This window comes from Sminthopsis crassicaudata, chromosome 4, assembly GCF_048593235.1.
Source record: "Sminthopsis crassicaudata isolate SCR6 chromosome 4, ASM4859323v1, whole genome shotgun sequence".
NCBI lineage: Eukaryota > Metazoa > Chordata > Mammalia > Dasyuromorphia > Dasyuridae > Sminthopsis > Sminthopsis crassicaudata.
This window is the reverse complement of record NC_133620.1, coordinates 441,747,209-441,802,771: the sequence shown is the minus strand read 5'-3', so window position 1 is coordinate 441,802,771 and position 55,563 is coordinate 441,747,209. Positions and strand designations below refer to the sequence as shown.

Here is a 55,563-nt window from a genome sequence, read left to right as displayed (position 1 = left end):
CTAGTTGTCTTTCTGACATAAAGATAACTAATTGTCTTATTGCCCATTGTAGAATTCTATTAAAATAATGCAGAGGGTTTTTGAATGTCTCTGAGCTACATCTCCCAAAATCCTGTGAATCAGTAGCTTTTTAAATATACCTAGTTTGAAAGGAGGATATGATTTTCTTTTTTCTTTTCTTACAATAATAGCTTTTTTATTTTTCAAAGTACCTGCAAAAATAGTTTTCATAATTCACCCTTGCAAGACCCTGTATTCCAAATTTTTCTCCCTCCCCTCTCCTCCTTCTCTGCCCTTCCCTAGACAGCAAGTAATCCAATACAGGTTAAACATGTACAATTCTTCTAAACATATTTCCACATTTATTATGCTGCACACACACACACACACACACTCAGACCAAAAGAGGAAAAAAAAACACAAAAAAGAAACAAAAAAATAAAAAATATTGAAAAGACTGTTCTTTAAGCCCAGTCTCTATAGTTCTCTCTCTGGATGGAATGGCATTTTCCATGCTAAGTCTATTGGAACTGCTTTGAATCACTTTGTTGAAAAGAGCCAAGTCCATCACAATTGATCATCACATAATCTTATTGTTACTATGTAGTGTTCTCCTAGTTCTGCTCACTTCCCTCAGTTCATGTAAGTCTTTCCAGATTTTTCTGAAATCAGCATGCTCATCATTTCTTTTAGAACAATAATATTCCATTACATACATATACCATAACTTGTTCATCCATTTCCTAACTGATGTATTCACTCAATTTCTAGTTCCTTGCCACTACAAAAAGGGCTTCTATAAATATTTTGCACATGTGGGTTCTTTCCCCTTTTTAATGATCATTGGTATACAGACCCAATAGAGGTATTCCTGGATAAAACTGGTATGTACAGTTTTATAGCCCTTTGGGCATAGTTCTAAATTGTGAATGGCTGTTTTAGTTCACAACTCCACCAATTGTTTTAGTGTCCATGTTTTCCAACATCCTCTCCAATATTTATCATTATCTTTTTCTGTCATTTTGGCCAATCTGAAAGGTATGAAGTGGTACCTGAAAGTTGTCTTAATTTGCATTTCTCTAAATCAATAGTGATTTAGAGCATTTTTTTTTCATATGACTAGAAATGTCTTTAAATCAATTGTCTGAAAATTATCTGTTCATATCCTTTGACCATTTATCAGTTGGGGAATAGCTTGTATTCTTGTAAATTTGAGTCAGTTCTCTATATATTTTAGAAATGAGGCCTTTACAGAAACCTTGGATGTAAATTCCCCTCTCCCCCCAACCCCAGTTTTCTTCTTTCCTTCTAATTTTGGCTGCATTGGTTTTGTTTGTACAACCCTTTTTAATTTATCTGGGAGCTTGCAGTATTTTTTCCTTGAGATTGTAGTTCTAGAGTTTTGCAACAATGTTCCTTGGGGTTTTCCTTATGGGATTACTTTCCAAAAATCATTGATGGATTCTTTCAATGACTATTTCCCCCTCTCTTTCTAAAATATCAAGTCAGTTTTCCTTCATTTTTCCTTGATGATCTTTTGAAGAAGGTTATCCAGGCTCTTTTTTTTTTTTTTTTTTTTTTTTTTTGGTCATATAAACCAATAATTTTCAAATTGTCTCTTCTGGATCTATTTTCTAGGTTGGCTATTTATTCAATGAAGTATTTTACATTTTCTTCCATCTTTTCATTTTCTTTAGTTTGTTTGACTGATTCTTGACATCTCATAGAGTCATTAGCTTCCATTTGTCCCATTCTAGTTTTTAAAAGTGTGATTTTCTTCAATTAGCTTTTGTAATTTTTTTCCCATTTGATTAATTCTATTTTTGAAGGTGATATTTTCTTAAGTGGATTTTTTTTTTTTTTTGCACTTAGCCAATTGTATTTTTTAAGGAATTGCTGTCGATTCTCTTTTTGCATATCTCTCATTTCTGTTCTCATTTTTTCTTCTACCTCTTATTTGCTTTTAAAAGTCTTTTATGAGCACTTCCAGGAAACCTCTTTGGGCTTGAGACCGATTCATTCTCTTTGAGAATTCCTCTGTGGGCATTTTGTCCTCGCCTGAGTTGGTGTTTTGGTCTTCCCTACCACCATAGTAGCTTTCTATGATCAAGGTTCTTTTGTTTCTTGCTTATTTCCTTTTCTTTTCTTTTGGTATTTCCTCTCTTTTTTTTTTTTTTTTTAATTTTATGGTCAAACTCTACTCCTGGGGTAAAGGGGACATAGCATCAAGTTTCTTGTGCTGCTCAGAACCTTAGTTTTGAGCCCAGGAATCCCTTGGGTTTACAAGGAATAACTTTATCTGCTCTTTCCAAGAAACAGTCTGGTTTCCCACAATTTGCTTTCTGAGCTGGGATTGGAGGCTGCTCCACTAGTCTATTACTCTAGTGAGCCAGGACTAAGGGTCTCAGTTGCTGATCTGCTGTGATTAAGACCCTCTCATTGACTTTCTCAGAGTGCAAATGAGCTGGGCTGAACATCCTTTTCACTTCAGTGAGATTGACCTTTCTTGAACTTTTTCCAATCCATCTTGATCTGGAGAATGGTTTCATTCCATCAGACTGTTCATTTCATGTGATTTTTAAGGAAAACTAGGAGAGCTCAAGCAGCTTCTTGGCTTTACTTCATCATCTTGACTCCACTCCCCTAATTTTTTAATTTAATATAATCAAAATTATCCACTTTACATATGAAATTATGAAAATGTATTATGAAAATATTCTCCAGTTATTCTTTGGCCATAAATTTCTTTCTTCTCCACAGATCAGAGAGGTAGACTATCCCTTATTCTTGAATTTGCTTGTAGTATCACCCTTCATGAAGGACATGATTTTCACTAGAAGGCTAGTGAATAAGATATAAGATAGTGCCAGACAACATAGTACAGGGTGGGTGGAGAAAAGGAAGGAGAAAATAGGGGGCAGAACTTAATTTATGTCAGAGCTCTTATCATGAGATGAGATATGATAGTGTCTGGCTCAATTGGTATTGATTTTCCCAGTATTAGAGGCAGTAAGAAGTTTTTCCCACCTTTGGTTTCTGAGAGGAAGCAATAAGGTTCTATAAATCTCCCAGACATTGAAACTTCAGTGTTTTTTCTGATGGGAAAATTGTAAAATGTTTTTCTCCTTCCCTAACCTGTGATGCCATGTTAAAAAGCAGCATAGAAACAGAATTGGGCTTAATTACAACCTTTAGATTCTAGATGTTTGTATAGTCCTATAGTAAAATTTTCATGAAGATGAGAGACGCATCCTTAGAATCTACCAGTATTGATGTTTTGGAACTGGGGGATTGTGGAACTTTGCTTGTCTAATTATAGGAGAAGGATGTCAAAAAGAGAAAAAGAAAGCAAGTTTGGTGTTCATGTGATGTGCTACATCGTTGTTTCACATGGGGATACCAGACATTCAGATACTTTGCTCCACCTCCCCTTAGCTCTTTTTTCAGAGAGAGGATAACAAGCCGTAGAACTATAGCCCCTCAGACTGATAAGGGTATTTGCTAGGTTAATAAAAACAGTGGTTAGTGTAATAAGTTGAATGCCCCTTAGTCAATATATATCTTCTCTACCTCTCAGAACAGAAAAGACATTACTGTTTTAATTGAATAACTCCTCTAAGTTCTATTTCTCCCTCTTTCCTATGAGGGGAAAGTGATTTTAGCAGAAAAACAATTTTCTGCTCCTAAGATCAGTTAAGTGTTTGATTTGTATAGCAGGTGAACTTTCTCCTTTTTATTCCTCTTCTCTCCACCAGTCAAACATTTATTAGATTATTTTTCCTTTTTATATAAATTAATGCTCAATAATAGCTCCATGAATAGAGAATGGGGACACTGGGAAATCTGGGATTTTCCCAGTCTGGGAAAAGTGAAAGGAACATCTAGCTCCAGCGAGAGATGCGGGTACAAGGGAGACAATAAAGTGCTGGTTTCTCTTTCTGGGAGATCACAAATCCTGTCAGTCAGTGTGATATTAATAGCTAGCTGTAAGTAGATTTGCGGGAGAGAGGGTAAATGGGGGGGGGGATATTAAATGAAGTCAAATAAAAAAACCTCTTAGACTAGTGAGCATAACCTGCTGGGCGCAGATAAAAGCCAACCTGGAATGAAGGGAGAGAGGGGTACCAAATGCATGCCAATTTGCAGCCCTTTATTAGTGTAAATATTGTTGCTTCCCTACTATCTCTACTTGCAGCAGCTTGCCAGTGAGTGAGGATTATTTACAGACTGAACAGCTATCCTTAGCCCACTCAGTCATTCCTGCCTACTTACTCCCCTATGCTAACATTTCCTTGATTTTGTATCTCTATTGTATATAGATTATTTCCTTATATAGTCTTCTTCTCTTTCAAGTGAGAGTCTCACTCCTGCAGGAAATCATATCTTATACTTGGAAAGTAATAATTTTATGTCACTAATGTTGAGCCAATCATTGTTTGTTTCAGTCAGTCCTTGTTATTTATTTTATACTCTGTTTTAAATAAATGCCTTTTGATTTATTATAGTATATATTTCATTCTGAATTGGTTGAAATTCCATGGAAATGGGAATTTAAAAAGCTATAGATTTGGGGCTCAGGGTACTACCCCCAATATTTCTTTATTTTTTGCTGAGGCAATTGGGGTTAAGTGACTTGCCCAAGATCACAAAACTAGGAAGTATTAAGTATCTGAGGCTGGATTTGAACTCTGGTCCTCCTGACTTCAGGGTCAGTGCATTATCCCCTATGCCATCTAGCTGCTGATTATATATATATGTATGTATATATATATATATATATATATATATATATATATATATATATATATATATATATATATATATATATATATATATATATGTATATATACATATACATATGCATATGTATATATACATATATATATATGTATATGTATGAAAAGGGCCTTGTTTGTTTATTTTTATTTTTTTTAAATTTCAATAGTATTTTATTTTTCCAATTACATATAAAGACAGTTTTCAACATTTGTTTTGTAAGTTTTTTGTTCCCCAATTTTTTTTCTCCTTCCCTATTTTCCTTCTCCTCTTCCCAAGACTCCAAGCAGTCTGACATAGGTTATACATGTACAATCACCCAAATAATATTTCACTTATTTACCAAAAATATTCTCCTTCATATATGTGAAAAGTTCCTTAACTGATTTTTCTCTGCATTCAAGCAAACATAAACTTCATGAGCAATAATTAATCAAGTGAATGGGTGATTGTTTTGCAAAATACCTTGCAAACATACAAAATGGCAAACAAATGGGAGATTGACTGTCATTGTACCCCAAGAAGCCCTTATGTATAGGAGATCAGATATGATTATTCTCCTATAGATCAATAAATATTCTTGGAAATTTGTGGGGATTAGATCCTTTCCCTAATGTAGGTAAGGAGGCCTGTAGCCCATGGGGCTAAAATGACTTTTTGTGCCACTAATCTACCTTGTCTTCCATTGGTCCTTATTGTGAGATATCAAGTCTTTGGCCTGGAGTCAAGAAGACTTCTTAAATTCTCAGACACTAGCTATGTAACCTTGTACAAGACACTTAATGCTCCTTGTCTCAGTTTCCTCATCTGTTAAATGAACTTGGAGAAGGAAATAGACCACTCTTGCCAAGAAAACCCCAAATGAAATCACCAAAAGTTGGACTTGACTGAAAACAAGATGGCAGATAGGGTTTATGGGCCCAAGGCAAAAGAGGCCACACAAATGTGAACCCTGGATTTGGTAAAAGTCTCTGTTAATGTACTAACAGAGACTTTTCTAGGCAGCCATGTCCAAGTAGACAAGATCATGTCACCTACCTTCTGGCTTCTCTTTTAGCCCTAGAGATTTCTGAGGGTCTTTGCCCATGAGGGAGAATTTTAAACAATCTATTTACCTGCCTTTCTTCAACAGACCACTCTCCAGGTACTGGTACTCTGCCTGAATTCACTCTTCAATGGTTAATACACTGCCACCTTCTAATATTCTCAATCCAGTGATTCTGAATCCTCAGCTACCAATGTATATTGACTGTGGTCCTCATCCCCCGCTGGCCATTCTCTTAGTCTCTTCACTCCTAAACTGTGCTTCAGATTTACCTGTCCCTTTCTTTCATTGTGCCCCTGGAATATCTGCTCCATAATTAATAAATTTTCTTTCATCTTCTGGCACTTTATTTCACCTGATGATACTGTTTCCTTGATTTCCATTTCTAGGACTGCTATACTTTCTCTCATATTCCTGACTCCCAACCCCCAAGTCATGGTGAGAGAATTGGAATATTCCTTGCTCCTCATTGTTATTTCCAGATTATCTCTTTATAATCTTCATTTAGTAACCTCTTTTCCTTTGAGGTTCATGCCATTTGCCAAGGGCTTCCTTTCTCTCCTTCTCATTCTACTCAGAATGCTGATGTCTAAATTGGACATCTTCCTCTTCTATGTCATCCATTATTGTTGTATAGGATGAAGAGGTGATCTTTCTCTTTGCCATGACCCACCCTTCTACATCCACTTTGATCCCACACTTTCGTGTCTTCTCCAGATTGTATCTATTATTGCCTCTCTTACTTTAATCTTCAATCTCTCCTAATCTATTGGTCCCTTTCCTGCTATTCACAAATAGGCTTATCTTTCCTTGATCCAATGATCTATACTAGCTAAGCTTATTTTATATCAGCCATTGTGTCAAATACTGGTTATACAAAGAAAGGTAAAAGCCTGACCCTAACCTCAGTGTCTCTCTTAGTGCTTCTGAATCACCAGATACCTTTGGCTTCCTTGAACTGGGGTGTATGGGGTATTCAGGGAGGATACAAGGGTTGCTGAGCTCTTTTTAAGACTGTTCTCCACCATTGGAGTCTACTTGATTCATTTAGTTCTCACTCGGGGCTCCAAGAAGCTGTCGAATGCACTGTGGCTGCACTCCAGGAAAAACATCTTGGTAGACAGGCCAAACCAGGTTGAGGGTAACCAATGGGCCACAAAATATTTAGTGATTTAGAGGAATGTCTACCACAAGCACATGAAGATTTCCTCCGGTGTAATGGACAGTGGGGAACTATTTGTTCCAATAGCCATGAAAGTGGCTAAAGAAGGAGCTTCAGAGCCCCTAGAGCATGGTCACATATCAAAGACCCCAAGGTCATACACTGCATCCTGAGCCATTATCAATTATCTTGACTTTTATTTTGCAATGGACTCCAATGTCACTGGAAGACAACAATTTTGTGCAACTCTGCCTCACTTAAATCCAGTTCACTCTTAAGTCAAGATATCACTTTGTGATGTCATTGGTCCTTTTTGAAGTGAAGTACAAACAACAACTTTGAACTTGATGTCTTATCAACATCTCAAAGTCAATATGGCTAAAATAGAACTCATTATCCTCCCCTAACCCTTCCTCTTTCAAACATCCCTTTTACTGCTGATAGTAATCTTACTTAATCTGGTAACTGTGGTGTCATTCTTGATTCCTGTCTTACATTCACTCCACAAATCCAACCCATTGCCAAGTCTTATTTCTACCATCACAATAACTCTTTATTTATATCCCCTTTTCTCCACTTACATAGCCACTAGCTTATGTTAGATTCTTACCTCATTTCACCTCGACTATTGCAATAGCTTCCTAATTGGTCTCCTTGCTACATGTCTCTCCTCACTGGCATTCTATCCTGCACTTAGCAGCCCAAATCATTTTCCTAAAGCACAGATCTCACCATGTTACCTACCTCCTCACTCAATAAATTCCAATATCTCTTTTACCTCTCAGATATAGAGTTCTCTGTCATTTAAAGTTCTTTACAAGCTGGTCCCTTCCTACCTTGTTAATTCTTTTAACAACTTCTTATCTTCCAAAAATCTAGTCACACTAGCCTAATAATGGTATTGCTGGACCATAGGCTTGCAACTTTTGAAACATAGTTTAAAAATTACTCTGGTTGTATCAATCCACAGCTCTACCAATAGTGCATTAATATACTTGTTTTCCTATGATACCTTTCAAAACTGTTACTTCTCTTTTTTATCAAATTTAATGACCTGATAGATAAAATTTCAAAGTAGCTTTAATTTACATTTCTCAAACCTGGAAAGATTTACATGAATTGATGCTGAGGGAAGTGAGTGGAACCAGGAGAACACTGTATACAGTAACAACATTGTGTGATGACCAACTTTGATAGACTTAAGTCTTCTTAGCAACATAATAATCTATGGCAATTCCAAAAAACTTATGATAGAAAAAGCTATCTATATCCAGAGAAAGAACTATGTAGTCTGAATGCAGATTCAAGCATACTATTTTTACTGTCTTTTTCTTTGTCGTGGTTTTTCCCTTTTGTTCCGAGTCTTCTTGCACAACATGACTAATGTAGAGATATGTTTAAAATGATTGTACATATATAACCTATATCTGATTGTTTGCTGTGTTGAGAGGGAAGAGGAAATGGAGGGAAGGAGAAAAGAAAGGAAATAAAAATCTTATAAAATTAAATGTTGAAAACTTACAATTTTTTTTTTGAAAAACAACAAAAAAAATACATTTCTCTTTGCATTTATGATTTCAAGCATTTTTTTCACTTGGCTGTTTTATAAATTGGATTTTTTTCTTTTAAGAATTACCTTCAACTATTTATTGGGGAATGATTCTTGTTTTTATAAACTTGAATCAGTTCCTTATATATCTTATACATTAGGTCTATATCAGAAAATCTTTTTGCAGTTTTTCCCCTCCTAACTTTACTTATATTGGTTTTATTTATGTAAAGATTTTAATTTTTATATCATCAAAAATGTCCTTTTTATCATTTATAATCCTTCCTTTTATTTTTCTGTTATTTCCTGATATATTATACAAGCTCTTCAAACAAATACAACTTCACCAATACAGCAATCTAGTCTATACCACATTCACATACATAGGGCCCACCCCTTTTTTGAGACCCATTAGATTGGCTAAGATATCATTAAAGGAAAATGATAAGTGTGAGAGGAGATATAGAAAAATAGCTACACAAATGCACTATTGGTAAGTTGTCAGCTGATCCAAACATTTTGGAGAGCAATTTGGAACTCCACCCAAAGGACTATAAAACTGCATACTCATTGATCCTGCAAATGCTCCTACTGCATCTGAATCCCAAAAGGATCAGAAAAAAAAGAAAAAGATCCATATGTGCAAACATATTTATAGCAGTTCTTTTAATAGTTGCAAAGAATTGGAAACTGAAGGGATGCCTTTAATTGGATCATCTAGAGAATGACTGAACAAGTTATGATATATGATGACAAAGGAAATCATTTCATAAAAACCTGGGAAGACTTATGTAAGCTGATGCAAAGTGAAGTAAGCAGAACTAGGCACAGTGTGGACAGTAGCAGCTATACTCTAATAAAAATCAACTTTGGAACGCTGACTAGTGTGCTTCCTATGGAGTAGCTAGGTAGAATAGTGGATAGAGAGAATGCTGGTTACTGAAGTCAGGAAGACCCGAGTTCAAATTGGCTTCAGATACTTACTAGCTGTGTGACCCTAGGCATGTCACTGTACCTTGTATGCCTCAGTTCCTTATCTGTAAAATGAACTGGAGAAGAAAATGGGAAACTATTCTATTTCTTTGCCAAGAAAACTACAAAACGGGACCATGAAGAGTTACAAATGACTGAAGTGATTTGAATGACAATGTGCTCTCAAGATGATGCCTTTCTCATAACCTCTCCTAATTCAATCTTTACTTCTACAAACTTAGTTTAATTATACCTGACCAGAAGGTTGGGTTTGAGGGATTTTTTTTTTTTGGAAGTAGAGAGTTGGGGATGCTAGCAAAACCACAGTGGTATCTACAATAAGACCTTTGTTTCATCATCTGTTCCCCAAGATCAAAGATTACTACTAGAGTGTGGTTATCTTTTATTGTTGTTTTCATTTACCTTATTATAGTAATATTATATATTGTTTTCATAATTTTAATTACTTCACTCTATATCAATTCAAATAATTTGAATGTTTCTCTGAATTCCTTATACTTGTCTTTTTAAAAAAGAAAACAATTAAATAGTGTTTGATTACACCCATATACCAAAATGTTTTCAACTATTGGTCCTTCTGCCTGGAATACCATATTCTAGAAGACAAAGGACCCTGGATTACAATAAAAAATTAACTACCCAGAGAGACTGAGCATCATCTTTTGGGGAGGAGATCAACTTTTAATTGAAATAGGGGACTTTCAATTATTTCTATTGAAAAGACCAGAACTAAATAGAAAATATGATATACAACTACAAGACTCAGGAGAAGCATAGAAAGGTAAACAGGAAAGAAAAAACACACATTATTTAAAAGGCAAAGCTGTTTAGAGAAAAATTAGGGAGGTTAGTAGAATCTTAGAAAACTGAGATGGACCTCTAGAGAAAACTGAATATAGAAAGGAATGTACCTTTTTCTCAGAAGCATATGCCATATTCACCAAAAATTGACCATGTATTAGGGCATAAAAACCTCATAATCAAATGCAGAAAGACAGAAATAGCAAATGTATCCTTTTCAGATCACAATGCAATAAGAATTACATTCAATAAAGGGCCATGAAAAGATAGACCAACAATCAATGGGAAATTAATTAATTTGATCCCAAAGAATGAGTCAAATAACAAATTATAGAAACAATAATTTAATCCAAGAATGACAATAATGAGACAATATGCCAAAATTAATGGGATGCAGGCAAATAAGTTCTTAGGGGAAATTTTATATCACTAAATGCTTACATTAATAAAATAGAGAAAGAGAAAACAAATGAATTGGGCATGCAACTAAAAAAGCTAGAAAAAGAACAAAGTAACTTCTCCAATTACATACCAAATTAGAAATCCTGAAAATCAAAAGAAAGATTAATAAAAACTGAAAGTATGAACACTATTAAATTAATAAATAAAACTAAGAGTTGGTTTTATGAAAAAAAACTAACAAAATAGATAAACCTTTCGTGAATTTGATTCAAAAAATAAAAAGAAAAAACTATTGGCCCAAACTATTTCCAGTTTCCTTATAGTTACATGCCCCCACATATTCTTCAGTCCAGTAACACTGACCTTCTTGCTGTTCTGTCCACCAGACACTCCAATCTCTTAAAGTACTTTCTCTTGCTGCCCCCCATGCTTAGTGCTGTCTTCTTTCTTATCTCTGCCTCCTGGCTTCACTGGCTTTTTTCAAGTCACAGCTAAAATTCCCTTTTCTACAGAAACCTTTCTTGATCTCTCTTGATACTAGTGTCTTCCCTCTGCCGATTGTCTTCAATTTATTCTGAATATATCTTTTTTTATACATAGTCATTTGCATTCTGTGTCCTTTATTAGACTGTGAACTCCTTTGGAGCAGAGATTGTTTTTTTGACTTTCTTTATATCCCCTATTCTTAGCACAATGCCTGCTATATATTAGACCCTTAATTAAGACTACCTGATGACTCATTTTGTTTCTAGTATTTTTTGTTACCACAAAATTCTATGAATGTTATTGTATACATGTTTCTTTCTTTCTTTTTTTTTTAATCTCTTTGTATATATATATACAAAAAGGGGATTTCTAGATTATTGTTGTTTAGTTGTTTCAACCATGTTTGACTCTTTGTGACCCATTTTGGGTTTTCCTAATGATGAGATTAGATTCAGGGAACCAAAATGATGAGATTAGGGTTCCTGGTGGTCAGGGAGTTAAATGATGAAGTTAGTTGCAGGTTTGGGTTCAGAGAACCAAATGAAGAGGTTTGGCCCCCCTAAACTCCTTGGGATTTGGCGTCCTTGGGAGTTGTAGGAACCCCCTTCTGGCAGTGCAGAGGTCCTTTGTAAGGGAATTTATGAACCCAAAAAGCTAGACTGATAAAAAGAAGTTTATTATAGGCATTGGGAAGTCAGCTTTTGCCATGCATGAATAGAAAGGCTGAATTCCTTAGTGGCAAGGTCCCAAAAGAGAAGTAAAGTTTCTAGTAGAGAAATCCCGACAGAGAGATATAAAGTCTTAGGTGAGGATAAAGAGGGGGAAATGCTGAAAGAGAATATCATTCCAGCAAGCAGAGGTTTCCTTGCCATAGCATGGCATGGCATGTTAAGTCCTCTGCAAGGAAAGGATTTAAAATTGGCTCTTTTTATAATAGAAGCCTTAGCTACAAGCCAATGTTAGTAATTTGAGGGTGCTGGTGGGTGGAATTTGAGCTGGAATTGAATAGAATTGAATGAGTCTCTTTAATTCAATAAGGACTCAACTAGCCCCACCTAGATAACAGAATGAAGCTGTTTATCTTGTTTCCCTTGGGTGGGGTCCCACAGATGCAGGGTTTAAGGAGAATCCTTCAAGGACTTTTAGAGAGTTTCAGGGTCCCTTTGATGTGGATTGTGCTCCCTTTAAGAAACTATTCCTTTCAGATTGATTTATTCCTTTCTGATTCCCAGCCCCTCCTAGCTGATGCATTATCAGTTCAAGAAGCTAGGACCTTAGATTCACGAATCCTGTCAAAATACCCTTTTGAATTCCAATAAGAGTTCTGGGCTCTCACAACCCCAACCCTGATCTGAGCCAACTTGGGACAGGCCCCTTTGGCTAAATCTCTCATTATAAAAGAGCCAAGCTGGAGCTCTCTCTCTTTGCAGAGGTTCCTAACATGGCAGCCTTACACCTGGCTGCCAAGGATCTCTGTCCACTGGAACCCTGGTTCCAGTGCCTTTTATCTCTACCTTCAGCTTTACTAACTAGACTTCCAAACCTCACAATAAATCTCTTTAATCAATCTAGGTTTTCAGGTCTGTAAATTCCTTTACAGGGGATTCTTGCGCTGCTACTAGACCTCATTTAAATCTGTAACCTTGCCCTGAATCCAAAGTGGTTGCAGGGGAGCTCGATTTGACTCCCTGTGCCCCGAACCTGCCACTAGACCTCAATTAAACTCTAATTTCATTTAGGTACCCCAATTCTAAATCTCATCACCTTCATCACTAGCAAAGATACTGAAGTGGTTTGCCATTTCCTTTCCTAGCTCATTTGACAATGAGAAAACTGAGGCAAACAGGATTAAGTGACTTGCTCAAGGTCACATAAAAAATTATTAGGTAAGACTATATTTGAACACATGAAGATGAGTCTTCCTGATTCCAGCCTTGGTACTATATCCACTGCACCATTTAGTTATCCTTGTTTCTGGATCAAAGAATATTAATAGTTTGTGAATTATGTAATTCTAGATTTTTTTCTAGAAAGGTTAGATAACTCACAGTTCCGTCCACATTGTAATAGGGTGTTGATCGTCCCAAGGCTCCTCTAACATTGACTATATTTCGTGACATCTTTGCTACTTTGAAGGGTATAAGGTGAAATCTCAGGATTATTTCTTTTGAATTTCTATGATTAATAATGATTTGGAACAATTTTACCTTTGCTATGGTTTTCTTCAGAAAACTCACATCCTGTCTTTGATCTATTAGGGGATGGATTTTGGGGAATGACCCAAATAATGCTCGGAATTTGTATTTCTGCTATAGTATTTCACCTTTGTGGTAGACAAAGGGCTTTAGATTTTGTCATGGGGAGGCAAAACTGTGAAACACCGGAAAGTGATAAAATGAGTGTGTGGTCATACAGAGCTTAGAATTCAGTATATTTTTTTTCCTTTGCAATTGAGAGAATCATCCTGAGAAAGTATTGCAGTTCTCTGTCCATCACTCAGGGGATAACAAAAGGCTTTGGGATTAGGATTAGGATTGGATTTTTATTTGCCATGGATGTTGAGTATCATTGTGGATATCCTACTGATGATGTGCGAACCAGAGCTTGAAGAAGGAAGAAAAGAAAGAAAGACAGAGAAACAGGGTGCTAGGCTAGCCCATGTGACAAGAATTCACGAACCTGAGTTATCTGTGGCAAAGAAAAGGAAAGTTTATTTCGGAATTTCACTAAAAAAAGACTTAGTGGACAAAAGCTCATAATTTTTTTTTGTTTTTGTTTGTTAATGACTTTGTTTTATGGGCAGATCCTAGAGCTTGGGACAAATGAAATTAGGTCAAAATCTTCTATTTGAATAGAGAATTTTGGAATTGAATGAGTGTCGCTGAACTAATCTTTACCTCTACAGAGAGCTTATTCAGTAGTGAGTGTTATCAATGGGGGTAGTGCCCCTCTCTCAGGATAATAGAATGAAGCTGTTTATCCGGTTTCCCTTAGCTGGGGTCTTTTACAGAGACAAGGTTCAAGGAGATTTTCTCCTTGAGAGAAAAAGTTTCAGGGTTACCCCCTTCAGTCTCCCCTCATCACTACTAGAACTGATGAAGTATAATTTTGGGGTACCCAAAAGAAAATGAGGTCTAGTGGCAGGTTCCTGGTACAGGGAGTCAAATAGAGTTCCCCTGCAACCACTTTGGATTCGGTGCAAGGAGAGGAAGTTAAATGAGGTCTAGTAGCAGCTCCAGAGTCCCCTGTAAAGAAATTTACAGACCTGAAAACCTAGATTGATAAAAGAGGTTTATTATAGGCATTGGAAGTAAAGTTAAAGTCTGGTTAAAGTCTAGTTAAGGAAATGAGTGAGTGTAAAGAGAAGAGGGCACTGGAAACAGTATTCCAGTGGGCAGAGACCCTTGGCTACCAGGCAGAAGGCTGCCATGTTTGGAACTTCTACAAAGAGAGGACTCCAGCTTGGCTCTTTTATAATGAGAGATTTAGCTAAAGGGGCCTGTGGGTGGAGTCCCAAATTGGCTCAGATTCGATGGGGGTTGTGAGAGCCCAAATTGGCTCAGATCCAATAGAGGTTGGGAGAGCTCCTATTGGAATTCAAAGGGATGCTTTTGACCAGGATTTGTGAATCAAGGGTCCTAGCTTCTTGAATTGATAATGTATCAGCTAGGAGGGGCTGGAAATCAGAAAGGAATAAATCAATCTGAAAGGACTAGTTTCTAGAGGGATCATAACCCTCTTCAGAACTGTGACAAAGCATAGGAAAGCAGACATGGAATCATCTCACACTAATGGCCAGGCACTGATTGGTGGGGCAAGGTCATGCTAGGTACTATAAAGGAACATCCCCTTAATATCTTTTTTTTCCCTTGAGGCAATTGGGGTTAAGTGACTTGCTAGGATCACACAGTTATTAAGTGTTAAATGTCTGAGGCTAGATTGGTGCTCCACTGCACCACCTAGCTGCCCTCTCCATCTTTCAATAAACATTTCCCCTGTGTCCTTTTGCAGATTATTTTGCTTCTCAGTACATATTGCAGGGGATCTGTGTACCTGGCACCACCTCCCACCACCCAATACTATGACACACACTTCTATCTACAGTGATTGGAACTACTGGCTAAAGAAACGAGACCCTACTGTGGATGACCCAAGTGGCTGAGGCTGGAGCCTCTATCTCTGGTGTATGGAAGCAGTTCCCTATGCCTGGGGAAACTTGCTACACTGACAATGCTTTCATATGAAATTTATATGACACCCAGGAGCCATTGCCAGACATTTTGACCTATGACTTACCATTGGACTGATATGATCCTAGAGGAAAGAGAGAGGTTGATGATGAGCTCTTCCTCACTTGAAATCCAATTCACTTACAAGTCAAGACTTCACTCTCCTGATGTCATTGGTCCTCTTCAATAATGAAAGATAAATAATAACCTGTGAACAGACTTGGAGCAAAAGTTGGGACCTGAGAGAGAGAAGGCTTCTGAATGTCAGAAATGAGATCTTTTGAAGCTTTCTGGAATGATGAACCAGGCAGGACTAATTATTCTTTTTCCTTCTGCTTCTCTTTCCTTACTTTCTCATACTTTATACTCTGAGATCAAGTCTGGATCCCTAAACACACATACATGATGTTCCTTCTCAAAGATCAGTGTGAAGGCAGGTTAGAAAACCCAAGTCACAATTACAAGCAAAGGATGTTATCCAGAGGAGCTGTCTGGAGTCAGTCAACAAGTATTTATTAATTTACCCTTATTATGTGCCAGGCAATGTGCTAAGCGCTGCAGATACGAATAGAAGCAAAAAGATGTGAATTCTAGGGCTATAATAATCTTCCAGAATGAAGAAGTTTCTGGTGGCATAGGGGAGTGGAGGCCATAGTAGAAGTATAGAAAATTTTTCTTTTTTTTTTAAATTTTATTTATAATTTTTTTTGACAGTATATATGCATGAGTAATTTTTTTTAATAACATTATCCCTTGTATTCATTTTTCCAAATTATCCCCTCCCTCCCTCTACTCCCTCCCCTTGATGACAGGCAATCCCATACATTTTACATATGTTACAATATAACCTAGATACAATATATGTGTGTAAATACCATTTTCTTGTTGCACATTAAGTATTAGATTCCGAAGGTGTAAGTAACCTGGGTAGATAGACAGTAGTGCTAACAATTTATATTCATGGGGCAGCTAGGGGGCGCAGTGGATAGAGCACCAGCCTTGAATTCATGAGGACCCCAGTTCAAATGTGGTCTCAGACACTTAACACTTCCTAGCTGTGTGACCCTGGGCAAGTCACTTAACCCCAACTGCCACAGGAGGGGAAAAAAAAAAGTTTGTACATTGTTTTAATAAAGTTTAGTTGTTAGTTTTAAAGTTTAATTAAATTTTACCTTTTTTAGTTTGATGAATAAAAATAATATTCTTTCTGACAGGATTCAACTGATATTCACTTAAAATAAATTTTCTGGGGCAAATCCTAAAAAAATGTGGTGCTTATACTTATGATGTAATTTTTTATATTTGCATATTTCCATTTTGAGTTTACTGTGTCATATGGTATAAGAGTTGTTCCACACTGCTTTCTATTTTTCCCAGCAGTAATTTGTGTTCTTGGGTTTGTTGAACATTGGATCACTATGTTCAGTTACTTCTAGATCTTGCTCATCATGTGTTTCACTGAAAACTAGAACCATATAATTTAGATGATTACTGTTTTATGATATTATTTGATATCTATTAAAACTATGTTTATTATGTTGACATGGTCAAATTATGAACAATGAATTCTTCTCCAACTATTTAATTTAAAAAAAATTTTTGGTATTTTATCATTGTATTTATAAGAGTATTAAGTGTATCTTGGTAGATTAGATTCCCAGATATCTAATGCATTTTGTAGTTATTGTAATAGAATTCATCTATTATTTTTTCCTTGTTTTTCTTAGTATGGTACAAAAATGTTATGATTTTTTGTGGATTCAGTTTTCATTCTTCTATTTTGCTATTTAAATTCTTGATTAGTTTTTTAGTTGATTTTCTGAGATTCCTTTATTTTTGTTAATGGACCTCAAGATTACTTTTAGCTATTAGTAGGGGTAAAAAGAATGATAATTTTGGAAATGAGCTGGAGAAAAAAAAATGGCAATATCTTTGCCAAGAAAACCTCAAATGGGGTCAGGAAGAGATGGACATTACTGACCACCAACAACAAATATGAGTTTGTGAGGAGTCTAGGATTACATTTAGGTTTTAAGTCTGAGGGACTAGAAAGATAGTAATTCCCTATAGGATAATAGGGAAGTTAGAAGTGTGGGAGATTTTGGAGGGGAGTTAGAGTTCTTTATTGGTCAAATTGTTAAATGTTTACTAGATATCCAATTTAAGATGCTTGAAAGGAAGTTTTGGAGATGTAAGATTGGAGGTCAGCAGACAGGTTAAGAACAGGTAGATCTGACAATCATCAGCATAAAGATAATTAAGTCCATGGAAGCTGCTGAGATCAGCAAATGAAGGAAGCAGTATAGAAGAAGAAAAGAGGCCCCAGGACACTGTGCAGGACAGTTAGAAATGAACTAGGGACATCTCTACTACCTCTGCCATCTTGAAATAATTACGGAAGAGACCTTTGCCCTTTTATCCCAAATGAATTTGGGGGTGACTGCTTGAGGGGGGAATGATGAGGGGAACTCTGAAACTCTTTCTCTTTCTCTCTCTTTGATTTTTGAGCAAGCCATGAGATAAAGCACTTGACTTCCCAATGCCTATAATAAACTTCTTTTTATCAGTCTAGCTTTTCAGGTTTGTAAATTCCTTTACAAAGAACCTCTGTGCTGCCAGAAGGGGGTTCCTATAATTCCCTATCCATGCACAGAATCCCAAGGAGTTTAAGAGAGCCAAACCTCTTCATTTGGTTCCCTGAACCCTGAACCTGCCACTAATCTCATCATTTAATGCCCTGACCAGAGGAACCCTAAACCTCATCAGAAAGTGTGATCTGGATGAGGATCCAGCAAAGGAAATATAGGAGTGGGCAGATAGGCAGGAGGAGAAGCAGGAGAGAATAGTATCCCCAAAACTGTTCATTTATAAAGTGGGAATAAGAGTGTCTACTTCCCATAATTGTTATGATTATAATTTTGGGGAAGCACTTTGGAAACTTTAAGTGCTATATACATGTTATTTTTATTATGTTATTTACTCCTTTTCAATCTTCTAACTTTGGTTGCTCTTTCTATTTTGGTTCAAATGTATATACTTTGGCTTTTGGTCTATGTCTTTCCTCTGCTCAAAAATCATTAGTGGCTCCCTGTATCCTTGAGTATAAAATACAAAATCCTTAGCTAATTGTTTGACCTTCACAATCTGGCTTCATTCTACCTCTCCTAGCCTTATTTCACATTGTGGAATATTCCCTTTCTCATACATGACCTATCCAAACAATACAATTAGGTTTTGTTGGTTTTTTTTTTTTTCCTGTACTGAATAGTCTATCTTCTTCCTCTTTGAATTCACAAATTTTATCTTTCATGACTGAAATACATTCCCTTTTCTCCTCTGCCTTTAAATTTTAGTTCCTCCATGAAGCTTTTTTTTTTTTTTTTAAATTCTCCCAATTGCCAATACTTTAGTGTGGTTAGAGGGACCATAATGAAATCATAGATTCATTGTACCATTGAAATAACCACTGTATTTATCTATGTATCTATTATTTCATTCTAATAGAATGTAAACTCCTGGATGGCAAGGTTATTTTGTTTTTGTTTTTTTATCTTGAGTTCCTAGCCACAACTATGGCTCAGGGCATAAAGCACTAGCCCTGGAATTAGGAAAACCGGAGTGCTACCTATGTGACTCTGGGCAAATCATCTAATCCAGTTTACCCCAGTTCTTTATCTTTAAAATGAGAAGGAAATGGCAAACCACTCCAGTATCTTTAACAAAAACAAAAAACAAAACAAAACAAAATCCAAAAGAACCGGCCATGACTGAATGAAAACAAAATCCTGAATTCCTATTATGTTATTTTGTTCAACTAAAAGAATGACTATCTGTAGGATTTAATTGAATTCTGGTTAAACTGACAGTTTTACATTGCAACCACCAGCTTCTTTAACTGCAGGTAGTTAAATTATTGAGGGTATTGAATGCTAATCTGGAAGAATTTAGCCTTTATCGGTTTGGCAACAGGCCACTGTCTTTAGGAATTTTGATCTCTCCAGATAGAAATGTACTCTCCTTTCTCTGAAGGGTCAACAGGCCCTCCCTATAATCCCCTCAATAGAAATATAGAATTGCAAAATTCAGGTGAAATGCTGACACCTTGATGAAGTTAAACCAACCCAGCCAGGAGTGATCTTTCTACTTGTCTATATTTATTATTTGAAATAACAAAAGTTATACATTAAGAAGATTAATCTGGCATTGTCATAATAAAGTAAGTTGAGAAAAGAGGATTTCTTTATGTTAGGTGGTTGTTGCCTTAGTTATGTCCGGTGCATAAAAACAGTAAGGTTCTGAGTTAGGGTGATGGCTGTGGTGATGTAATCTGTGTCCCCCAGATCTTTGGGGGCCCCTCCAGGCCTCTGGGAAAATTTCTAAAACGGTCCCCAGCTAGCTACTTGATTCCCTCGGGAAATTCCCGCCCCCGAGTGATCTGGGAACTAGTTTGGCCAGGGAAACAATCACCACTCTTTATTGATTTGGAAATTAGTCCCTCAGATTTCTCCGTAGCCCCAAGCCTTAGAAAGCTAAATAAATCTAAACTCTGTACCCCAGTCTTTGCTGACTTCCTCATCAGGAAGCGGCCCACTGAGAGAAAGGGCTTCTCAGTGAAAATAAATCCATTTTTGCCAACCCTTACTTGGAGACTGGGACTGTGAGAATTTGCCAAACCTGCGAAAACACTGGTCTGGGGATCCCCAGGGCTGTTAGGGTATCTCACCCTCAACGAGAGTGGTTAGAAAAACGGTGGCTATCAAATTAGCCTATGGGGTGATTGAAGTGATCTATTGTGTCCTTTATGTCTGTTGTGACTTCAGGGAGATGATGCTACTACTAGGGGCAGGGGACTTCTTCCAAGAGGATTGTTAATGCAGATTACGAGGGGTGCCAAAGTCTTTGCAAATGTCTCTTTCCCCGACTTGTTGACCTTGTTGCCCAGTCTCCCCCGCAGCGGCTATGGTGGGTACGTGCAACGTTTCGGTGATTGAACATCTATCCTGAGATGGATGTTTCTGGGTTTGGCTTGTAATAAGCCCAAATCTACCCCAACATTAACATACATAAGGAAGTCTGGAGGAACAGGTACTTTAGGGGAAATGATTTCAATTTGGAGACACTGAGTTTTCTGAAACAGATTTATTAGTGTTTAGGAAAATTAAATTACATTTTACAATATGTCATGTAGAAATTATTTACAATTTAGGGAAGTTATAATTAATAACTTTAGAAATGGACATTGGAGGTGAGAATGTAGACGTTGTAGGAAAATTGGAGCATGAAGGCCCCTTTTTCACACTTAAGACGCTGCACACCCTTCCCATTCTGTTTCACACTTCCTCACGTGGCTTAATACCAGAATTGTGGTCTAGAACAAGCATATTGAATACCCACCTCCCACCCGTCCCGTCCCCCTCACTGCCCACCTTAGACACAGATTTCCATGGAAACCTCACTAGCAGGAGGAAGCTGTACAAAGAGAGTCATTTCCTTAGGCTCACTGCAGGATCGTTACTAGACTAGGAATTTTATTTCCTTGTCCCAACACTTCCATCAGCCCGCATCTTTTGCTTCCTCCCATATCTTTTGCTCAGAAGATATCCAACTTTATTTAAAATCGAACATATTTTCCTGTTTTCTGTAAAATTAAGGTAAATACTCTTTTGCTCCTCAAAGGGTGATGGAGGGGGAAATGCAGAAATAAACGCAAATAATCCCGATGCACTCACTGATTTGCCTCCTCTCTCCACCCCCCACTCCTGCTCCGCATTCTAGGGGCAAAGGTTTATGATAACAAAAGCACCTTGCTCATGTCTTTTAAACTAGTAGACTTGAAGGCCAGGATAAAATTTAGGGAACTTGGTCAGAATGACAAGCTCCCTTCCTTTAGCACTTAAAAAAAAAGTATCGGGGTGCCTAGGGAAAGCGCGCCAAGCACACAAAGAAAACAAGGGGGGCGACCGGAATTCAAAATATCGCCCCTTAGACAGACATTCTTCTGTACCTATCCGAGTTAACTGCGCGCTCGACTGTGACCAATGATCGTAGGCTGTAGTATTTTGCCCCGCCCAGAATCCTGATCGACATTTATATTGTCCATTGGCCTATAGAGTCCCCGAAGATTCGACCAATACGTTGAGATGTTGGGTGGGGCTTCAGATAGGGGGTTGGCTGCGCTGTGTCATGGAGGCTCAGTAGCCGAGCAGCCATTGAAGGGGAAGGAACTGCGTGTGTGTGCGTGTGAGCGCGAGTGTGCGGAGAGGGCGGTGGGGGCATCCGAGTTTGAGTCCCAACTCCTCTGACTCCATTTGCTGTTCTTATTCCCCCACCTCTTTCTGGTGGTGGTGGGTGTAATCTTTACCTTTTCTGTATCTCTTCATTCATTTCTTAACCTTTTTTTTTTTTTTTTTTTTCTTGGAGGTTGGGGGTGGTGGGAAAGAGAAGGGAAAGGAGGAAAGGGAAAGGGGAAGGGAGGAGTGTGAGTAGTGGAGGAGGAGGAGGCCATGGATTTGAAACAGAAGATTAACCTGGAGTTAAGGAACAGAGCCCCCGAGGAGGTGAGAGAAATCATCCCCCTCCCCCCTTTTGAGACGGCTTTTGGGGGGTCTGGATGGTAGCCGGGGTTTGGGGGGGTGGTGCAAACAATTCACTGTCCACATGGGGTAGGGGAGGGAGATGTTTAAGTTTTAAATCACCTTGTTTTTCTTCGAGATTGACAAGGGGACAGTTTCTCGGGGGTGTTGGGGACGTCCCTAAGCCCCCTGTCTTCTCGTGAGTTGGGTTTCCCCCTCCCTCCCGCCGTTGGTGGGGTGCCGCTGCTGCTGCTCCCCTCTTGGGGGCTGAGGCGGGATTTGGCGCGCCCCTCAGCCCCCTCCCCCCAGCGGTCAGAACCTCGGAGAAGTTCTTCCAACTACTCCAGTCAACTCTAGGGTGGGTTTTTTTTTGGGGGGGGGTGCGTTAAGAAAATAGAAAGAAGGGCGCCAAGGCGTCGATGCTAGACCTGGACCTTCCAGGTGCTTCATCTCCGAAATGTGGACGTCCTAGCCTTTCGCCACCGCCTCGGGGTGTGCGTGTCACCCGCCGCCGTGTCCCGAGGTCCTCGCGACCCCCTCGGCACGCTTCCATTCTCTTGTTCGGGGTGGGGGGGCGCAGCTTGCGGGGGTTCCGGTCGGCTGCCCTTCTTGGGGAGAATCTGGGTCATTTGCGGTTTTTATCTGACTAGGGTTAAGTTTTGGGAGAAGCCGCATTGGCCGGAGGGGGAGGGGACAGGGATGGTAGGGGACGATTCTCGCCGCATCCTCCTTCCCCCCAGACCCGGAGGGGAGGAAATTTCCTTCTCTTAAACGGCACGAGCACCTTCTCGGAGGGGTGGAGTCCCTCCAACTTTCGGGGTCTCTGCCTGCGTGCCCAGACCGCCCCCAGCTCGTGTACTGCCCCCGGATTCGGCGCGGCTGGGCTCCCGGACTTTCCGGATGCCTTTTTAATTGGGGGGTGGGGGAGGGCGGGAGAACCACGCACTTTCTGCCTTTCTCTTGTTGCGGACCCGGGGCCGCTCCCGTCTCCCTTCTCCGGCCAGGGGACGGCCCCTGCTCCCCGAAGCGCCCCCTCGGTAGACCGAAGAGGCGCACTCTAGCGGCCCTTCTGCGGGGTCCGAAGCCCGCGGGGGATCTCTGGGGAGCGGGCCGGGGCGGTGGCGAGGTCACGGAGGCACGCGGTGCCCGCCATGCCGCCTGGCAGGTAGCGGCGAGCGCCCTCTCCCCGCCGCCCCCGCCGGCCCGCGGAACCCGGGAGCGAGCAGGGGAAGGACGAGACCGTGCCCTGCGCCAAGCCCGGGCTGCCCCAGGAGACGCGAGCGGGCCGGCCGCGCTCGCGGGGAGCCGCTCGAGGAAGACGTACAGTTACACCTGAGATTGTGCCGGGGACTGTCGGGATGGGGGCGAGCGCGGCCCGAGGAGCTGCGGGACGCGGCTGCGGCTCCCGCGGCGGGACTGAAGTTGGCGGCGCGGGACGGGGCTGCAGGCAGGAGGAAGTCGGGGCCGCCCCGGGTTACCGCAGCCTGCTGGCGGAAAGCACTTCTCCGAGCCTGATTAACACTCACCGCCCCGAGAGGTGTGCGGACACCTCGGGCACCTGTTGACTGAGGCTTGCTTACGCCCCGGGTGGAGTGTGAGACTTACACCATTCCCCCCTCCGGTCTTTTACCTTTACGGGGATACCTCCTGTAGGAGAGTCAAGTTGTCAACTTGGTCTAGCCGGTCTTTTCTCATGCTTTCGGCTTTCTGGCCAACAACAATTACAACACGTTTCTGTGTTTAAGATTGTAAAGCGACTTGGGCCACTGAAAGCATAGCGAATCCGGGGCTCCCCCAGAAAGTTTGGTTGCTCAGCAGTATTTGTCTTAGAGGTTGATGCCGCCCCTCCTGTGGGGGAGAGGAGAAAAGGGGGCCCCTCCCCCAAATGTCGCTATGGTGGAGAAAGTAAATAACTGTTAGTAATGGGGCTGGAGCTGTTTTGGGTGCTACTGTTTGGCTCTGACGTCTGAATTGCCAGTTTCACTGGAAAGTTGGGATAGGTTCTGGAAAAGATCCTGTCTGACCTTTCCTTAGGAAGGGTAACAAGGTTTTCAAGGTTTTTTTAAAGGATGACTGGTGACGTTTGCAAACCAAAAAGCAGATTTAAAAGTAATTTCATCACTCTGGGATCCTTTTTCATCCGTCTGGGTTAAAAAAAAAAATCCAAATTCAATCCTAACGTGTATAACTTTGGATACTGTTTGAAGTAGTGAAACATGATGTCCGTTTGTGTCTTACAGACATACTTTTTGGTTGTTTGGAGTTGAGGGTGATTTTTCAGCTGCAGCCTCGGTATTTCACAGTTACTGAGTATCATCTTCTCTCGGAGCCCCTGGGGTTTAGAGTTTGCTTAAGTACATGGCCTGGTGTTGACCTGTTACAAAGCACTGTCAGGATCATTGGCTGATAGGATCCCATGTGATTTCTCTTTTTTGAAGATTTTATTTTTTGGTTCCAAGATTTTAGAGCAGGACACCAACTCTTTTTCATATTATTTAATAGGTGATTTTAGACTGTCCTCCAAAACCTGCCAGAATGAAAAACTATGTGAGACAATTGGTTTAAAACTGGTTGCATTTAGGAATCCTGTTGCTGAGTAGTTTTCCAAAAAGCTGAAGGATCATTAATGTTTTCTTTCAAAGGTGACAGAGTTAGTCCTTGATAACTGTCATTCTGTCAACGGAGAAATTGAGGGCCTCAATGATACTTTCAAAGAATTAGAGTTTCTGAGCATGGTCAACGTGGCTCTCACCTCTCTGGCTCGGCTCCCCAGCTTGAGTAAACTTCGGAAGGTGAGTTTCCCTTGGAAATATTCCCTTAAAAGCAGCATGCTTCTAGAACCAAACGTTCTTGTAATGTTGACCTTGGACTAAATTAGCTTATTCATCTATACCTTGGTTAGAATTGTTTAAAAAATAAGAAAAAAGGTTTTATCAATCTCTCATGTTGTATCAGTTCTGGGATTGTTTCTCTCTTTTAAGTTTAAATCCTCTAGAACTCTGAATAGATTTGGAAATCTGACAGGTCTTATTCCTTGTCCTGTCTAAACTGATGCTATGAAACCTTAATATAACAGTTGAAGATAATCCTTTAGCTGTGAACTGCCAGTTACCATAAAGGGGTTCTACAGAATTAATTTAAGGATTCAGTTAAACAGAAATTTGTTAAATACCTATTATTTATAAGTCACTGTATTTAGGGAATCTAACAAGTAAGGATAGTACTTATTTTTAACATCACTCTCCAGGAAGAGAATTTTTTGTTTTGTTTTGTTTTTTAAATGGTTTGAATATTTTCATAGCCATTCTTTTTTCTCTTCCTTTTGTGTAGTTGGAACTTAGTGATAATATTATTTCTGGGGGCCTGGAGGTCCTGGCAGAAAAATGTCCAAATCTCACCTACCTCAATCTGAGTGGCAACAAAATCAAAGATCTCAGCACAGTAGAAGCTCTGGTAAGTAAGGATGTGTAAAAGAGTTTGCCTCAGCTGAACCTGCTTTTTAACTTGATGAGTATTTTGAATTATATATGGCCATAATTGACAATATTTTTATGTAGCCTTAAAATCTGTAAAGTGTTTTACATACATTATTTCCTTTGATCTTTTATCATCTGAGTATCATCAATAACTTGATAATTGTCACTTGTTTCCCTTTTATAATTTCTGAATTTCTTATATGTTGAGATAGGTACTTAAATGAGAAAAGTCTACTTTAGTAGAGGGATGTAGTTAAGTCTTAGGGTCTGAGGATTTAATTTGGATTTTCTTTGTCTTCCCATCCTTTGGGCCATTATTTCATGGTTTGCTAATTTTGGGATGGGGGTGGTGGTTAGGAAATGGAGAAAAATATTGATGATGTTGCTGGCCAGTGATTTGATTTGGAAAAAAAAGATTGTAGCTAGATTTCACTAAATCATGATTAAGAGTTAGCTGTGATTTTGTAAATAATTAGAAAAATGTCATTTTCAAACATTTCATGTTTGAACATTAGTGTTTTCAATGTTTTCAGTGTTGAGTTGTTTGTAAATAAAATTCAAGACCTTAAAGCATTTATATAAGACAAGCATTTTTACCCAAGCTTATTATAGGTTGCTTAGACCAAGCTTTAACGATTGCAAAGCACTTTACTTCTCCTATCTTGTTTGCTTTCTGAAGAACAACCCTTGTGATCCTTCTGCTTTGCTAGGTAGCTGTCTTATCTATCTAGATAATTAAAAAATGAGCAGATTTTATATATGTACAAGTATATTTGGTAGATAAGCTAGGTACTAGTGCTGAGGCAGCTAGGTGCAGTAGTAAATAGAACGTTGAAGTCCATGAATTTGAATGCTGCTCCATACATTTGATAGCTATATGACTTTTGATCCATCTCTTAATTGATCAAAACTAATCTTAGACTCAGTTTCCTGATTTGCAAAATGAAGATAATAATAGTACCTACTTCCCAGGTTTATTGCTCAAGTACCAACCTAGATAATATTTGAAAACCTTAAGGTGCTATACAAAGGTTATTATTATTAGATGGGAACTCTATGAGTGATAAACATTTATATAGAGAAATTCCAGGTGAGGAAACTCACTCAAGTAATGCAGGTTACTGTGTTTTCTGCAGTTTATTGACTTATAGCGTTGTCTGATTTACTGAGAGGTAAAGAGACTTGCTTGGGGACACACAGATGTGTCAGAGGTGGACTTAAATGTAGATTTTATTGACTTAAAGTTCTCTATCCATTATACATGCTATACAACCTTTTTATATTACATATAAATATAAAATCTATGTATATAGTACTGTATAATTTTACAATGCTTTTCTCACACTAGTCTCATAATAGAGATGTTAGAAATATTAATACTCCTATTTTGCAAATGAGGATACTGAGGCAACAGAGAGGTTAAATGTCTTGTCCAAAGTTAAGCATGTGCATTTAGATCTGACTCCTGGTCAGGCTCTTTCTAATTTATCATTTTGGATTTATCTCCTTTAATCTAGTAGTACTTTGAGATGATAGTGTGGATGGTATTTTAAAATTTTGGATATAAATTTTAACTTTGACTTTTCAGCAAAATCTTAAAAGCTTGAAAAGCCTTGACTTGTTTAAGTGTGAGATCACAAATCTTCAAGATTACAGAGAGAGTATTTTTGAACTGCTTCAACAAATCACCTATCTGGATGGATTTGATCAGGAAGATAATGAAGCCCCAGATTCTGAAGAAGAGGAAGAAGATGAAGAGGGTAATCTTTTTCAGAAGCATTCATAAAGTAGCATTAAATATAGTCTTCACTGTAGCCATGCAAATAGAAACTTAGGAGTGAATAGGTGGAGTAGTAAAATATTTAAAAAAAAAAAAGAAAAAAAAAAAAGGAAGAAAACAAATGTGTTGGCCTTGAATCTTCCAAATTCCTTGATAAATAATTTACTAACAGTTATATTATTGTTATGGAACTCAATGCTGGTAAAAATATGCTGACTTTTAAAGCTTTTTTTAAAAGTGATTTTAAAAAATAAATTGGTATAGATGAGTTAAATTAAAATGAAGATTTTTTTTTTAAGTTTGGCATCTTAAAATCCACATATTAAGCAGATCATTTTTGGGGAGGACATTCTTTATTACTAATGATGACAGTTTTTGTTTCAGAAAGAAATTAGAGAGTTTTGATGATAGCAGAGATTAAACATTATAATTAGATCAATTTATTTAAGTCTCTTTAAGGTGAACAAAATCAGGGACTTGAAATGTCATAAGTATTTCTGGCATGCTTGAATTAGCTTAGAGTTTGGGATGACTAAGGCAAGGGTAAAAAGATCATACTGACAAATAACAGTTGTCCTTTATTTACCCATTCTTTTTACTTTAAGATGATAATGATGAAGATGAAGATGAAGAGGAGGATGAAGCAGGTCCACCAGGAGGATATGAGGAAGAGGAGGAAGATGAAGATGAAGCAGGTTCAGATTTGGAGGGAGAAGAAGAGGAGGTGGGTCTCTCATACCTAATGAAGGAAGAAATTCAGGTAAACACTTTTCACCATCACCCCAAAAATTGTCTTTGACATCATATAAAAAGTGAGTTAAGTAAACACAGTCCCTGGTCTCCAGGAAGTAAAAGTTTTTTTCACATTGTGAGTTTACTTGACTTTTAGAATTCACAATCCATTTCTTCAATGAAAAATATGCTGTAATAGATTTGTGACTTGATTATTGGGGACAATCTCCACCCATCCATACTTTCTCAATTCTTATCCATTTTTTTCTAAGAACCTTTTGTAAAGGACTCATCAGACATGTAGACCTTCATCTGGTTCTTTTAAATTTTTTGTGGATATCAGTAAAACATTTTTATTGTACATTCTTGTAATGTGCTGTTGTCTCCAGAAGCTGCCGATTGCTCTCTGGGAGGAGATCTGCTGTGTTAACTCAAATCTCTCAGACAGATTCTTCTTCCAGTAGAGAGCCGTCTTCCCTTCCTGCAGAGAGCCACCTCAAGTCTCGTCCAGAAAAAACTCTCTCTTTCCTCCAGAGCTGCCCTCTGCCCTCTTTTATCTTTTACCTAACACATTCTCATTCTTTTTTTTTTTTTAAATTAAATTTATTTAAAAAATTTTTTTATTCTTATTTTTGATGCATATCAAGATGCTTTATTTTCTCTCTCAATAGCATATATTACAGTTCATTAATATAAGATTTAAAATAATCTTAATAATTGATGCTTACAATGCTTGCATGATTCTTAGAAATTCTGAAGGGATGATAAATAACATTTACCACCTCTTTAGAATTGTTAGTTATATATGATTTAATTCTGTGTGTACGTGTTTGTATGTGTGTATAGAAACATTTCTAAATGAAGAAATAAATAGTGCAGAAATATTTATATTTTATTTACTTCAGATTTTGGGGTGAATTTGAGTATATAGTAGTAAAATTTTAGATATTCTTCATTGTATTTGACTAAAGCTGAATTATAACTATTGTTTAGCAGTGAATTGCCTCAATTTATATTAGCATTTGTAATTTATCTTTTCCCTAAGCTTTTATTACACACCTAACATGGAGGTTTATTTGCTAAATTTATCTTAGTTCCTCTGCAAGTAGCAAATGCAAGAGCATAAATACTCTATTTAAAAAATTATCTTTTTTTGTCCAAAAAGCTCATTATTGTCCAGTGAGCACTGAACCTAAATTTTGTTGGTTTTTTTTGAAAAGCCTGAGGTGAAAAGGACATTTTATCAAGTATAAGACCAAATCTGGGATAGAATATTTGCAACTTTTTGATCAGCACTTTTAAGTGAAGCCTAAGAATAGCACCAACCAGCAGAGCTTTTCATTTCTGAAAAACCTTTCTCAGTGGTTAAAATGAAGTCTGATTTCTGGGAAATCTCCAGAGACTGTGCTGAGTTATCTGAGAAGAGAGCAGAAGTCAGACTAGATTGATAGTTCTTCGATGAGTGCTTTTTCTCTTTCCACTCTCTAGTACTTATAGGATATGGGGAAATAAGATGTATATGATGCGCTTTGGAAAAATTGGGAGCTATGATATCTCGTGTTAAATATAAGTATCAACAAGGAAGCATTTTACTTTCTGCTGATAAAAAGCCAACTATAATTCAATGACTTATGTTTTTAAAGTGAGCCTAGTTTTTGTTGGAAGATAGTTTTATAGATCAGATTTTCAAAATAAAGAGATTGAATAAATTGATCTAATTATAATGTTTAATCCAGTATCAGAAAGATAACTACTTTGACTGAAGAAAAAGGAGTAAGTGTTTATATTAAGTGTTTATATTAAAGTGCCTTCTGTGTGCCAGCACTGTGCTAAGCACTTTACAGATATTATCATATTTGATTCTCATACTACCTTGGGGGGAAAACTGAGACAAGCAGGTGAAGTGATTTTCCTAGGGTTACATAATAGTGTCTGAGGCTGGATTTTAACTCTGGTCTTCCTAACTCTAGGCCTAGTGCTTTAATCTTTTTACTATCTAGCTGCCTGTTAATGGACTTATTAAAAACATTTTTTTAAACAAAAATCTGTTTTTTGGTCCATTCCCCACCATGTTATAGAGTGAAAAGAGCACAGAAAAGAAAACTCAAACCCTTGAAACATACATAATCCAGTCAAATATGTTTTCATTGTCTGTACCCAAAAAATAGCTATTCAGTACCTCAAGTTCATCACTTCAGTCACAATTATCTGGGATTTCAATCCACACCCTGATTCCTCAGGCTCTTTCTGTTCCCCAATGCTGCTTTTATAAACTCATCAGTGAGATGTGTATCTCTTAACTGCACTTAACTAATTTAGATACCAGAGAGTATCTACAGTGTGCTTATTTGGGCCACTTCTTTATACTGGTTTCAACACAAGGTATTGGTTGCCTGCTTCATCCTTGACATGTTCAGAGTATCCTGCACCTTTTGGGTCCAGTGTTTCTGGAAACTATGACAACTTAAGAAAACATGTTAAGTTAAATCCAGAGCAACATGCTTCTTTCCTGTCTATGTATCTTTAAAATGGTGAAAGGTAAAATATAGGGGAAAAAAACTGGTTTTTGTTTTGAGTTCAGGCTTTTAATTTGCTCTCAGATCTTACTGTTAAACTTCCATGGTGGCTTCAGTATTTTGTATTCTTTTACTAGATCTAGATTTGTTAGATCTAGAGATTGCTGTTTTCTGACTGAGCATGTAAGCCTCAGCCTATGCTGAAATGTGAATTAAGCAATTTACCTTGGGTGGGCCTCTGAATGGCAGAAAATTGAGGTTCTGTCTTCTCTATAATCTATATCTTACCCTAAATCTATGCTAGAGTTTTATTAACTAGTTTTAGTATTTTTTTTTAGTGAAACAGTAGGAAATTTCTGCAAATAGGCTTGATCTCCTTTTTTCACTCAATATTTCTTTATTCCATAAAATTATTTGCTCCTTTACGGGCTGGTAGCAGAATGGATTTAGTAGCTCACCACTTATTTCCAGTTTACTTATTTGAACTACCATAAACACAACCAGAAAACGCTTCCAGGCTCCCCAGTTAGCTAGAAGGAACAATAAATAACATTTATTCTTAACATTTAAGAAGAACTTTACAGTTTTATTTCATTTGATTTTCATAACAAGATTGGGAAGTAGGTGCTAATATTATTATTCCCATAGACTGAGGGAATTTAAATGATTTGTTTAGGGTCACATAGCTATTGTCTGAGGTGGGATTTGCCTCCAGCTTGGCCATTCTGCTGTGCTACTCTACTACTTTAATAGATACTGAATAATTTAATTATAAGTCTGCTTTAAAGGTTATAAACTCACCTAAAAAGCCATTCACAGATTAATTCAGCTTTTATAAATCTTTTTGTGTTCAGGTTCCCAGTACTTAGAAGGAAGATGAGGGGTTTGAGTTAGAGATCCTATGTACAGACAGGGGTAAGAAGTGATAGCAAGGGGAAAGACCAGAAAAAGTATTATCATAATCTGAGAACATTTCCTACAATCTTCTCTTATTTCAGCACAGCAGCAGAGTTGATGTTTATAATCTTGAATGATCAAATAAATTGTGTCATTGTTTAAAGAAGGCAAGGAAGTTCATTTTTTTTTAAATGGAAATAAAATTTGTACTTAAAAGAATAAAACTCCTTAACTTTCCAAATACTCCCTATATTATATACTGATTCTGTCTCCAGTGATTGTGTGATTCTTGAAATATGATTCTTAAGAATACACGATTGTTTTTAATTGTCTTTTATATAGGTCAGGATCATTCCTAATATAGAGAGAAAAGTAATTATTTATGTATGACTGAATAGCCAGGATTAATTTCAATTTTGGCTTTTTCATTCACCTTTAGAATACAAGGCCCATTTCTGTTGAAACAATCTAAATTATCATTTATTTTCTTAAAGAAATTAGACATTTTGTTTGAATATTAATGTAAGGGCATATGGGTCTGGCAATATAGATGGTTTTTAAAATAGCATGTTAGAATAACATTTTTTTTGTTTATACAGGAAGTCTCCCTCCCCCTACATTTAATTTCTGTTCATTTTATATAAACTTTTGTGTACATATTATCTTGCTTGAAGTTAGAGACTATTTCTTTTTCTCTTTGTATTCTAGGACCTAGTGCACAATAGCTTAATAAATACTTATTAATTGTGTTGAGATGATTTATTGACTGTTTTGCATTTTAAGGATGATGATGATGATGATGACTATGTTGAAGAAGGAGATGAAGAGGAAGAAGAAGGTAAGGTTTATTAATGACTTTATAGTTTTTTGGTGTAATTTAATTCAAAAATTGCTCTAATTTCAAAAAGAATTTACTTATTTCATCTTTCCTCAGCTTAAATGTCTACCTTTAAATAACTTCTTAAAAGGTATATAAATCTTTTTAAGAGCAAGTTCTTCAAATTTGATTCATGATAAGTTTTATTCAAGAGTTTTACAAATTTATTTTTGAAACTTAATAAGATTCATGATTTCATTTTTTTTTTTAATTACTTTTTTCCTTTTGGAAAGGAGTCAATCTCTTGATTTTGCAGCTGAAATTAGATTATATACTGAAGTGTTAAATTAAAAGAAGCTACTATTTTATTAGAAATTTATGACCCTGCATATGTGTATTTCTTAGTCTTTTCTATTAGAAATATTTCTATTTTTCTATTAGACTTATAAAAAGAAACAGCTAATAAAGCTAATAATTAAGTTATCTCTGGGCTTCATTTGTGACTATATTTCTATAATCTATAATTTCTATAATCTATTAAATTAGGGTGTTTTGCTTTCAGAGTCACAAAACAATTTCAGTGATGAGTTTTTTTAAAATGTCCTACATGATTTGGCCACAAGGGTGCATGATGAACTGCTTCACAGTTGATTATTTAGATCTGTTAAGTATTTTGCAATAAATTTGAATTGCAATAACTTGAGAGATAATATACAACTGATTTTTGACCTTGAAGCTTATAAATTAATATGCCTTGAGTCTTTTATTATATAATTCTGAATATTAAAAAAGTTCTCCCTTTTATTTTAGAGGAAGAAAGTGTTCACGGAGAAAAGAGGAAACGAGATATTGAAGATGAAGGAGAAGAAGAAGATGATTAAATGGACCAGACTCCAGGATTCTATAGAGTTTGCAATAGAATGATCTTGTTGATCTCTTGTTTCTTTATGTACCATGCTGTCCCTACAGAAGATAACATGTAACTTTTTATAGGAAAGGTGTGGTTTTACTATTTTTGCCTTTTTATCATTCCAAATAAGATTTGTTAGCCTGTTAGTGATAACATACAGTACATAGAAAAAAAAAAATCAGTCCTATATAATGATTGACCCCATAATCAAATTCCCTAGTAATTCATTCGAAATCTTACTTTTCTTACTCAAGCTCAATGTTTTGGTCATAATTAGTTCACAATTAAAATATGGCAGGTTTTCCATGGGTGTAGTATGGTGCATTTCATTCATAAGGTTTTAAAGTTATTTATAAACTAGTTGAAATCAAAGTTGCTATTATATGCTGTAATATGAGAAGTTAGTAGTCTCTCTTTGAGATGAAAAAGTTGGTTATATTCTTTAGAGCTGGCCAGAGGTCTAGTTAGAAGATAGTGAGTTTTTTGATGCTAACAGTTTATTTTAAGATTACATAATTAAATCGGAAGCAAAATGGTGAGGGTTCTGTTCAGAAATAGCATTTTTGTAGTTTATTGTTGAAGAGGCTACTAAAACCTGTCTCAAATCAGGTGGCTGTTTAGATCTTTGTGTTTAAAAAGAAATTTGATGTATTCCAGGTTCTGAGCATATATGTGAACCCTCTCTTGTTTAGGCTACAAGTCATGGCATGACAGGGTTCTTTAAGGTATACATTCTGTTATTTTAGCAGTTTCCTTGCTCTTTTTGATTTCTCTTCTTGTATGGACAGTCTTATTTTTATTTGACGAAATCTAGCAAAAACTTTAGATCCTTCCCTCAACCATCTTTTCTTGCTTTGTTTGGATTTCTTATACCCCTGAAGGAGAGAATTGACTAAAATTATCTCAAAAACAGACATGATTGTCCCCATAACTTTGTACAAGAGTCCCTGCTTACTCTGAATTTCTCCTGGATGATATTGGGAATTAATTGTATCAGGGTAAAGTCAAAAGGGGATTCCTGAACCAGTATCAGAATCCTTTAGATGTAAAATAGCTGCCTGTGAGTGATTATTGAGGCATTCTATCCATAGATAGACTTTACATTTAATGTTTGATTTCTGAATCAAGATTTGGATGCCACAGACTAGAGGTTTGCAAAGCATATTTTATTTTCCTGATAAGAGCTTTAAATTATTCTTCCCATCATTATGAAGCATAACTAGCTTTTACGACATTTGAATGGCATCTTTTAGGCAGTTGGCAAAACATATTTGAAACTAGATTGGTTTTAAGATAAAGATTTATTTTAAAATTGATATTCATAAAGAAAAGAATTTGGGAAAACTTTGCCATTGTATGTGTGCACCTGTGTGTTTTTCCTATTAAGTTTCCATGTTTTATGTAAATTCTAAATTTTAAAAATAGAAATATATTTCCCAATTTTTTTATCATGAAGGTTCACTTTATTATAATTGCTATTTGTTAATCTTGACTATCTCAAACAATTTTTTCCTATAAATTTTGAATATTTGTAACTTAACTTTTACAAAATCAGTATCAATAAATGGTGACCATGTCTCTTTGAACTGAAATTATACTTTTTTCCTTTATTGGGTCACATTTAACTTACTTAAAAGAATACATTTTTTTTCTTTTTTTTCTTAGGGCTCAAAGAATGTGACCAGTAATTCTGGGGTTCCCATTGAAATGTAATTATAAAGTTATTTGTAGAGAAACCCAATTAATAAAAAGTTAGACTGGTTAAGTGAAAACAAATTCTTGGGACAGAGTTGGTGGAGTGATGGGATGCTTAACTAACAGTTTACTCATTTTTAACAGCTGAAATGCAGCATTTCGGGCACTTTGCATTCTTAAATTCCTTATATCACTTTTGGCTTTCAAAATACCTGTTTTAAAATTTAATCTGCATTAAAAAAAAAATCAGTCATCTTATTGTGCAATCAGAATTAGTACAGTTCCTTTATTTTAAAGCCTCCAATAACTTCTAAAACTTACTTTGCTTGGTGGGTGGTATTTTCATGCAAATATGTAAGGGAAGGGGTTTTATATTTTGTAGAGGTTTTTGTCCTATTTTAATGCTCTTTGTAAGGCTGTATGTATATAGTGTGTTAAGTCCTTTAAGAATTTCTCTCCTAAAAATCTTTGAAGTTATTACTTTTTGTGCAACTGTGTTTTGAATAAAGCCATGACAGTGTTAAATAAACAAAAGTCCAGCACTCTTCATTTTTAGTTGTAGCATTCATTGTTTCTTCTATGTCTACATTTGCTATAAATTATTTCTGAAACAGAATTGTATCAACTCCATTGAAGATCTTTGTTATTGTTATATGGATTGATTTTTGTATGAAACATTCTCCCTATTCAGTAAGACCCAGTGGATTTTTTAGCTCTGAAATTCTCTGTAAACAGACTAAGTAGAAGAATATTGTAAAAATTTCTGAGCTAATATGTTAGATGTTAAGAAAAATTTCACATGAATTGCTACTTTGTTTTGAGATTTTTTTTCTACTAGACAAAATAAATACTTCTTAGCTCTTGAAAACAATCTATCAGAGGGCAGCTAGGTAGCGCAGTAGATAGACCACCAGCCTTGAATTCAGGAGGACCCTAGTTCAAATCTGGTCTCAGACATTTAACATTTCCTAGCCATGTGACCCTGGGCAAGTCACTTAACCCCAGCCTCAGGGGAAAAAAAAAAAGAAAGCAATCTATCAGAATCTGAACCATATCAAATTTCACCTCTTCTTAAGATTAAAATCATAATTTACAATTAAGAAAGTTTGTATAGGACCTGAGTTCAGTTCACGTTGTATTGGTAGAGGACTTGGATTCCGGAAGATGGTGGTTCGTGTATCTTGTCAGCAACTGGCAATGCAGCAGCATAAATGAGGCACAGTGTCTATGTTAGTTTGTTTTGGAGCTGCCCAGCAAGAATTGAAGAGGTCTGTTTGCATAAGGCAGGTAAGATGATGTAATGTGAGGAATATAGGATTTAAAATCCTGGTTAGTTCAAATCTGGTGATTTATGCCTGTGTGATCTGGAGCAAGGAGAAATCTTGAGGATCAGCTACTCCAACCACTTCATTAAAATTTTTTTTCCTTGCTTTTTTTTTTTCAAGTATTTTTATTACAGTTTCGTTATTTATCTCCCTCCCCAAGAAAATATAAAAAAGAAAAAAAAATAGCTATGTAGTCTGACATGTTTTTTTCATATTAGTTCTAATATATGAAAGCATATGGATATATGTCTGTGAATCTGTTTTCCTCACCTCCGCTAGGAAGTGAGTGCTGTTTCATCTTCACCCTTTCGACCTTAGGGTTTATTATTATGTTGTCTATTCAAGTCATCTTTCTCTGTCATGTTATGCTATAAAATACCTTAGTCCTGCTCTTAACCCATCTATAACAATTCATAAATCATTCCATTTCCTTCAAAGTTGTCCATTTCATCATTTTTATGGCACAATAATATTATTTTATGTTTATTTACCACAGTTTTTTTGTTTGCTTTAATTAAGTGGAAAGATAATCCCTCAGTTTTTTGGCTAACCATCAAAATAGATGCTATAAATATTATTGAATGTTTGTTTAAAAGCCTTAAGACTTATGATAGCTAATACATATCTTTTTCATCTTTCTTTGGAGTATAGGCCTAATGGTAGTATAATTGAATCAAGGGATAATCCTTCTGCAGCCCCCTCATTTTATAGATAAGTAAACAGATCCAGGGCAGCTACATGCCTTCAGTGGATGTAGTGCTGGATCTAGAATTAGGAAGACTCATTTTTATGAATTTCAGTTATTTACTATGTGATCCTGGGCAAGTCACTTAACTGGTTACCTCACGTTCCTCATCTGTCCAATGGACTGGAGGAGGAAATGGTAATTCACTCCAGTATTTCTGCCAGAAAACCTAAATGGGATCATGAGGTCACAGATCACAGATTTTTGTAGCATTTTAAGGTTTGTTTTACATATATCTTATTTTATCCTCACAGCAACCATGGAAAGAGTTTATTATCCAAATTTTACAGGTGTGGAGACTGTCAGAGGTTAATTAACTTGCTCAGGGTCACATGGCCAGAAAGTGGCTGAGTCCATATTTTAATTCAGATCTTTCTGACTTCAAGCTTATTGCTGTACCTGCTCAATCACTATTTTTTAGTAGAAGATACTCTAAGATACTAGCTGTGGGCCCTTGGACTAATCACTTAACCCTGTTTGCTTCACTTTTCTGTAAAGTTTCAGTAAAATGAACTGGAGAAGGAAAGAGCAAACCACTCTAGTGTCTGTACCAGGAAAACCCCAAATGGGATAGTGAAGAACTGAACATGACTGAAATGACTAGGATTAAGCAGAAAAAAATATAATCCATCTATGATTTTTACATACTTGAAAACAACATTATCTCTACTAAGATTTCTTGACGGCTAAACTCCAATTTCTTCAAATGATTTTCATACAATGATTTCAGTGCTCTTCCCAATCATTTTTCTCTAGATATTCTCTATCTTATCAATATCCTTCCTAAACTGTGTTATCTGAATCTTGGCATAATATTCTAAATGTGGTTTTATCAGTGAATATGACAAATGGATTCCACTTCTCCAATCCTAGGTACTATTGCTATTACATTGCACGTAACTCATTGAATCTGAAGTTTGTTAAAACCCTTTAGATGTTTTCCCCAACAAACCCTTGTCTAGGTGCATCTCATGTTTTTTTTGTTTGTAAAATTCATTTTTTTTGAGCCTAATATAAGACTTTATGTTTGAATCTATAATATATTTAGCTGTGAATTTTTCATCTAATGTATTATATCTGCAACTTTGGTGCCATGTATATATTTGATTAGTGTATCATTTATGCCTTTTTCTAAATATTTAAGTAATTGCAAAAAAAACCCAAACTTTAATAGCTCGAGGCTGTTCTCTGATCCTTCACTCCCATCTGTCTAAGTTGACATTGGACCAACCATTCAGTTGGTAAATCAAACGGTTTTGAGTACATGTAAATGTTGAATGGGGAAATAGGATACTGTTTTTAAAAAAAGGAGAGAGATCTTGATTTGGAGGAACTTGGTTTTGTCCTTTACAACATGAGTGATATTGGGTAAGTTTCTTATCTCTGGACTCTTGTAAAATTAGAAGGAAGTTGAACTGGATGGTCTCTGAGGTCCTTTCCACTTCTAAATATATTTACTATTGTATAGCCCACACTTCTTGTCCACATGAACAACAGGATAGGCTTTGTTAACACAATCTAGGATTATAGGTAAGCAGGGGAGGAGATTAGCAGATGAGTGCTTGATGAGCAGGTATCAGTGTGTTCAGCTAATGCAATCCCCCATATGGACGAGACTGGGAACCTGCTTCCAGAAAGGAATAAAGGTGTGATAAAAGTGGCTTGAAGAGATTGGGAGCATGTGCACACATTCTGTAATTGGTTCTGGTCTGCCAACCATGATGAAGAGGAGCCTTGGCTCTTAGATTTCGTAGCTGGAAGGGATGTGTATTCAAAAGGCTGTCTCAGTTCCTTTGGTCTGACTACTTTTTGCTTTATCTGTGTTCTGATAAGAGAAGAGAGATGTGTCTGTGAGGAGAAACATCTTAAGCCCTTTCTGTCTAAGATCAGGATGTTGCCCATTAATACAGCTGTGGTTCTTTGCCTCAGTGTTTGTTATTTTAGGTGAAGGAAATGGCTGTGATCTTATGAATTTTGGGAGATCAGGAGATTAAGCTATCAGGAGTTCATGCTGAGTTTTGCAGTCTTCCAATCCATCAGCTTCTATGTCCAAGACATCACCTTTGGGACCTATTTTTGTGGTAGCTGAAATATTGATAGAACTTGAATGTCATAAGACCAATGCTATATAGAACTGAATTAAGTCTGAGCTCATTATCACTCTTCTCAGGCATCAAGCTATCCCATGTAGGATAGTCTGCCCTCCAAGAAATGGGGAGAAATATTTGCACTTTTGTTCTTGCTATATCTTTTTTTTTTGAGGCAGTTGGAGTTAAATGACTTGCCCGGGTCACACAGTAGGAAGTATTGAGAGTCTGAGGCTAGATTTGAACTCTGGTCCTCCTGACTTCAGGACTGGTGCTCTATCCACTATGCACTCTAGCTGCCCCTCTTGCTATTTCTTTGAAGTAAATATCCTTTTGTAAAAGCTCATTGATATTTATTGGACCTGAGGCATTAATCATTGGCACCTAACATTGAAGGAAATGTACTAAAATAGAAGCTTGTGCTGAAAATAGTAAAAAAAAAAAAATTCCAGAATGGGGAAATGTAACTGAGAAAGTAAACCAGAATGAATTGCTTATCTTGCCAGATTACCCTGATCTATAAGTCTAGTCACCCCATCAAAAGGAAATGAGTTAATTTGGTATGAATTGCTCTTGAGAAGATATATAATCATTGTTTTCTTTCCTAAATATTCACTAATAATCCCTTTAATAATACATACTAGAGTTTTGCCAGGTAGTTAAACATAACAACCTATAGTCTGTATTCTCTTGTTTTCTTTGAAAATCAGTATATTTGCCCTTCTCCTATCCTTCAATATTTCAATAATCATACCTGCCAATTCTTTCAATACTTTACAATGTCATTTGTTTGGGCCTAGAGACTTGAACTCATTAAAAGAGCTAGATGGTCTTTTGCTATCATCCTCCTTATCTTACAGCTATCAACTCCTTAGATCTAAGATCCTATTAGCCATTCTTGTACTACTGTTCTTTTCAATCCAAAGATCATGCTTTTTACCAAAGAAAACAATTAAATAAAAATTGAGCAGTTGGTTTACCTGCCTTCTCTCTGTGACCCCATTCTTATTCTATTTATCCCAAACAGGGTCCTTTCCATCTTACTCTTTTCCTCAGTGTAGCTTTTTTTTTTTTTTTTTAAGTTTTTTTGCCTTTGTCTTTCTGTGGCAGTCTCATTCTGAGCTTTAGTATTTCTGACACTGTTCTTTAGAATAGTATTTTTTATAGCTCTCTAAAAGCTATCCAACAAATTAAATAGTATTCTAGTTTAAAAATTACTGTTTATTGGGGCAGCTAGGTGTCACAGTGGATGGAGCACCAGCCCTGACATCTGGAGGATGTGAATTCAAATTTGACCTCAGACACTTAACACTTTCTAGATGTGTGACCCTGGGAAAGTCACTTAACCCCAATTGCCTCATCAAAAAAAGAAAAAAAAAAAGTGAAATATTACTATTTACTCAATTTTTAGATACATATAAACTACCTTAATATGAAATGTGAAAATTCCTATTTAAAGATAAATTATGATTTTTAGCTTTACTGTAAGTTTATTGCTCTTATAATTTTAAAATATTATTCTTTTCAAATAACAAAAAATCTGAATAGCCGGTACTCCTAGTACATTTTAAAATATTTTAAGATGATTTATATAAAATTCAGTAATATGTTTTATAATTGAATTGGACAAACATTAAGCACCCAGATCCAACTCATTGGGCTGTGTTATAAAGAAAAAAATTCCTTAAAATCTCTTGTAGATAGAGGAGGGAGGGGGATTGGTAGAGACAACATGCATGAAGATAAGTGAATATAATAGCATATATGATGTAAGCATGAAATAATGGGAATTTGTAAGAAGAGGACTAGCAGGTCAATAAAACAACTTATTTTGTAATTAACTCCAAAACGCCTTTATTATGTACCTTGCCATTTATGGACAAAGCATTGTTCTTTGACTATAAATTTTTTTTTTTAAGACTGGGTTAAGTGACTTGCCCAGGGTCACACAGCTAGGAAGTGTTAAGTGTCTGAGACTAGATTTGAACTCGGGTCCTCCTGAATTCAAGGCTGGTGCTCTATCCACTGCGCCCCCTAGCTGCCCCTGACTATAAAATTTAAAACGAACAAATCTGAAATCAAATTATACTGGCTCTCAAAGAAATTACATTTAGGAGATGATTTTAGTAATGTTGGGTTACATCTATATGGTTAAGTGAATAAAACTTATATACAATGTAATTTTTTTAAAATGGTAGAGTCAGAGAGAATACTAACAAGTCAGCACACCTATTTTGTAAATATATTTTAATTATGATTTTGGATATTTTTTTGATTGTTAATAGTTTAGAATCCAGAATGTTTTGGCGATACAGCTTTGCCCTTTACAAATGGAAAAACACTGAGTAATAGTGGAGGCAACCCGGCGTGGTAGAAACAACATGGATTGTGGTTTGGAAGCAGGGCTCTGATACTACCTGAGCTTTTTCATCTTTAAAATGAAGAGTGCACTAGATTTTTTTAAAGATCACTTCTAAGTTTAAGTTTGTTATGGTTCTTCTAGGAGTATGTTTTTAATAGATTTTTTCCCCCTCTTTGGAGGCTGAAAAATCCAAAGGTACTGTATGTGTTCTTTCATTCTACAAATGTCATTAAGTCACTATAGGTCATAGGACAGTTACAAAAATAAGCATCCTCCTCAGCTTCCTGACACCTTTTTTTTTTTTTAACCATTTGCCAGAAGAGCATTTTTAGTGGTGTTACTTTGGTCTACATATTCAAACGTTCCTTTATTCATTCAAGATCCTGCATTTTCTTTCATCTCTTACTAATTATTCTCTTCTACGTTTAATCAGTTCCGAAGAGCCTTGGAGAATCTGACAGTAGCTGAAAAATTCCCTCTCGCATTTCCTAGAACTGGATCAGCCCTGATTAACCACCGCGTCCCACTTTTCCATGCTTCTTTCAGGGACTAATCAGCCTAACATTTGACAGCCTGCCACGGACGGTTCTGGTCCGAGGTAAAGAGCTGCTCTGACTTGAGGAGAACTGGTTACACCACAAGAGACAGCGTTTGGTAACATTTAAAATAATCTTCAACATACTTGTGTTGGTTAAACACTTTGCCATTTTCTCGGGCTGTCAGCAGAGGAAGACCATAGCTCACTTAATGGAGTAACTAAGGGAATTCAGTTTTGAGTAATTATATATAACTGAATTTTTTTTTTTAAAAGCGTGCAATAATGGGCACATTATTTAAAATTTTAATTATTTGAAATACAAAGCAAGCATCCCCTAAACTAGACACCTCCATAAAGTCTGTTTAAACTTCAAAACCCACTGTAAACGATGCGATTATTTCATTTGGCAGCGCTTAGCTTTTTTTTTTTTTTTTTTTTTTTTACTAATTTAATTTCAGCTTTCTCTCCTTAGTTCCTAAAAAAGCAAGGCTATTTTCTCAGGATATTTTTATGCTATTTCTCTGGGTCCGAGAGTTACGTCTTCCTTTTAGCATATTGGGTTCCCAGGCAACTAGAAACTGAACAACCGAGATTTTCCGGAGGGAATAATTAAATTTGGTGTTGGGGGAAGGGCGGTGTGGGAAGGGGGAGGGTGGCAGGAAAGTAGGAGAAGTAAATCAGAAGCGTTCATTATTCCGGGGGCCGGGGATAACTGGGCACAAAAGAACGAAGAGCTCTGGTAACACATAATCCCCTTTACACCTAAGCCTGAGGGGCCCAAGCCTCCGACGTCGAGAACGTCGGGAAGAGGAGGAAGAGATTAAGGCTGCTGGAGTGGAGCAGGGTTGCCCAGCCCTCTCCGCACGGGCCTTGGTCACCGGCTCTTCGGATTGGCCCAGAAATGCCGCATTCCTCGTCACGTGTCCGGGGCTTTAATCCCGCGCGCCACTCCGGGGGAGAAATGCACCCCCGCCTCTCGGAGGACGCGCGCGCACGCGCGGGAAGCCTGTTCAAAGGCGCGCGGGCGACTGAGACGCCCAACGGTCTGGCACGAAAATTACCGCTTGCTTCTCTGAGGTCCCCAGGTTCCCTCCTCTTTGTGCGCCCCGCAGAGTACTGCAGTTACTTGTCAGTCACCTAAGGGCGCGGTCTCAGGATTGTCTGCAGGCCTCGTTTTTTTGTTTTATTTTTTTTAATCCTCCCTACCTCACCTCAGGCCTAGTGCATCATCTGCAGGACGTCAATGATTTAAATTTAATTTAAGAATGACAATGAATGGAACTCTCTCCCGAGCTAAGCCCACGCTCCCCGAATTCTCAAAAGAGGATTCCATGTGCGTCCTCTGGGTGTGCGAGTTACGTCATGACCCTCCCCTCCCCCGCCCGCTTTTGCCCCTTTGGAAATGGGGACTGACTACAGATGAACCCTCTCCCTCTCCATCTCCCTCTTTTCTTTTCTTCTTTTCTTTTCTTCTCTTCTCTTCTCTTCTCTTCTCTTCTCTTCTCTTCTCTTCTCTTCTCTTCTCTTCTCTTCTCTTCTCTTCTCTTCTCTTCTCTTCTCTTCTCTTCTCTTTTCTTTTCTTTTCTTTTCTTCTCTTCTCTTCTCTTCTCTTCTCTTCTTTTCCTTCCTTCCTTCCTTCCTTCCTTCCTTCCTTCCTTCCTTCCTTCCTTCCTTCCTTCCTTCCTTCCTTCCTTCCTTCCTTCCTTCCTTCCTTCCTTCCTTCCTTCCTTCCTTCCTTCCTTCCTTCCTTCCTTCTTTCCTTCCTTCCTTTTTCTTTCCTCTCCCCCCCTTTTTTTTCCCCTTTTCTTTCCAAATACTAGTTAATTAAATCTCCAGTGGGATTTGGGGGCGGGGCTTGCTATCTCTTGGGCGCCAGCCCCAGGTAAACTAGGGAGCACCCAGACACCCAAGAACTTCTCTTGATTCTCGCCCCGAGTTACCTGGTCTATGCTACTTGTTTTCCCTCCCAGAATCTGACTTAGAACTTCAAAGAAATATCCCCCATTCTCAAGTGTGATGATCCAGTCACTGGTCTTAAGGTTGGCAGAACAGAATTAAATGTTAATAAGCAGGCTAATTTTAAATTAGTCCCTGAATCAAGCTTTCACTGAAAACAAAGTCCATATTATCAGGGAAGAACCTTATTATATTTGAGAAACAAAGGACCCTTCTGAAGCAGTTTAAATAATGTTTTCTATTTTCAGATAATTGTAAATACCTGCCCGAGATCTAGCCATTTCTATAGAGAAGTTTTTCCTAACTGCAGGAATGGATAAAAGTTTGTAAAAATGTCTTGATTTAGAAAAGCTGTTATCAAAATATGTAGTTTTAAATTCAATTCAGTGACTACATTGAGAATTCATATTTTCTTTATTTTTTCATTTGCATCAGCAATATTATTCTAGACACACTGGGCTCCTCTGTAAGGCACACATTTTACGAGTACTGTTGTTTCACAGCATTGCTTTTCAATAGAAATTGGAAATTCTTAAGCTAATGTCAACAACAGATTTAGTTTGGGGCCTTTTACAACGGTCAAGAAAAAACCACATACCATAGTAGGATGAGATTATTGTCACTGTAGATCCTTTAATTCTTTCAAAAAAGGGAAGGAAGTTCCCAAAATAAGCTAAATGTTTTTAAGAATAAATTATATTTTAACCTATATTTAAGGAAAAATCAGAATCTTCCGTTCCTGCATATAGCCAGCTTGCATTAGAAAGGATTTACAGGAAAAGTATTTCTGATATTAGAGGACTGTGACAACTCTTTGTTGCCAAAATGTCTTAATGGTAGTTTTCAAAAATATTTTAAAAACAAAGTTTTGGTCATCTAAGTGAAATTGATTAATAAGAGTTTAATCAGTTTTACTTTGTGCCTTTGAGAACACTGAACCTTTTAGGTGATGAAATAGGTTTATAGTCTGTGAATTAGTCAAATTACAATACATTGTCCCCATGGGGAAGAAAAAAAATAAGCTATTTTTCTTTTCCTTTATATGAAAGCTTTATTTCTATTACTTCTATTACATCTTACCAGACAGAGGGCTAGTTAAGTAAAAGAGGGAAATATAGATCATCCCCTACATCATTTTACAAAGGCTTATAGATGATCTAGTTTTCCATAAGAATATTTTTAATAACAAACACTCTGAATGTTTTAGTGCCATCTTTTCACATGAAAACAGAAGATTGTTTAATTCTTTGTGAATCCAAAAAGGATATAAGATATTTTTTCTTCTTAAAAATGGAAACTTTATTAGGTAGGCAGTGGAAATGCATTAGAATGTTTTTTAGTAGAGAACTAGAATGACAGCAATGTATTAGGAAAGATACTTCACTAATATGAAAAATTAGAGAAGAAATAAATAAAAGGTAGGAAGATTAGGTAAGAATCCTCTTCTTTTCTGATGTTAATGAAAAACTTGATGTAAGGAAAAAATTTCCTAACAGTTAAAAACATTTTTTATTTTTAATTGAGAGTAAAAAAAAAAAAAAAAAAAAAAAAGAAACAAACTGCATGTTCACTGTATGGGGAATGATTGAACTTTCCATTGTGGCTAAATTTAAATAGAATTACTGAGAAAAAATGTGGGCTCAAAGAAATAATGGAATGTCTTACATGGACCAATGTAAAGTGAAGTAATAATAACCAGGAGAACAATATATACAATGATAATAATAATAATAAAAGAACTCAGGTTAACTTTAGTGTGCAATCAGATGAAAAACACACTTTTCTTGACAGACAGAACTATAGGTGCAGGATGTTGAAGGCATTGTAAACAGTTTTGCCCAACTGCTTTTTTTTGGGGGGGAGGATAATACTGGAAAATAAATATGCTATTAAAAAAAAAATTCAGACTTAAAAAAAAAAATCCCAAACAGAATTACCCAAAAGAGGAATGGACTTAAAAGGATTCATGAAAACCTATGTGAAGTGTTTTAGAGTGATTTCTTGTTCAGACATTTGTTTACCTTTGAAAATCTGACTACTTAGAATTATTTGTATGTAAAGAGATGAAGACTTGAAATTGGAAGATTTCAATGAGAATGATTGGATGTGAAAGATCTTTTTGAAGTAGAAGATAGGGCTTTAGCTAGGACATCATTAAAATGATTGACTGTGAAATCCAGACAGGAAAGGAGAAAACTAAAGATCTTTAAACATTTTTCCAGCATGATTCAATGATTGTTGGTTCTGGTTTGTTTCGTTTTTTTGCTTATGGAAATACAAACTTCTTGGCACGTAGTAAGTGCTTAATAAATGCTTGGTGCTTGTTGACTATGCAGTTAAGGGATCTGGATTTGAATCTCACTTTGCTACTTACTACCTCTATAATCGTGGACTAGTCATTTAACCTCTATGGGTCTCAGTTTTCCCATCAATAAAACGAGAAGTTTTATACCTTTAAGAACTCTTGTAGTGCGAAATTTATGTCCCTTGATCTTTTCTTACCATGTAATTCAATATTATCATTAGTATTATGCAATTTAATTAAATGAGTGAACATAAAGTTATTACAATTTAGTATATTGTGTAATAATGCACAGTGCAGATTTAGGTTATTTAAAAACAGCTGAGTTGTTTGTCGTTTAATCAAAATTATTAGTATTTTCAATAAGTTAACACTAAAATTGGTCTTGTTTGATATTTTTACAGAAAAGTTAGGGCAACAAGTTAATTTGCCTATGAAATAAAGATCTGATAAAAAATTTTGGACTTTGGTCCTACTTTTAGTTTATGTAAATGTTATTTTTTTTTGTTGTTCTACCAATTTGGTGGTTTGGGAAGATTTCTTTTTTTTGGCAACAAAGCTGAAATAAAATGTTTATCACCATTAGTATTACTTGTACTTAATATAACCTGGGAAGGTTGAATCATATTTGTGTATATTATCAACATTAACTATATTCAGATTACCAGAAATGATGTAAACAAGAGGAAAAAAACAGGCTTTTAGATCTCAGGAGAGATCTCATTTGTTCTAATTTTTTTTTCACTTTTTTTTTCATTTGTTCTAATTAAAAATTTTTTTTTCTACTTTCAAATGGAGAGAGTTTTAAAGAGTTACTTAATCTTTCAGTGACTTTCACATTCATTAATCTTGTAATTTTTACTATCATTTTTCAGACAAATTATTCTGCTCTTGGTGTATGTACTAATGTTAATTTCACTAACTTCCTGGGAATTGTGGGGATGGCTACTAAGAAAATAGAGCCCTGTGTTGTAGAAATGTTCTATGACATTTAAAAGGAAGTTTCATAATATTCTTTCATAGCTTCATTTGAATAAATTTTCTGTCATGGTTTTCAGACATTACAGTGTTTAAATTCCAGAATAATCATCCTACAAGCTAAAAATATTAATGTTGATTTGATTTTGGCAAAATAACAAGTTTCAAAATATAGCACGGAAATTCTATTTATATATTCTTAACTAACACTTATAATAATATCAACTCATTGCCTCATTAATTAATTTTGTGTGTTTTAAAGGTCATGTTAACTCATAACAAAGTTAATTTTGATTCTACATAGTTAGAAAGATAGCAACCTGTTGATTTTATAATCCCAAGGAAACTTACTTAGCTACTTATTCCTGAATAGTTATGAGTCCCTTTAAGGCAGATCAAACCATTATAATGATTTAAAATAGGAAAAAATATTTATTTGTGAGAGTTAACATCATGTATCTCAAATGTTTTTGAATGAATTTGAATGAAGGTAGCAAGTTCTTACACATGTGATTTGAGAAGACTCAGGAGTTATATGCTAGAAATCAGTACCATAGCTGTTGAATCAATGATTATAGAATGAAAGTTTGATGCTTAATTTTTTTTATATGGTTCTAAATACCTACTTGTATGCTATGAGAGGAAAAAATGGTGAGTTTTTACAGGGAATTGCTGCTTAGTTTTGGGATATACTAAATAACTTCTAAGGTCCTTCCTACCTCTGAATTTCTGTGAGTTGGTGATACCCACTTTTAAGTAAGTAGAGACTCCTTCCTTGGATTATGCCCTCCTTTATTTTCCCTTCCAATGTATTTTTAGTTCTAACCCAAATTCTTTGGTTTACTATAAGGAAACAATCTCTGAGAGACACAATTCTATTCAACAAGCATTAGGTGCATACTACATGCTAAATATTGTACAAGGGTCTGGGATTATAAAGATAAAAAGGGAACAATCAGTGCCCCTGTAGAGTTCTTGTTTTATCTTCCTTCTGTGATTTGTAAAGAATATAGTCCAAAAAGACTGTGCCTACCCAGATAGAGACCTTTTTATGCAGACTAGTTCTTACACTGTTTTTTCCTCAGATTAGCCATTCTTCAGGAAGAAGAGTCAATAAACTTGAACTTCTCTAGACCTACTCTTGAAGTAGAGAATTCACTCAATGATTCAATGCTCTATTTCACTATTTGCTTCTATTTAAGGTACCTAAGTTACTTCACATTTCTGTGTGTAACAGGGCTGAAGTGGCCTCTGGGACCAGTCATTGAAGCATGTGCAAATATTCCCTCTCTGGGTTCAGTCCCAACAACCAAAGGAAAGATAAAGAGGAACTTACTTCCAGCCGTGGTGATCCAGTTGTTTGTATTGTGCGATGCTGAAAATTTTTCCAAATGGCTACTGAGCTAGAACTGAATGGATAAAAAAAAAGTGTGGGGGGGCAACCTGGTTCTTTTTGTTGCTCTTTCTTTCCTAAATAAGATGATTGAGCTGTTCAAATGAGTTCTGTTTTTGTACATCCACTCAATTCTGGCTTAGTTACTAATCAGAAAATGATTAATTGTCATGGCTGAAGCACCCCAAGCTTCCATGTCTACCCATGTTTCAAGGATTGGTTCTCATAGGCCACTTCTAAGCTACTGCCCAGGAGACCAGAATGTCTAAGTATTGCTCTATTCACTGCCTGCAGTATCCTTATTGTTACTTTGAATAGGCTATGTCCTAGTCGGTGCTGATGCTTTACAGATGTTCATTGTCTATACCTAAAAGGTTTCTTACATCTACATAGTATAAAATTAAATAAGACATGCCTAAATTCATATTTTCAAAATAATTTTTAAATTTTTTTACACTGAGGCAATTGGGGTTAAGTGACTTGCCCAGGGTCACACAGCTAGGATTAGTATTAAATATCTGAGACCAGATTGGAACTCAGGTCCTCCTGAGTCCAGGGCTAATGTTCTATTCATTGCACCACCACCTAGCTGCCCCTAAAGTCATACTTTTTTTTTTATAATTAATAATTTTTATTTACTAGATATATGCATGGGTAATTTTACAACACTGACAATTGCCAAACCTCTCATTCCAATTTTTCCCCTCCTTCCCCCCCCCCAGATGGCAGGTTGACCAATACATATTAAATATGTTAAAGTATAAGTTAAATACAATATATATATATATATATATATATATATATATAAACATGTCCAAACAGTTGTTTTGCTGTACAAAAAGAATTGGACTTTGAAATAGTGTACAATTAGCCTGTGAAGGAAATCAGAAATGCAGGCAAACAAAAATAGAGGGATTGGGCATTCTATATAGTGGTTCATAGTCATCTTTGCTGGGTATAGCTGGTTCAGTTCATTACTGTAAAGCCATACTTTTTAAAGAAGTTATACACTTATGAGTACCTATAAGTATAAGCACTATATGCACTATAAGTAAGATGTGCAAATTTAAATTTCAAAAGGGTCTGAAACTAGGGGATGAGTTTTATAGGCTTTTACTATTTCAAATTAGTATACTGTGCATCAGTAGCTGTTATTTTAGTCATTTTATAAAAATACTATTTTTTTTCTTAAGGACAAAGGCAGCATGTGACTACTTTCAAAGTTCTGATTTAGTTTCATTTTAATGAATCGTTACTTTCCCTAATGATTCATATTAATTCTTGACAATCAACAGACAGATGACAACTTCCTTTTATTAAAATAAATAATTGAAAAATAAAAATGTAACATCCTGTGATCATTGATTCCCAGTACTCTTTTGTATAGATTGAAATGTTCATTAATTATGTGTTCAGAAACAATGAAAAAATAGTTATGCCGAAGATATTAAGAAGCTTTGAACAATGAAAGAGTTTGCCTTCAAGGTAAAAAAAAAAAAAATCAGTCTGAAGAAATCAATAAGCATTTATTAAGCTGGGTGCCAAGCACAGGATATACAATAAAAATAATGTATAGCTTTCCTTCAAGAAACTTAGACTCTATTGCAGAAACACATATTTGAATAAGTACACACATATACATATGTGCTTATTCAAATTTGTACTTATTCAAATACACACACACACATAAAGTAAATATAAAGTTAAAAAAGGTGGGACACCAGCAGGTAGGAGAATCAAGAAAAGCTTCATGTACAAAGTGATTCTTTAAAAAAATTTTCAGGGTCTAATAAGAGCCATTTCCATCTCATGGATCATCCTCAGGATTGCCCTGGGTCCTGGGTAACCAAATATGCTCACTCAGTACTTGGATTCATGAGATGTATTTCCTGACAATTTCTGGACATGTGGATGCTAAATGGTGATTGCTTTGAAATAATGAAGTGATCTCATCATTGGCTACTGAGATGGGGGAACCAATGACTCTGTGAACCTTTAAAAAGAAGAGAAAGCTTCCTGCTTGGTTTCTTGCTTTGACTTTCTTTCCACTGGAGTAAATAATGCATTCTCTCTCTAGACTCCTTGGTGAAGGAGGGGGAAAGTTGAGCTGAACTTTTCCCGCTACTTTGCTACTGCTCCCAAATTCAGTACCTGGCTCCCTGACTTCTTTTTCTGACATGTTCTTTCCTGAAAAAGTGATCAAACATTATTCTCCAGATAGCTTTAGAGTCAACCTAAGTTTGAGAGGTACAGAAGTTCTGGTTCTAGAGATAGGAGATGTCTGGCAGCAAAAGAAGCTTTTGCATCAGAGAAGTCTATTAACAAGAGCAGGAGCTTAAGCCCTTGGCTTGACTTTGAGGGAGAGACAATGCAGAGACAAGGTGAAATGTAAAATGCCTAACTAGCAGTTCTAAAAACAAGTGTTTTGTTTTGTTTTAAGAGAAAATTTATTACTCCTACTCAGTAGTTCCTGGGGGCTTTGACGTTAATCGTATGGAACTCAAGAAATACTTTGGATTTTTTTAACCTCAATGACTAACTAAAACACAATGTCTATGATAATTTCATTGTTTGGTGTTGTTTCAATGAGTATCTGATATCGAGATACCAGTCATGAGTTGCCTATAATAAAAGTTTGAATAATCACTGATCTTTTGAAAGAAATCTGTGTGTCCTGTTCAAAATACAATGTTGTTAAAATCATTGTCATCTGACTGATTTTCCCAGTATGACTGGAATCCCTGAGAATGTTGTGAACCTCAAAATAATCTTGGAGCAAAGTACTGAATACTCTGGGGGTTAAAAAGGTGCAAAGATTCTTTGACCCAGAGATTAAAGACACAAATGACTCTGTTAATAAGCCTATGACAGATCCCTTCACTTCTACAATTTTAATTGAATGTAGGCTTGTAATGTGCACCAACTTCTCTTGATCCTCTTCAGTTGTACAAATTTTGACTCTAATAGTATGATTTTTTTTTAAATCAATGACTATTTTCAAACTGTTGTTAGTTTCAGGAAAATCTTTCCTTAAATAAAACTCTTCAGCACATATCATTTTATTATTAGGTCAGGATTTGGAATGAATGCATAGAGACCATCTCTTCAGAGACACTGAGTTCTCTGCCTAAAATTCTAGGAGGAGGAGGAGGAGGCAGGAATGAACTGTTTCACATCTTGATAAGATTTAACTATTTCCCAGTAGATTGGGATACTATATATCCTTTGCTTTCTGTCTATGGGGCTTCTCCATTTTGGACCTCTGCAGCCTAACATGGATTGAAGGGAGTCTGATTTCTAATGAGAGAGGGATAAGGCTTAGAATCACTTTTCTCACTCCAGTACATTAAGCCCCTTCTGCAGGAACAAATTATTTTAGATTTTGGTTCATACCTAGATTACCCTGAAGTGGGAGAAGTTAAAAAGTACTCAATGATTTTAGAACTATGTATACCTATGATCAAGCCATTGCCAAAGATATCCCAAAGGTCTATATCCTAAAGATATCCCCCAAAAGGGAAAAGAACTTATTTATTTAAAAAAATATATAGGAGCTTTTTTTGGGGGGGGGGGAGCTAAGAATTGGATATTTAAGGAATGCTTATCAATTGGGGAATGGCTAAACAAGCAGTGATTTATGATTGTAATGGAATATTTTGTTAGAAGAAATGACAAGCAGGATGATTTCATAAAAACTTGGAAAGAAATGAATTGTACATAATAACAGCAGTATTGTTTGAAGAACTGTGAATGATTTAGCTATTCTCAGTAATACAATAATCTGAGACAATTCCAAAGGACTAATGACGAAATATACTATCTGCTTATATTGTTCAACTACACACTGAAACATGCTATTTCTTACTTTCATTTAAAAATTTTTAATCCAGTCTTCTTGGACAAAATGACTGATAGGAAAATGTTTTACGTAACTACATGTATAACCTATATCCTATTTTTTATCATCTCAGGAAGGGGGGAGTGGATAAAGGGATGGAAACAATAAAAAATGTAATAAAAAATAAAAATCTTAATACTATATATGCATATATATGTATATATAAATACACACACTATTAAAATATTATAGTCATTAAAATATTTGAAAGGGCTCAATGTACTAAATGAATACTATATGGAAAAGGTATTTATTTTCTACACACAGAAGAATTGCCAAAAGATACAAAAAACTTGCAACATGAATTGGTAGAAGGACTTTAAACAGAATTCAGTAACAACTTATAACTATTATGACAATCTTCTGGGAGGTTGACACCTCGGCTTTCTAGACGCATTCTTTCTAGCCTCTTTCATGTGAAGCTAGTAGAAGGCAGAGCTCATTATTTCTGCTCTGATAATGGGGCTCTATTGGCTTGGCCCTGTTACAAGTACAAATAATAAATGAATAAAAAATGTATATTGTACTATAAGTGCTAAGTTCAGTGTACAAAATCAAGAAATAATTTTTACCCTCAAGGAGCTTACACTCCAAAGAGGGAGATAACATATAAAAGGGAATATTGGCTAGGGAAGGGTGCTTTGGTCTAAGAAATCACAGTGATGATAGAAGGAACTATGGGAGAATCACTGACATGTCTTTTCTAAAAGCAGTAATGATTATTTTATTACAATTTGCAAAGCAAGAAGGGGAAATAAGGGATGTGGGGGTTGGGAATGGCATGGGTATATGTGCAGGGCAGATGGCAAGAAGAAGACTGAAGTAGGTGGGCTCTTAGCCTCAGGGTCAGACTTCTAAATGAGTTAAGTGAACTAAGCAGAGGTCCAAGGAACCTCAATAAGCTCCCCAAAACTTCTTAATAGTACAGGAACCAATTAAAAGCTTATTTGGAAATGTTTAACAAAATAAGTAAAAATACAACAAAGAAAATGTTAATTTGTAGATTTCTAAGTCAATATATAGTCCACAGGGATTAGTTTCTATTTGAGTTAGCCAAGGTTGAGTGGTTACATGGTTTAATGGGATGTGTACTCTGGTGGGAAATTAGGATATTGAGGTGCTAGTCCTAGCTCTTCTTCTAACTAGCAAGGAAATTCAGTTTTGTTGTTCAGTTGTGTCAGATTCTTTGTGACCCCATTGGGGGTTTTCTTGGCAGAGATACTGAAGTGGTTTTCTATTTCCATCTCCAGTTCATTTTACAGATGAGGAAATTGAGAAACACAGGTTGGAGTGACTTGTCCAGTGTTACATAGCTAGTAAGTGTCTAAGGACAGTTTTAAACTCAGAAAGATGAGTTTTTCTGATGATAGACAGGGCACTCTTGTTCACTGCACCACATAGCTGCCTAAAAACACAATAACAAATAAATGCTGCTAAATGAAAGCAAACTGAGTTTTACATTTGGAATATGGTATCAGTGCTTAATTGGGGCTAAGAATTATATCTTTTAATATAGAGCCATCAGTTTTACTAGTGGAAGAAAATTTTATGAATACTTTCAAGATAGAAGTGATTATAGGGAAATATGAAATGGTGAAATGATTAATAATAGGTATTTGTGAAGATATTTTTTAATCCTAAGATTAAAATTAAGATGAAAATTATCATATAATATATTCCATATTTACACAATATGTTGCATTTTCATAATTTATCAGGAGCTATAAATCTCTCTTGTGTACTCAAACTTAAAAAAATCTATATCTATAGCTGACAAAAAGTCCATACTAAAATGCCTTTGTGATTATTTGCTATATTTTCTTCTGAATCAAATTACATTTAATTCATTTAATAAGAGATGTTAAATTGCCGATAAACTTGGTTATGTCTCTTGAGATTTGATAAGTGGCTACTTAGAATTCACTATATATTTGTAGTACATGTGTCATGCTCACTAAATTTATCTCATAGTATGAGGGCCAGGGGTGTTCCCTGTTGTGTATATTTGAATATGAATTTCCCATAGTCTGTGTCGGAGCATATTATTTCCTTTTATTTTCTTTTTTAAAAATTAATTTAGTATTTTTATTTTCTTCCAGTTACATGTAAAAACAATTTTTTTTAGCATTCGTTTTTAAAACTTTGAGTTCCAAATTTTTTCTCTTTCTCCCTTCCCACTTTCCTTCATTGAGAAGGCAAACAATTCCATATAGGTTATGCAAAACATTTCCATCATAGTCATGTTGTAAAAGACAACATAGACCAATCTCCCCAAAAGCCCTCAAAACAAACACCAACCCCCCAAGAAAAATAAAGCAAAAAAAGATACTTCAATTTGTATTCAGATACCATCTGTTCTTTCTCTGAGTATAGATAACATTTTTCATAATAAGTCCTTCAGAGTTGTTTTAATCATTGTATTTCTGAGAAGAGCTAAGTCATTCACAGTTGTATCATCTTTCAATATTGCTGTTACTTTGTACATAGTGCATTTCACTTTGCATCAGCTCATATCTTTCCAGGTTTTTCCAAGATGATCCTGTTCATCTTTTTTTTTTTTTTTCTTTCTTTTTTTTTAAAATGGTATTTTTATTTTTCCAAATACGTGTAAAGATAATTTTCAACATTCACCTTTGCAAAATCTTGTGTTTAAATTTTTCTCCCTCTCCCCCCACTGAAGACAATAAACAATTTGATATAAATTAAACATGTGCAATCTTCTAAATATATTTCCATGTTCACCATGTTGCACAAGAAAAATCATATTAAAAGGGAAAAAGTAAAAAAAATAAAAATAAAAATAAAAAAAGGGAAAAAGTCACAAGAAATAAAAAAAGCCAGCAAACAAACAACAACAATAAGAAGGTGAAAATATGATGCTTTGATTTACATTCAGTCTCCATGGTCCTCTCTCTGCATGCAGATAGCAATTTCCATCCCAAGTCTATTGGAATTGTCTTGAATCACTTCATTGTTGAAGAGCCAGTTAATTATCACATAATCTTGTTTCTATGTTGTTGTGGTATTCTGCTCACTTCACTTAGCATAAGTTCATGTAAGTCTTTCCAGGCTTTTCTGAAATCAGGCTGCTCATCATTTCTTATAGAACAATAATATTCCACTACATTCATATTCCTTAAT

The 55,563-nt window shown here is 36.2% G+C and overlaps 1 protein-coding gene across 3 annotated transcripts; it reads left to right on the top strand.

Moving 5' to 3' along the window:
• Positions 1–21,607: 21,607 nt before the first annotated feature.
• On the top strand, positions 21,608–35,372 carry ANP32E (acidic nuclear phosphoprotein 32 family member E). 3 transcript variants are annotated; one of them, XM_074263362.1, is made up of 7 exons: positions 21,608–22,000; positions 24,658–24,807; positions 25,346–25,468; positions 27,080–27,251; positions 27,877–28,031; positions 32,200–32,254; positions 33,044–35,372. In XM_074263362.1, exons 1-7 carry the CDS (start codon positions 21,947–21,949, stop codon positions 33,112–33,114), a joined length of 780 nt encoding a protein of 259 aa, XP_074119463.1. In that variant the 5' UTR covers positions 21,608–21,946; the 3' UTR covers positions 33,115–35,372. The 3 variants fall into 3 exon arrangements, with proteins under 3 accessions (XP_074119463.1, XP_074119464.1, XP_074119465.1); XM_074263363.1 differs by having other exon boundaries at positions 21,637–22,000; positions 27,877–27,995; XM_074263364.1 differs by lacking the exon at positions 21,608–22,000 and adding an exon at positions 22,334–22,373.
• Positions 35,373–55,563: the final 20,191 nt, after the last annotated feature.

Coding starts and splice junctions, on each gene's coding strand:
- ANP32E (XM_074263362.1), top strand. CDS start 21,947: ATGGATTTGAAACAGAAGATTAACCTGGAGTTAAGGAACAGAGCCCCC. Junction 24,808..25,345: donor GCTTGAGTAAACTTCGGAAG/GTGAGTTTCCCT, acceptor CCTTTTGTGTAG/TTGGAACTTAGTGATAATAT. Junction 28,032..32,199: donor TAATGAAGGAAGAAATTCAG/GTAAACACTTTT, acceptor TTGCATTTTAAG/GATGATGATGATGATGATGA.